The following is a 54,877-nucleotide window of genomic DNA, read 5'->3' as shown; positions in this document are numbered from 1 at the left end:
TGAGCCCCTGGGAGCATGGTCAGGAGCTTGAGAACAAGTCTTCAGTTACCCCTGATGCCTGACAGAAGTAGGGATCTCAAAGGGGCTGCACAGCAAAGAGTTCCAACATCCCTGCTGTGGCCGTGGGATGGAGGGTATCAGAGTGGGTGTGGTGAGGAGCGAGGGGAGCACCCCACCCTAACTCAGGGGTATTTGCCCTTCTCCAAAGCCAGGAGACTGGCCCCCGGCCCCAAATTGTGGCTGACAGTAGATATTGTAGTAATCTTGGCCCCCAATATTGGATATTGGATGTTCCCTGATTCGGTTCCTGGGAAAGCAGGACATCTGAGCAGTTTGGCTTCTTGGACTGAGCAGGCCAGGAGCCACTCTCCCCACCTGCATCGTTCCCACCACAGCACGGGAGAAAAGGGATGGGGGCCCTGGGAAGAAGCAAGTGCTGGGGAGGAGTAGAAGGGAGGCTCTCCCAGCACAAAGATGGTGATTGAAATCCTAGGAGAAAGGAGGGGCTCATCTGGGGACACAAGATATTCTTTCCTGCCTCTCTCCCCACCAACACCCCCCAGCAGCTGCAGCTCTGAACCACCAAGGCCTCCTCAGATGTCAGGATGGGAAAGGATGGGTGCTGGGAGGTGGTGAGGGAAGAGACACAGGCAGGCAGGGGACAGGAGCCCAGAACCTGTCTCTGAGCACGGTAGAAGCTTAGAGGCTACCCCCTGACCTCTTTCCTCCCCTTTCCACTTGTGAGCAGCAACAGGGACACTTTCTGCTTGGTCGCTCCCAGAGTTGCAGGGGCAGAGGGCCTCTCGGGTCCCTACCCTCTCGGGCAGTGTCACACTACTCCTTGGGCAGAACTGCCAGAGGGGGAGGTGGGCAGAGGTGCAGGGAGAGGGGGCGGATGGAGGGCGCACAGAAGACTAGGGAAGAAATCCTGAGACTATGAAGAAGGACCCTCAAGAAACAGACAGGGCCTCTTCCTCTCTGGGAGGCTGAGGAAGGAGAGAGTGCGCACAAAAGGTCGTGCAGCCTGGTCAGACAAGACGGGGAGCTGGAGGGGAGGGGTGCAGCCAGCCTCGCCCCGACGCAGGACAAAGGAAGGTGGGGTTGTGAGAGACTGGGGGGCGCACAGGAGTCACGGTGGCCCCTCTTGGAAGCAGCCTCACCTAAGGGAGAGCCCCCAGTGAAGGCAGGTCAAGGGCTGAAATCAAATCATGAACGCCAAGCACTCCGTGAGCGGGAGAGCCCTGCGCCAATGACCCTCGCCGTCCTATTGCAGCACCGCTTGAAAGTTGCTGCAGAAGCACATTGAGTGCCAAGAGTGGCCACGATGAGCTGCAGAGTGAAAAGCCCAGGCGACAAACTATACGAATGCCATGTCTTGCATTTCCATGTACAAACTCAGAAAAATATCTGGAAGTGTGCATGTACAGCTGGGAGATGGGGTTGTGCAGGGCACATCTTCTTTCTGCTTCTCTGTATCAAGCAGTTTCCTTTTAAGAGGAGCCTCCGGGCCCTGGGGGCTGAGGTCCAAGGCTCGGGATGGGTGAGGTCAGACCTGCAGACCCCCGTTCACCCTCTGTCTACTTGCTTGGGCGTCACAACGTCTGACCCATATATGGTCTCCGCGAACATTGTTTCCTCCATGGTCTGGGTGGGGCCAAGGTCGGTTCTCATGAATTTGTGATTGATAGCATGCTTCTGTAACCGCATGGTGTCTTCTACCTGGAAAGATATAAAATGGGTGGGAGACGGAGAAAAGCAGACACTTCTCAGAGAGGCTGGTCAAGTCTGGGCCAACGGCCCCTCCGCTCGCAGTGTCTTTGGGACTACGAAAACTGAGGGCACCTTCCCTCCTCAACCCGACTGGATCACCCTCCACCTGGTTTCCCATGCTCCTTCACCAGGCAGACCCCACCATACCTTCCCCTCCGTGGCTTCCCACACCCTGCCCAACCTCTCCTCCCAGGCTGAGTGTGGGCCACCACACCCCTTGGGCCCGCCCGAACCTTTTTCCCCACTGGGCTCCCACCCTCCTCTCTTTCCCAGCCTGGAAATACCCACGGGGGCGGGGGTGCTTGTGAATCCTTCCCCACTTACTCAGAAGAGCATCAAACACCAATAAGTCCTCACGCTGACAAAGAACTTCCGAATTCCGAGAGACAGAGAACTTGTGTGCTTTAAAAACCTGCTTCAGAGATGAAGTGTTCGGAGGACAGCACTGATGACATCAATGATCTGAGAGGCCAGGTGACCTGCCCGACACCACACAGCCGGTGCCCGGAGCTCCCGCCTCTTCTACCCCCATCTTGCCGGGGGCTGAGAGCAACTCTCGTCTCCGCCCTATGGTCCCCATCTTTGTCTCTACGTTGCATCTTCTCTAGCATGGAAGCCTTCCACTTCTCACTGCAACCCACCTTTCCAGCATCCTGACCCTGCGAGCCCAGTACAAAGCCCACCTTTCGATCGGTCTAGACTCTCCTCTTCCTGCCCACGTGCCACTGTCTCCTGGGACTCCACGTGTGACCCATGCCCTGCCCCCACCTGTGGGCTGAGGCTCTTCCCCTTCCTCATGCTCTTTCTGGTCTTGGCACCTGTGGACACCCAACCACGGCTGGTGTCAGGAGTGGCCTCAGGAGAACAGGAACCATGCTGTGTATTTCTACAAGCAGCGCTGAAGATAAGGGGTTGACCTCCCTGGTATGGGAGGCGGAAGGCAAAAGGAAACACACTGAGTAACCCTGATACAGCAGGAAGAAGCTCCCACCTCTAGGCTGTGAGAACCAGCGAGGTGGGTCCTTTCAGCGTCTAGAAACTCAGAGGTGGGGAGGAGCTGGTGCTGCCCAGCTGGAACTGGAGCAACCTGAAAAGGAAGCAAACAGGAAGAAGCCGTTCCCCACCCCCCACCCCCCACCCCCACCCACGCAGCAGACCTCCCCATCGGCAGAACCTGACACAGACCGGCTAGCTCAGGAGTCTGTGAAGTGCGGTTCGCAGTCGAAGCCCCGACTGCAGTGCACGGCGTAAACAAGGCAGGGTGGGGGCTGGGAGACCAGAGGTGAGTGACCAGCACCGTGGGGGTTATCGTCTACTGAGATTATAGTTCCTAAAATGCACTGAGCACCTACTGCACGTCTGCCCGTGGCCCCTGCTCTCACACAGGGAACAATGTGTCGCGCGTCCTACTAGGGCTGACATTTGGCAGATCAGGACACTGAGGCACAGGGAAGTGAAATAATTGGCCCAAAGTCCTACAACGAATAAATGGCAGAGCTGGGATTCAAAGTCCGAGCCATCCTGGCGTTTCCCCACCACGACCCGCTGCTGACGGACCGGGTGCCCCGCACGGTGCTGGGGGACCCCGGGGAGGGTGGCGAGGGAGCCCTTACGGGCAGGAAGGTGGCCGGGCACCAAACCACCTTGAGCACACAGTGACGCGCTGAATTCACACCCGTGGAGGGTCGGGCCTGCCCTGAGTGCCGCAGTCCCAGCGACGGGCAAAAGCCACGTCCTGCCCTTGCAGAGTGCAAGGTGCCAGGCAAGCACCCTGGGACAGCTGCCACAGGGCAAGCAAGGACCTAGTCCCACTCACCACTTCCCTGCTGGAAGCCCCCCACGGCTCCCCAGTGCCCGGGAGCCAAAGACAAAGCGCCCCAGTGGGCACCCCTTGGCTTTGTCTCCCAGGCTCCCTGCCCTTCCTGCTCATGCGTGCCCAGAGGACACGGCGGCTGTGAGCCCCGCATCCTCACCTACTTTGCTCCTCCACCCTCCTCTACCCATCCCTGCTCCTTTATCTGGAGGATCACCTGTTCCTCCTAAACCCACCTCTTCTCTGAAGGCTTTCTTGGCCTCGTGCAACCTGGCTCCAGGCAGAGTGGCCCACACCCCACCCACCCCGGCTTCTAGTTAATTCCTTTTTTTTTTTTTAAGATTTTATTTATTTTTCAACAGAGGGAGAGAGACAGCGAGAGAGGGAACACAAGCAGGGGGAGTGGGAGAGGGAGAAGCAGGCTTCCCGCAGAGCAGGGAGCCCGATGTGGGGCTCAATCCCAGGACCCTGGGATCATGACCTGAGCTGAAGGCAGACGCTTAATGACCGAGCCACCCAGGCGCCCTAATTTCTATCATTCCGAATTACCTGGGTTGTGTAGCCCTTAAAACTCTCACGTGCTCCAGCACAGAACAGATTTTCAATAGATTTTCAATCAGCCGCTGGATGACTTTGGGACAAAGCAGCTAAGGGCAGAGAGGCAGAGAGGGAACACGGCCTCTGGAGCTAGACCCGAACTGAATGTTAACTAAACGTACTAGTCTGCTCCAGCAAGTCACTGATAGCTTACTTCGAGCCTCAGATGAACTCCTTTGTCAAGTGGGAAGTCCACTGCCCAAGTCCACGGTGGAGCAGGAGGCCTGACGCTGGACATCCGCAGAGCCAGCCTCCTCCTCCTTGCGTGCGGGGCCAGCGGTTTTGATTTGCATTTCCCTGATGCTTAGTGAGGCAGAGCCCCTTCCGTGTGCCTGCTGGCCAACTGTTTGTCTTCTTTGGGAAAATGTCCATCCAGATCCTCTGCCCATTTTTGAATCACATTGTTTGGCTTTTTGCTATGGAGTTTTATGAGTTCTTCATATATTTGGGATCTTAATCCCTTACTGGAGACACGATTTGCAAATATTTTCTCCCATTCAGTAGGTTACCTTTTCATTTTGTTGGTGGTTTCCTGTTCTACAGAAGCTTGTTAGTGTGATGGGGTCCCACTTGTTCGCTTTCGCTGTTGTTGCCTTTGTTTTGGGTGTGAAACCCATAGAGTCATCACCAAGACTGATGTCCTATGCTTTTAATCTCAGGTCTTTAATCCATTTTTTTTAAAGATTTTATTTATTTGAGAGAGAGAGAGCACAAGCAGGGGGAGCTGCAGAGGGAGAGGGAGAAGCAGACTCCCCGCTAAGCAGGGAGGCTGACACGGGGTTCCATCTCAGGACCCCAAGATCATGACCTGAGCCAAAGTCAGACACTTAACCGACTAGCCACCCAGGCACTCCTTTTTAATCCATCCTGGGTTAATTTTTGTTTGTGGTATGAGATTGGGGTCCGGTCTCATTCTTTTGCATGTGGCTGTCCAGTTTTTCCAACATCGTCTATTGACGAGACCACCCTTCCCCCATGTGTATTCTTGGCTCCTTGGTCATAAATTGATTGACCGTAGTGCTTGGGTTATTTCCGGGCTCTCTCTTCTGTCCCATTGATGTGTGTCTGGTTCATACCAGTGCCGTTCTGCTTTGATTACTATAGTTTTGTGATATCGTTTAAATCAGGAAGCCCGATGCCTGCAGCTTTGTTCTTTCTCAAGATCGTTTTGGCTATTCTGAGTCTTTGGGATTACATACACATTTTAGAATTGTCTGTTCTATTTCTGTGAAAAGTGCCATTGGAATTTTGATAGGGACTGCATTGAATCTATAGATTGCTTTGGGTAGTACGGACATTCACCCATGATTTCTCATCACGGCCCAACCTGGATGCCCCCTAAACTGCACCCCCCTCTTAGCCTCCACCCCCTGTCACCCCCATCAGAAGACAGCTCTCTCCCCTGAGGTCCTGGAGGATGCACATGGCTCTGGGCATGACTGCTTTGAATTGCCAAGTCTCTTCCTTGGTCCTGCCTACCTTATGATGCAAGCTCCTTGAGGGGAGAGGACGGGCTTTGAAATTTGGTGTGTGGACTGTATCATGTCCCCTCAAAACTCATTCGTTAAAGACCTAACCCCCGGGACGCCTGGGTGGCTCAGTCGTTAAGCGTCTGCCTTCGGCTCAGGTCATGATCTCAGGGTCCTGGGATCGAGCCCCGCATCGGGCTCCCTGCTCCGCGGGAAGCCTGCTTCTCCCTCTCCCCCTCCCCCTGCTTGTGTTCCCCTCTTGCTGTGTTTCTTTCTGTCAAATAAATAAATAAAATCTTTAAAAAAAAAAAAAAAAAGACCTAACCCCCAATGTTACTGTATGGAGAGATAGGGTCTTTAAAGAAGTAATTAAGATGGGACACTTGGGTGGCTCAGTCGGTTGAGCATCTGCCTTCCATCAGGTCATGATCCCAGGGTCCTGGGATCGAATCTTGAATCAAGGTCCTTGCTCCATGGGGAGCCTGCTTCTCCCTCTGTCTGCCGCTCCCCCTGCTTGTGCTCTCTCTCTCTCTCTCTCACTCTGACAAGTAAAATCTTAAAAAAAAAAAAAGTAATTAAGGTTAAATGGGGTCATAAGGGTGGGGTCCTGATTGGCTAGGACGGGAGTCCTTGTAAGAAGAGGAAGGGACACCTGGGATATCCCCCAGCCCGCGCTGCACGAGCACAGAGGAAGGGCCGTGCGAGGACACAGCAAGAAGGCACCCATCTGCAAACCAAGACGAGAGTTCTCACCAGAAACCAACCCTGCTGACACCTTGACCTTGGAATTCCAGACTCCAGAACAGTGAGAAAACAAATTTCTGCTGTTGATGCCCCCCGCCCCAGTCTGTGATATTTCATTATGGCAGCTCAGAGTAATACATGTGGGGCCTCAGGGAAAGCATCCTGGGCTGGGGCGGGGGGGGGTCACACAAACCGTCTAGCACGCACCTGATCCCTGCCCAGCAGTGTGCAGGGCTGAGGGGCCCCCGACCCCGGCCTCCACAAGCCCAGCCAGAGGGGAGACCTGCAGTGTGGACCTCGCCCCAGCCGTGAGGGAACAGTGCCCCTCACAGAGCCGGGAGCCGGCAGCAAAGAAGGGACCGCACCTGAGCCCTCCTCTTCGTCGGACAGACCCTCTGCTGGCTCGGCACCCACCTAGTGCTGGAATGCCAAGAGGTGTTCTTGCCCCATTTTCCAGAGGGGCACCTGAAGCTTGGAGGGATGGAGCGATTGCCCAGGCTGAAGCCCGGCACGAGGCAGAGGGGATGGTCACAGCCTCAGAGAGACTAAGGCTCTCCCCACACCCCCCATCCAACAGAGGTCGAGGCCCACACACGAGGCTCCAGCTGCTGGGGCTGTGGGTCTGGGCCAGGCCTCCAGACCAAGAGCGTGGGGGTGATTCCATTTGAAAGGTGGAAACTGCTTCTGCTGTAGGGCTTCCGGAAGCCAGCTGGGCGAGCAGGACCGGCCACGGAGCACCAGCCACAGAGGCCCGGCGTCCGACGGGCCGTCACGGTACAGCGAGGTGTTTGGGGAGGATGTCGAGGGCACCTCTCGCTCTTGTCGCCAACCCCTGGGGGCGGGGGCCAGGTGAAGGCGACAGTGTTTCAGGAAGAGGGAGCGGGCAGCTGTGGGGAGGTAAGGCCCCGGCGTGTGGGTGGTGACAGTGGGGAAAGCGCTCCCCTGCCCGGGGCTGGTGGGCAGGTGGCTCTTCGGGCTGCAAGCCAGGTGTCCAGACTCCTTCCTGGGCCCAGGGCAGCAGATAACCCAGCTGTGGGGACCACTGCTGCAGCCCCTAAGCCAGCCCGGCCCCAGCCCCGCATTCCCCTGCAGCTGCCGGTTCCTTCTTACACACATTTGCCACGCTGCTGCCTCTTCTAGAAACACCTTTGTCCGCCTTCTTCCACGCTGCTCGCCCGCCACAACTCCGCACAGTCTCCTCCTCTGACGTCCCAACGCCCCATGCACACATGCACGCCAGGCCAGCCCGGCTCCCACAGCGCCAGCCGCACCACTGTGTCTCATAAGCAAGATCTGTTGGCAGGCACAGCTACCCCCCCGCCCCCCCCGCATCTTGAAGCAAGATCCTTTTGCTCTCTGGGTTCTTGGCACCAGGAACAGTGCCTGGCACTTAGTCCTGGATTGTTGGCTTAAATCACGGTGAAATTAGTAAAGGAAGATCTAGTTTCTAATCCCAACTTCTGAGACACTGAAACACGTGGCCACAGCACTTAACTTCTCTGAGCTTCAGTGTACCCTTCTGGGAAATGGGGGTAATGTTCCCTGTCCTTCATTGGCGAGCATCAAATGAGCAATGGGACTGGTCTCTGGTGTGGCAGGAGGTATAAGCACACTGTTACTTTAAGAAGTCAGCATCGGGCGCCGGGGTGGCTCAGATGGTTGGGCGTCTGCCTTCGGCTCAGGTCACGGTCCCAGGGTCCTGGGATCGAGTCTCGCATCGGGCTCCCTGCTCCGCAGGAGCCTGCTTCTCCCTCTGCCTCTCTCTCTCTCTCTGTCTCTCATGAATAAATAAATAAAATCTTAAAAAAAAAAAAAAGAAGTCAGCATCGATGTTCCAATAACTGCTAATAATGTTGCTTCTGATCACCACCTGCTTCCCCCAGGACGGTCCCTCCCTCCCCCAGGATTGCTGGGTTTTGCCCTAACCCAGCTTCATTATCTGCTGGAAGGTGAAGGATGAGGTCTGCCCCACATCCTTCCTGTTGCAGCCCTGCCCCCTTCACTCCTCATGTGTCCTAAGAGCATAATCCTGCGTAGGAATCTCCCAGGAGCCCGAAGCCCAGGCACCATACTAGGGCTTATCCTTTTGAGTTTGACATCCCCATTGCTACTGCTCTGAACTGAAGCTGAGGGAGAGACAGGGAGGGAGGCAGAGAGAGAAAAGGGAGTCCCGGTCTGGAGCGAGGGAGTGGAGGGAGAAACAGGAGGGATCGAGGTCAGAGGGCAGTTAGGACTTCCCAAAACCCAGACACAGAATGATACAAATACCCACCACCGCACCACCACCACCTTCAGCTGCCTGGCTTCCGGGGGAGGGATAAGTGTCTTACGGCTTTCCATGACGTGGGTCCTCGGCCAGGGCTAGGGCTGTGGGGAAGGCGACATTTCCTGCCCTTGGGGGCCGGGGGGAGAGAGATGAGTTGCTGAGTGTGCACATCTTTTCAGAGCACGTACCCACACCCCTACACACCCCCTGCTCTGGGGCTCTGTTCTCAGGCCGGCCCATGGAGCTCCCCCTGGCCCAGATACGCCCCCAAGGTAAGTGTGAGGTTGGAGACTGTGGGTGGAGGGACATCCAGACCCCCATTACCCCTGCTGTCCCACTTCAGGGGTGAAGGGCCCCACCCCGAGCCAGGGCTGGCAGAGCTGACTGGCGGGGTGCCCAGAGCTCCTTCTCCTTCTCTGGGGCGCCAGTCCACTCAGCCCCGGGGACATATGTGGGACACAGGCGGCTGGGTCTGCAGAGTGCTCCTTAGAGAGGAAGGAGCAGGAGAACAAGGCCTGGGAGGCAGAGGATCTTGGCCATAAAGAGAGATCACGCCACCACCACCCCACTCCACACCCCTCGCTGTGGGACTCTCTGCTCCCCCACACCCTGTCTCCCTGGCCAGCCAGGGCCTCCTCAACTCCTTACTCCTCCCCCGTGAGAGACGCCCTGGGGTCCCACCTGCATTTCTCCTCTTGTGACTATCCCTGTCCTCCAGGTCCCTGGTCAGAGCCATGCGGGGCCCCTGGGAGCCTGGAGGAGGGGCAGTCCCTCCCCGAGAAACCCCAGCTGTCCTCTTTGTGCTAATAGGAAGCGGCCGAGCCCCTGCCCCTACCTTCAGCACCTTCCAGCCCGTGGAACTACCCTGCAGGACCTGCCAGGACGTGGGCCTGCTTCAGGGGCCCAGACTCCAGGCCCTGAAGGCTGAGGAGGCCCAGCCCAGCCCCAGGGTCGAAGTTGTCCATGCTGCGGCAGGTGGGAACTCGGCTGGCACAGCGTCCTCCTCGGCTCCCATCCCCCCACCGGTGAGGACGTGCAGATGGACCAAGGCCAACGGGGAGAAAGCAGGAATAATCTGGGGCTGCCAACAGGGCTAGGGCATGGATGGAGAGAGGGAAAGGAGATGGGGAGTATCTCCTTCCTTCACTATAGTGTCCCCTCACTGTCCCTGGGACGCTGGGGCTGAGTCCACAGGTGACCAGGGTACAGGGTACCGAGTCCCAGAAGCAGGCATCTGCATCTCTGTCCGTGGCCTCCACCTGCCCAGTGCATCCAGGCCTCAGTCCCTCTCACCCAGCAGTCCATTAGGAAGTCCTCCCTAGGATCCAGCCCAGCCCCTCCTACGGGAGGGTGAGTCCTCCCTCGTTCTGTCCTCTGGGGTGACAGGCAGCATCATGTCCCTCGTCCTGCAGGCCAGGGAATGATTTCCTCTCTTTCTGGAAGGCCTCACACTCATTGAAGCTCAGGTTAGGAGCTTACTGCTCCTGGGTTAAAAAGGCCCTCAGGCCCAGAGAGACGTGGACAGAAATCCCCTAGAAACCAAAGCAGGTGGAGCTGAAGAAGGGGATTTAAGCTGGACCCTGAGAGGCACTTTCTGGGCAGTTATGGCCTAAAATGGGCAACTGGGATGGGGAGCAGGGGTGAGGCTGAGGAGGCGGCAGTGGGATGGCATCAGGAGGAAGCCCATGAATCATGGTTATTTCCCCCTCCTTGAACTTTTCCCCTGTTCCAGGCATCTCCTCAACTCCCAGGGGCTGCCTCCGGCCCAGAGGATGCTGGGAAGGCCGAGGAGGGGCTTGAGGAAGGAGGCCAGTCCCTGCAGGCCGAGACCCGGGCTTGGTTCCAGAAGACCCAGGCCCACTGGCTTCTGCAGCATGGGGCAGCCCCTGCCTGGTTCCATGGCTTCATCACCCGGAGGTGAGTCACAGCGGCAGAAAGGGGGGCCCAGAGACGGGCTGGGCAAGTCCTGGGTCCTGGGCCCAGCAGCAGTGCGTGCAGGCTGCAAGTCCAGCCCTGAGTCGTGGAGGCTCCCAGGCCAATCTCTGAGGCATCTGTCCTGGGGGAGGTCCGTGCAGAGGCTGCAGCCCGCTCGCTCTGGGGCCTCCGCTTCCATTCCTGTCTCTTGGCCTCCAGTCCTCATGGTTTCTCCGGTCTACCACCTTCCTTGTCTCCCTGCTAGGCCGTCCCTCCCGCCACATCTCTCAGCTTTGCTTTCCTCTTCCCCAGCCTGTAGTCAGTTACCACCCCAGGGTACCCCCACCAGGCTGCCCTCCAGGATGAGGCCACAGGAGGATGCAGGGCTGGGAGCTCTCCTGGGTGGGACCCCTGGCCCCGTGCTCTCCAGTCCCTGCGCAGACTGGACCCACATTCTCTCTGCCATCCCCACCCTCCTCCGACACCTGAACCTGCTTGGTTGGGGGCTGGGGTCCGCCGGAGAGCCGGGGACAGGCCCGAGACTGGAAGAGTCTTCTCCATCGCCCACAGGGAGGCCGAGAGGCTGCTGGAGCCCAAGCCTGAGGGATGCTACTTGGTGCGGTTCAGCGAGAGCGCTGTGACCTTCGTGCTGACCTACAGGTGAGGGGCGGGAGCCCGGAGGCGGAGCTTCGGCCCCGGGGCGAAGTGGGCTGGGTGCTCCTGACGCGGGAGGGGCAGGGGCCGGCTGCGAGGGAGGGCCTGGCACGGCGTGCGGCTCTGATGCGACGGGCGTCCTCCAGGAGCCGGACTCGCTGCCGCCACTTCCTGCTGGCCCAGCTCCGGGACGGGCGCCACGTGGTGCTGGGCGAGCACAGCGCCCACGCGCGGCTGCAGGACCTGCTGCGACACTACACGGCGTGCCCGCTCGGCCCCTACGGGGAGACGCTCACCGAGCCCCTCGTCCGCCAGGTACGCCCGGACCCCGGTACGCTGGGACCCCGGCCGCAGGAGCCGCCTTCTCATCCCGGCCTGCGACCCAGCCATAGGTCCCTCGTCAAGCCTTGTTGCATTTTTACAACCACAGGCACAAATGGAGACTGGCCTGGCCTGTGTTCCGGGTGGAATTAAGGTCAATGCTAGACACAGCCTGTGACCAGAGCTACTACCCCCACCACCACCCCCGTTGGTCCCCTTGCCATCTCCATCCCCTGTTCCTCACCCAGGGAACCCCACCAGGTCCACATTTCTGTGCCCCTCCCCCACACATCCTCCACCAGCACCAGCTTGCTTTGTCCTCCTGGATCCCCTGGCCACCCCACCCACCATCCCACTGCACCAAATCCCTGAGGCCTCGTTCCTTCCCAGCAGACGCCTGAGCCTGCAGGACTTTCCCTGAGCACTGAAATGTCAGACTCTGGAAACAAGGACCCACACCCTCACTATAGCCGGACCGTCAAGAAGTCGCAGAACGTGACCCCCACGCCGAAGGAGGGGCCCGGGGAACAGAAGGAGGTATTGGGCTGCAGGGGCTGAGCGAGGGGAAGGGGGCGCGGCAAAGGGAGGGTCCAGCGCTGGGGCAGGGCCTGCGGGAGGGGAGGGGCCGCGGGACGCGGGCGGGGCCCCGGGGCTGCAGCCTCCGCCCAGCCTGGGTCGCTCTGACGCCCCCTTCTCCCCGGCCTGGCCTTCTCACCCTGTCTCCCCAGCCGCCCAGGCCCAAGCCTCCCGTGCCCGCCAAGCCTCAGCTGCCCCCCGAAGTCTACGCGAGCCCGGCCCCGAGGCCGCGCCCGGCCCCGCCCCCCAAGCCCTCCAACCCCATCTACCAGGAGCCTGACGAACCCATCGCCTTCTATGCCATGGGGCGGGGCAGCCCCGGGGAAGCCCCCAGCAACGTCTACGCCGAGGTGGAGGTAACGCCGGGCGCTGGGGGCCAGCCCTGCGGCCTCGGGCACCTGGCCCTGCGCAGGTGCAGGTCCAGGCCCGTCGCGGGAGGCCAGGTAAAGCGGCGCAGGGAGCAGGCGGGCCGCTGGGAGGAGGTCCTGAAAGCCAGATTGGGGTGCTCAGCGAAGGTGTTCAGAGTGGATGCCAGGGTCAGGGTGAGGGTCAGAGGTCTGAGGCCGCATGGGAAAGACGGAGGCTCGGTCCGCCAGTAGCCCTTTCCCGGGCCCAGAAGTGGCTCCCTGTCATCTCCCTGCAGTCTCGGGACCGGCCTCCCCTTGGTCAACCCCCTCCACTTCTCAGAGGAAATAGTGGCCCAGGCCTGGGCCTCGCCCCCCCTCCCCAGGGGAGCCTGCATTTTTGTCCCTGTCCCTCTCACCCAGTCCCGGCCACCTGTATCCCGTCCTGTGCCACCATCTTGGCTCCAACCATCATCCTGTCTTCCTGATTGGAACTTGGGCCTCTCCCGCTCTGGCTCCCTCCCCTCCGCCTTCAAGGCCCACCATCCTGAGGAAGAAGAGCCCTTGGAGTCCCTCGTGTCATCTCAGATGAGCTCAGGGGAGGGGGCACCTGCACACCTGCTCCTCCTCACACTGCCCCCTCCCACTTCCACCCCCCCCCCCCCCCCCTGTCCTCTGATCCTGTGAGTCAGTGTCCCAGTCCAGGGCTGCGCTGGACCTCCCGGGCACTCCCACCCTCTCCCTGGGCCTCTGCCCCCCTCCGCAGGCCCTTCCCCACCGTCCCTGCGATGCCCCAGGCCTGCCTCAGCCCCTGAGCCTGTACCCCCACCCCCACCCCCTGCTGCAGCGCTAGAGATGAGCCAGCAGCCCACCCCTGTCCGTGCCCACTGTCCTCCAGGCTCCCGCTCAGCCCCCAGCGCCCCACGGCCTCCTGAACTCCACACAGCAACCCGCTCTCACCCTTCTCCCCAGACTGCCCCTCCTCTATCTCCCAGCCGGACTGATGACTCTCCAGCCACCTGACTGTCCAAGCTAGAAGCCCCAGGGCTCCCTCGACATCCCCTCCCCATCCCGACTCCTCATAGGCCCCGATTCCTGCTGGGTCCCTTTCCCTGGTGTCAGCCTCATCATCCCTCATCAGGATTTCCCAAGAGCTTCTTAACTGGTCTAACCACCAGTCTTTCCACTTCTGATCCACTCTGCCTCAAGGAAGCTAGATGGTCTTTCTAAAACAGCTACCTGGCCCACGCGGCCGTCCACAGTGGAGGCAGAGGACCACCTCCACAGCTGCTCCATCCTCCCAGAGCTGTTCACGTCTCTCTGAGCACACCCTCCCACTGCCCGGTGACCTTCTAGTCATCCTTCAAGACCAGCTTGCCCTTCTCCCTGCAGACTTCCCAACACGACCACAGAGGCCATCCACTGCGCTTTATACACACCTGCTGCGCCACTGATCACCTGGGACCTGTCTCCCCTCTTCCCCAGCAGAGTGCAAGCTGCCTGAGAGCAGGGGCTGGGACGTATTCACCTGTCTCCAGAGCACCCTGGCACAAAGCAGGTGCTCAGGAAATGGTTGCTGAATGAATGAGAGCGGTTTAGACCTCCTCTGTGCAGGCCAACCTCCGTTAAGACCAGAGGACAGCCCCTGAGGCTGCAGGTAGGCCTGAGAGGCAGAGGGCAGAGGATGTGACCTCGGATCATCCTTCTCTGCAGAATTCAGGTGGCCGGCAACCGCACTCTGAGAACTCTGTGCCTGGACAAGGCCCTCCCATGCCCCACCAGCCCCTGCCCAGCTGGGGGCACACCCTCCCTCACAAGCTTTCTAGACAGAGGACAGAAGACAAAGGACAGGCGTGGCTTCCCCTGGGGCCTCCTCAGGAACCCGGTGAGTCTGAGCTGGGGGAGGATAGCCCAGGATACCGGGTCCGCAGACCTTTGCACACCAGGCACCCTTCTCAGGAAATGTGTGTGGAACAAACCGTAGGCAATCAGAGCTAGCACGGACCTCGGCCGTCACCTGTTGCGAAGATAGCGCAAAGGTGTCATCTTGCATGCCAACTGCCATCCATTGGTCGTGGCTGCCTGGAGCACTGCCCTGGGAAGGATGCTCGGTCATCTCCGCACTCAGCAGAAAAGAGCACCATGATTGATTAGTGATGTCTGCTGTGGGCAGGGAGGCAAAAGGAGCAGTGTCTCCCATGCCCTTACTGATCCAGGCCAAGTCCCTGGCGGTGCAGATAAGGAGACAAAGCCAGAGAGGGGTAGTGACTCGGCCAAAGCCAAGGACTAGAACCCAGGCTTCGTCGTTCCCGTGTGGCACTCTCTTACCCCGCATCCTCCTCTCCACAGGAAATGTCAGAGATTTCCTCAGATAGGCAATCTGGCTACTTTCCAGAGTTCCACCGCACGGAGGTCTGGGTGCCGTTTCCCTCCTCCAGATCCCAGCTTAGCCCTGTTTCCTGGACAGATCTGGCCCCTCTCCCCGAAAGAAGCCTGGAGTTCGAGGAGCAAAGGTGGACTCGGCTCCCTTTTAGGGACACACGCACTGGTTCCGTCCCGGGAGTCCCCGAGAATCCGGGGGCTCAGTGATCCAAGGGCCTCTGAGGAAGTGTGCTAGGACAGCCCTGCTGCCTCCTACTGCCCTGGCTTCTCCTCCCAGAGTCTGATTTCCTTGGCCCTCTTGAGCCTTTGGGTCTGGGCCCTGGTCCAATGCTGCTGTTGTCTGAGGAAGGGTTTGGCGAGAACAGATGTTAGAACTTGTTTGTTGATTCTTGTCTGGCTAATAAATCATCGCCAACCACCTCTCCCCACAGGGATCCAAGTATTCCAGCCTCCTTCTGTCTGTCTCACACACTCTCTCTCTTTCTCCTATCGTGGAAGGTAAGGGGTTGAAATGCCACTGCAGTGAGGGGAGCAGGTCTGGGGGTTCCGAGATACCTGGGCAAGGGTCACAAACCTGGGGGCTGGGGGGCTGCAAGGCAAGGAACCGCAAAGTCTCTCTTGGCTGGGCTGGGCAGGTAGCCAGGGGCAGAGGGGTGGCTGCATCACCTGGGGGACGCCAGGAAAGAAAGAGGGGCAGGGAGGAGAGTGGTTGAGGGGTAGGCCCTGCACCCCCTTCCCCAACTCCCCTACCAGTACAGGATTGGGGGGCCTCCCGCAGTGGCTGAGAATCTGTCTTCCCAGCCTCTCGGGCTTTGGCCTTGCCCAGTTAAGGACCCCATTCCTCCCCTGTCCCTCTTGTGAGGCTTCTTCCCCTCCCTACCCAGACCCACTTCAGGACCTGCCACCTGCCCTGGGCAAAGCTCTGGGCTTCGACCCCCTGGAGGAATCTGCCTTGGGGCTTGTTTTTCTCTCAGACTGGGGCTCTCTGAGCCTGGGCCACGGTGTGCCCCCCAGGAGCTGCTCGAGGCTCTGGGTGCCCCTGTGGTCCCATCGGCGCAGCCAGTCCTTATACTCTGTCCCACGAGAGCCCAGTCAAGACAGTCCGGTCGGGGCCCCCCCCTCCTGCCAAGGGGGCCCAGAACCTGCTGAGGCACAGAAATCCCGCAGACCTCCCCTGAAGAGGCGCTCCCCAGGCTGAGGTGGTGCGGGCGGCGGCCACGCCACCCCCAGCCTGGCAGCGGCACCAGCCCCCGTGCCTAGTGCCTCCCCCCCACACACACACCCCGCCTTCCCAGCCCATGCTCATCGGCTGAAGGAGAGCTTCGGCTGCTGAGTCAACAGTCAGGGTTCCACTCCCTTCTGTCTGCAGGTCTCCTGAGCAAGAGGAGAGATGGGGAGCGAGTCGGACGGGAGGGGAGGGCAGGGGAGCAGAAGGCTGTCTCAGAGCAGACTGGGGGGGGCGCTCCTGCGGGGATGGAGGGGGCAGAACAAGAGGCTTACTGTCAGAGCTGGAAGTCAGGGTCTGAAAACGGCATTTCCTTACACCTGGGGATACAACGGGCCGATGCAGGGAGGGGGCAGAAATGCCTAGTGACCCCCGTTGGTGTTTCTGAAGGAGCAAAGGGGGGGGGCAGCAAAGCTCTCCCTCCCTCGGCAGCGCCTCATGGCTAGGGGTTGGCTCGCCCAAGGGGTGCTGGGAGAACCGGGCGGTGGCATCAGCCAGAAGCCTGGGTGCTGTCGTGGCGTGGTGCTGGCTAGTGGCATGGCGGCCCTTCCCCTGCCCACTGGCCCCCACGGAGCGCCTCCTTGCTTGCACACGGGGCGGCTGGACAGTCAGTGAGGGACTCAGGGAAGCAGGACTGCTGGGGCTCCAGGGCACGGCGGACCCTTTGTGGCTGCTTTTCTTTTGGGTTCCACCAAATAGGAAACTGAGGTCTGCAGAGGGGAGGTGACTGGGAGCTGGAAGCAGTCAGGCCCACATCGGGTCAGCCCAATCCGGTGCTCCCCAGGTACCAGGGGCCCCTCCCAGGCCAAAGGATAAGACTCCCGGTCCTCTCAGGGCCTCCAGCTGCAGGCCCAGCCCCCAAGACCCGGGTGGGGGAAGTTTCCCCTGCTCACCTCACCCACCAGGACCCCTGCATCATCCCACCCACTCCATTCCCGAGCTGCGGCGGGGCGCTGTGGGGGGCGCTGCGGGGGGCTGCTGAGCCGGGTTGCTGGGGGGGGCGCTGAGCCAGGGTGCTGCGGGGGTCCACTGAGCCAGGACACTGCGAGGGTGCGCTGAGCCGGGGTGCTGCGGTGGGGCGCAGCGGGGGTCCGCTGAGCAGGGGTGCTGCGGCGGGACGCAGCGAAGGTCCGCTGAGCAGGGGCGCTGCGGGGGTCCACTGAGCCGGGGTGCTGCGGCAGGGCGCAGCGAGGGTTCGCTGAGCAGAGGTGCTGCGGCGGGGCGCTGCGGGGGTCCGCTGAGCAGGGGTGCTGCGGCGGGCCGCTGCGGGGGTCCACTGAGCCGGGGTGCTGCGGCAGGGCGTAGCGAGGGTCCACTGAGCAGGGGTGCTGCGGCGGGGCGCTGCGGGGGTCCGCTGAGCAGGGGGACTGCGGCGGGGTGCAGCGAGGGTCCGCTGAGCAGGGGTGCTGCGGCGGGGCGCTGCGGGGATCCACTGAGCCGGGGTGCTGCGGCAGGGCGCAGCGAGGGTCCGCTGAGCAGGGGTGCTGCGACGGGGCGCAGCGAGGGTCTGCTGAGCAGGGGTGCTGCGGGGGTCCGCTGAGCCGGGGTGCTGCGGCGGGGCACATTGAGGGTCCGCTGAGCAGGGGTGCTGCGGGGGTCCGCTGAGCAGGAGTGCTGCGGCGGAGGCGCTGAGGGGATGGAGAAGCCCGGCGGGGATGGAGAAGCTGAGGAACTCCTACAGGAGAAGGACTGGGGCAGTTTGTGCGGCAGGCGGTTCCTCCCCAGCCAGGGACCGCGGTGCTACAGGGGAAGGGCATTTCCCAGCTGGCTCCTTCTGCCACGGTCCCTCCAGCCCTCCCCCTGCCCTCCACACAGGACTTTCTCGGGCTCGGGGCACTCAGAGCTGAGAGAGGACAGTTTCTCAGCCCAGTCTGGACCTACAGAAGGCTCGCGGGGGGCACAGCTCTTCCCTCCAGCACCGTGGCCGACCTGTCGGCTCTCTGCACTTTTCCCGAGCTGTCCCCTTCATCCTGTGTGCTCCCTCAGCTCACATAGTACACGCTCAGGGAGGCGCCCTGGAAGTCTGGCTCCGGGGCAGGGGGTGACCCCTTCTGTCCTGGAGCACCACGCACAGCGGGAGGATTGGGGGCCAAGAGCTGAGGCCCCGCCCTCAGCTACCTCCCTGTCATAGGACATCTGTCCCCACCTGAAACAAAGCTGGGCAGAGGAAGAGGAGGCCAACAAGGCTAGGAGCAGGCTGCACTGTGCACTCCGGCGCCTTCGGGCACAGGCCAGTGCCTCCCGGGGCCCCGGGGGGGGGTGGCGGCCTGGATCCATTCTGACCAAAGCCCTTGCCCTTCCTCCCTCTTCCCCTCGGCTGGTGCTGCCATTCCAGCTTTAGCCAAGTATCATTCCTATTCCTCGTTCTTCCCTCCATCCTGGTCTGTCTTCCCTTTGCTGTTTATCAGAACTCTACTACCTCCAGGAAGCCTTCCCAAATGAGGACTGTCCATTTCTAATCTGCATTTCTCTTGGTGACCAGGAAACTACATCCACCAAGTAAAATGTCACCTTTGGGCGCCTGGGTGGCTCAGTTGGTTGAGTGACTGCCTTCAGCTCAGGTCATGACCCTGGAGTCCCAGGATCGAGCCCCGCATCGGGGTCCCTGCTCAGCGGGGAGTCTGCTTCTCCCTCTCCCACTCCCCCCTCTTGTGCTCGCTCTCTCTCAAATAAATAAAATCTTTAAAAAAAAAAATGTCACCTTTGGTAGGACTAAGAAGTGGCTTTAAAAAAAGTGGTGTAAGCTATGGGGCGCCTGGGTGGCTCAGTTGGTTGAGCGACTGCCTTCGGCTCAGGTCATGATCCTGGAGTCCCGGGATCGAGTCCCGCATCGGGCTCCCTGCTCGGCAGGGAGTCTGCTTCTCCCTCTGACCCTCCCCCCTCTCATGTGTTCTCTCTCTCTCTCTCTTATTCTCTCTGTCTCAAATAAATAAATAAAATCTTTAAAAAAAAAAAAAAGTGGTGTAAGCTATTGCAGAGCACAGAAGTGGGAGGCCAGAGGCTTACAGATAACTGGCTCAAGTCCATCCACTTCCAGAAGACGCTGGGACCCTCCGTGCCCAGAGCGCCTCCAGCTCCATCATGATGCAAGCCCCCTGAGTGAGGACGCGGGACTCAAGTCCCAGGGGTGTGGCAAGCCGGGAGGGCAGGGCTGCATCTGCAGCATCTTGGGTGCAGCAAAGATCCTCGGGATCTGGGGGCGCCTGGGTGGCTCAGTCGTTAAGCATCTGCCTTCGGCTCAGGTCATGATCCCAGGGTCCTGGGATCGAGCCCCACGTCAGGCTCCCTGCTCTGCGGGAAGCCTGCTTCTCCCTCTCCCACTCCCCCTGCGTGTGTTCCTGCTCTATGTCTCTCTCTGTCAAATAAATAAATAAAATCTTTAAAAAAAAAAAAAAGATCCTCGGATCTCAGACTTTGGGCCCTGTGGAGCCTACCTCACCACCTACAACACCCCAGGAGGGTGACCTCGGCCACCGCCCCCAGTGCCTCTGAGGACCACAGAAGTGGTAGTGGGTTGTTGCTCCTTCCCGAAGACTGGCTGGATGCATGGACGTGGACCACTACAGCCCCAGTGTCCCTGTGGGATGCAGGAGTCCTGTCTGGCTCCAACCCGAAGTAGGTCAGATTTCAGATAAGTGGGTGGTTTTCCTGTAACTGACGAAAGCCTCCCCTGTGCTTAATGAGAAACAGACTCCTCAACTTACCCAGCACACACGACCGGGGGCACGGGGAGACCCTCCCTCCTGCTGCCTCCCTCCCTCCCCAGGTCCCCACACCACACGCTTCCAACTGCCCCCGTGGCCAGAACCTTCTGTCCATCACCAGGGCTGTCAGTCCTTCCTCCCGGCGCTTTCCCGTTGAGAAGCCTGCAGCAGCTGGAGGCGAGCCGCTGCGCCCAGTCAGCTCCCCCGGGCCGGGCACCAGACGTTTCTCCACAGGACTCCGCCAGAACCTGGTCACAGGAGCGGGAAGCGCTGCAGCTCAGCCCCTACCGGAGCCCCAGTGCCCTCGGCAACACGCTTCACAGTGGTGTGCACGAGGACCCGCATGGTTCTGGCACCAGGGTGTGCACTTCCCACCCCTCGGGAACCCCGTGCTGCTGGCGGGCATCCCAGTGTAGAAGCGTGAACTGAGGCCCGTGACCCTGTCGCCCCCCTCCCGCTCTAGCATAAAGCTCAGGGTGCAGAAGTCTCCGAGGAGATCTGTCTAGCCCCCCAGCCCTCCACAAAGCTTCCAAACCAGTCAAGGCCAATGGCAATCAGTGTGAACGCGCATCCTCTTCAGGGACAGACACTCGCCACTTCTGCTGGACTGAATTTGCTAACGACTCTCTGGTGTCACGGGAAGAACCTCCTTGACTTCCTCTCATCTTCAAAGATAACTGAGACCAGCAATACTTTCCGATTTGGGACCACAGGCCTCTGCCCCACGCAAAGCTGTACACATAATTCCTAGGGTCTTCGATGGCCGTGAACCCAGCTTAGAAGGTGGGCACAGAGGAAAAGGCAAAGCCATCGCTGAGGCAGCTCATGACGGTTCGGAGGGTGCTCTACACAAGGGTAATGTCAGATCCAGGAATGGGAGAACAAGTGAGAAAGATCCAGAATGGAAAAAACGAGACCACACTAAAAAGTAGGAAAGGGGTTAGGGCAAGCAACGTCTGTCAGACTGAATGTTTTATTTCAACAGACATCCCTGGTTTAAAAAAAAAAAAAAAAAAAAAGTGGAGAGAGGGGCTCCCCATTTCATCACACCCACCAGGGAGCCCCACTCCCATCCAGGAACTCAGAGCCCCATCTGAAGCATCGCTTGAGTCTTTCTTTGCTAGCTCCAAGACAGAGGAGCTGAATTTTCTAACTTTTGTTAAGAAAAATCTATCAAATGTGTTCATTCTCGCAGAGGCGAGGGCCAGGTCCTCCGGGATAGAGACCCTGGGCCTGGAGCAGCGGGGTCCCCGAGGTGAGGCCAGGCGCCAGGCGGCAGGAGCCCCAGAAACGGTCAGGTCCAGAGCCCTAGAATCCATACTTGGCTTGGGTCTGCCGACGGCTGAGTTTGTTCTCCGACCAGGTGTTCTTCAGCTCCAGCTCCCGCTCCTTAGCCTGTGGCAAGGGACACGGGTGTGGTGAGCTGAATGGGGTGCTGAGGAGCCTCTCGCTCGCCTCTGCAAGCTTCCCAATCTAACATCTTTCTCCCCTGGAACAGGTATGGCAAAATAGCAAATCCTCTGAAAGACTTCACTTTCTCTTATTTAAGAAGAAGGGGAAGACCCTGGGAAAGCAGAGAAGAAACATCTCTTCGGGAAAGCTGACGGCATCTCCCTGGGGGCCAACAGGGTTGAAGCAGAATAAAAAACTCAAGAATCCTGGTCCTGGGGCACCTGGCCAGCTCAGTTGAAGGAGCATGCCACTCTTGATCCCAGGGTCACGAGTTCAAACCCCACGTGGGGTGTAGAGATTACTGAAAAATAAAATAGGGGCGCCTGGGTGGCTCAGTCGGTGAAGCGTCTGCCTTCAGCTCAGGTCATGATCCCGGGGTCCTGGGATCGAGTCCTGCATTGGGCTCCCTGCTCAGTGGGGAATCTACTTCTCCCTCTACCTTTCTCCCATGCTTGTATGCTCTCTCTCTCAAATAAATAAATAAAATCTTTAAAAAGAAACATATAAAAATAAAATAATTAAAAAAAAAAAAGAATCCTGGTCCCTTACCTGCTGGAATTAAAACTGAATCACTCAAGTGGAAAATGGACAAAGGAGAGCTAGAGTATGCATCTGAAAGGAAGACAAATCAGATGCCTTGGATGCCTGACCAGCCAACGGGAGGAGACATGGAGGAGAGGACAGCAGAGGACTGTGGATGATGGGGGAGGACTGGGGAGGACGGCCTCAAGACGTGGACAGGGCCACACAGGACACCACCCCCACAATAGCTACATCAGGGTATGCAGTTTTGCTGTTGTGCTGAATACGGTGGATGTGGTACCCGAGAAATTCACACCTCTCTCCAGCGCAAACAGAAGCTGTGGCAAACAGACTGGAAGGTACCAGAACTGAGACTTTCCTCTGCTGACCTCAATGTGGCACCTGGGGAGTGAACGAGCACCACCCTAAAGAAGGGCTCGTTGACCCCACCCCACAAGAGTTAATGGATGCCTGCTCATCTCCCCTGGATGAGGGGCAGGGATTAAGAGTTTGGGTTTGAAAGATGTTCCTACCCTCAAATCCTTTCCCTACAAAAAACAAAATAGGGTAGGACACAAGGGGGTCCCTGAAAAAAAAAGATGAAACCATGAAAGGAACAATGAAAGCAGATTTCCCACTGAAATCCACGGGCAGCAGGTGCGCCCCCAGGGAAAGGGCCAGGACAACATGCAGTACAGCAGGTCTCAAAAACATGTCTGTTTAATGATTAAATGAGTATTTCAAAGTTGCTGGGTCCTATCAGATAAGTAACATTCTAATTCCAAAAGACATTTTTGGATTATCTGTGATTTTTAATTATCGTGTTGATATTTCCTGCCACAGAAGTGGAGAATACAAAGCCAACCTCCTGGGGCGCCTGGGTGGCTCGTCGGTTAAGTGTCCCACTCTTGATTTCAGCTCAGATCATGATCTCAGGGTCATGGGATGGAGCCCCGTATCAGGCTCCGCGCTGAGCACGGAGTCAGCTTGGGATTCTCTCTCCCTCTGCCTCTCCCCCTCCGCTTCTCCCCTTGCTGGTGTGCTCGCTCACGCGCTCTCTCTCAAATAAATAAATAAAATCTTAAAAAAACAAAACCAGGGCGCCTGGGTGGCTCAGTCGTTAAGCGTCTGCCTTCGGCTCAGGTCATGATCCCAGGGTCCTGGGATTGAGCCCCGTGTCAGGCTCTCTGATCGGCGGGAAGCCTGCTTCTCCCTCTCCCACTCCCCCTGCTTGTGTTCCTGCTCTCGCTATCTCTCTGTTAAATAAGTAAATGAAATCTTTAAAAAAAAAAAAAAAAACAAAACCAACTTCCTTATCAGGTGGATATTTTGAATAAAAAGTGAACCAATCCTTTTCTTTAAAATAGTTTCTTAAATCCCTAAGTAAGCTTGATGTTTATTTATTTTTGATAAACTAGCTCTTTAAAAGAACCATATGAGAAACCACTTCACTGCTCTCTGCGTTTACGTTTCAATGTCTAAATTATTTGCACTTGAGTCTTCGGGGAAGTGAGGCAGGAGCGCCGTGGGTGATTCTGATTCTGAAGGACACATCTCCCCCTAGTGGCCATGTGGAGAATCCGCCGTGGCCTAGGCGGTGTGAGACACTCCCGCCTGGGCGGGGCCTGGCCAGCACTCTCCCAGGCTTTCAGGGCCCTGCGGGCCTCAGGCCCAGGCCCCCAGCCCTCTCACCTGATGGATCAGGTACGTGATCTGGTGCTTCCGCCGCTGCTGGCCTGTTGGCTGCTCACCTTTCTTCTGCGAGGGAAGAAAACACAATCATTAAGCCACAGGAAGAAAAGTAGAAGTATCTCAAGTGCCCAGACGGTGCAAGGCTGGGGACTGAAAAACCAACCCACAGCCCAAATCCTGGGGGAGAAAAGTCAGCTTGGAGCTATTTTTAGGTTTATATACTTACAAAACAGTTTTTATTAAAGCCATTATGCAAAAAACCCAGGCTCAGAAGACCTGCCTGAAAAAGGCTGCTAATATCCCTACTGGACTGGAACTACTTTGAGGTCAGGACTGTCTTTCATTTCTTTGGTAACCCCACCCCACCCCCGCAACAAGCACAGGGCTCTGCCCACAGTTGGACACTTGATGCCAGCTAGTGCCTGCAGGGGTCTAAAACCGCGTCCGTTCCAGGGGACAGGCGACCTCCGTCCCTCCAGACCCTCACAGCCCTGCCCGTCCCCCCGGGCCCCTCATCTGTTCCCTTCTCCCGTCGGTGCGTACAGACACCCTGCAATTCAAATTTCCACTGTCATCCCACCTGTCTCCAATCTTTCAGCCTTGGCCCGTAACTGCACTGAAGCCCTAACCGAGCTCTGATGCAAACGCTTTACTGCCAAAGTCGATATTGGTCCTGTGGTCTTCCTGCCCTACGCCAGAGCTGTCTCAGACCAGAAGCTTCCTAATCAGCCCCACCCAGCTCCCAGCACTCCTCTCTGGAGTGTCCTCAGCATGCCTGTCATCCCTCGTCAACACTCAAGCGTCCTGATGTCTCTCTCGCAGCTCCGCTGTAAACGCCTCAAGGACAGGACCCGTATCTTTTTCTTCTTTTTAAAAAATCTAGCTTTAAGGGTGCCTGGGTGGCTCAGTCGTTAAGCGTCTGCCTTAGGCTCAGGTCATGATCCCAGGGTCCTGGGATCGAGCCCCACATCGGGCTCCCTGCTCAGCAGGAAGCCTGCTTCTCCCTCTCCCACTTCCCCTGCTTGTGTTCCTGCTCTCACTATCTCTGTGAAATAAATAAAATCTTTAAAAATGAATAAATAAATAAAATAAAAGATCTAGCTTTAATACAAGGAAATGGTGCAAAGAGAACCCGGACCCAGGAAAACAGCAAACTCGCAACTCCTTGCTGCTGTGCGACATCACTTAACGTGACCGTCCAAGACAGCAAACATCAACCACCCCCGGCCCGCGGGGAGCGCCATTACTATGCGATGATGCTTCTCGACCCATAGTCAGGAGAGCGTGCTCTCCTAAGTGGTTTTTCCAGGAAACAGTGATGGATCTATGCTGATCTAACCACAATCCTTTGCTCTGTCCTGTATGACCGCCAGCATTCAGTGAAAACAAACGGCTGGGGCTCAGATGGCCATCTGTGGCCACAGAACAAAGCAGAGAAAGTCGGGGGGGGGAAAAGGGAATAAGATGCCCGACCTTGGCCTTGCTGGTGCTGGGCTCAAATCCAGGGCTTCCCCACATTACCCCCCTGTGGCAGGCTCATAAATGTCCACATTTGCTGTACTCAGCTACTAGGTGGAGAGGGGTTCATCACACTGAAGAAAATGAACACGGAAAGGCAGGAGCTCGGTGTGGGAAGCGTGAGGAATAAAGCATCTGAAAAGCCCACAGCTGGCTACAATAAATAACAGAAAGAAAGCAGAGAGGAGGGGTTGTGCACGCAGATGCTAAGCCCCCAGGACTCTGCTGTTATGCCCACACCTCAAAGACGTGCTGAGCCAGGCCCCAGCTCGAACGGACGGAGGAGGGATCTGACCGTAGACAGAGGGCAGAGCAGCTGCGGGCTCCGTCCAGCGAGGGAAGCAGCCACAATATACCAAAGCTCTTCCCAAGTGCAGGATGGGAAACTGCTCCAACTGCTCAATTTCAGCAACCAGACTCCACCACCCAGATGGAAAGCAAAGTGCTGCGAAGTTCTGAAGGCAGAGGTTGCATCCGTGAGGCTTGGCGCACACGCCATAGCTCGGGCAGCAGGCACGTGTGAAAGGTGCTGGGGCAGTAACAATCGGGTGTGGAGTCAGGACAGGGGTAGGCCTAGATTTTGCTTTGGGGCCACACAACAGACCTTCCCACTTACTTTGCTGAATGACTTCATGGTTTTCTCTTCTGTCAATGACTTGGTCATCCACTGCTGGGCCCCACTGAGCTGGTCATCACCTTTGATCTCCACAAAGTTGACCTCCTCTCTCCCTCGGTTCCTCTTGCCCTGCAGCCGCTTAAACTGGGAAAGGGAAAATAAAGCAGAAGTAGGAGCTCTGGGTGGGAGATCAGGGGATGTCACTAACAATCCAGAATTTATGGAATGGTTTTGTGACTTCTCACCCCCACTGCCCCCCCCATTCCCCCGCCCCCCCCCCATGTAATACCCCTTTTCACCCCACCCCTACCAAGCTCCCCTGATGCCATATGAAAGGCTGCTTCTCAGAAGTTCTCCTGCCCTCAGGGAAAGGGAGGCCAAGGCAGCACTCCCAAACATGAGTGAGTGCAGGGGATCACTGCTAGGAATTTGTACTCAAATTATACACACATTGTATCTACCTAAAAGGACGGTATACAATTTTCAAATTAAGAATTCAGGCTGAAAAAAAAAAAATCTAGGATTTCTCCTCTAAAACTTGGTTTTCACACGTCTGCTCCTTCTCATGGGTTTGGTATCACAAAATCAGCAGACCCCACACCAGAGTGGACCCAGAGAGGGAACTGGGGAGAGGAGTCTCGTAAGAAAGGCCTGGCAAATTTTCTAAGAGACTGCTACTCTCTCCTGTCCCTCCTCACCAAAAATGCAGATCACATCAAAGTCACCCAAAGATGTGCCTGGAAGGTAGTGTGGGTGGGGACTCTAATGAAAACCACTCGAGGGACGCCTGGGTGGCTCAGTCGGTTGAGCGACTGCCTTCGGCTCAGGTCATGATCCTGGAGTCCCTGGATCGAGTCCCGCATCAGGCTCCCTGCTCGGCAAGGAGTCTGCTTCTCCCTCTGACCCTCCCCACTCTCATGTGCTCTCTCTCATTCTCTCTCAAATAAATAAATAAAATCTTTAAAAAAAAAAAAAAACCACTCAGGGCACCTGGGTGGCTCAGTTGGTTAAGCGACTGCCTTTGGCTCAGGTCATGATCCTGGAGTCCCCCGATCGAGTCCCGCATCGGGCTCCTTGCTCAGCAGGGAGTCTGCTTCTCCCTCTGACCCTCCTCCCTCTCATGCTCTCTGTCTCTCCTTCTCTCTCTCACAAATAAATAAAATCTTAAAAAAAAAGAAAGAAAGAAAAGCACTCAGGGGCGCCTGGGTGGCTCAGTTGGTTAAGTGTCCGACTCTCGATTTCGGCTCAGGTCGCGATCTCAGGGTCCTGGGATTCCAGCCCCAGGTCGGGCTCCCTGCTCAGTGGGGAGTCTGCTTCTCCCTCTCCCTCTGCCCCTCCCCACTGGTCGTTCTCTCTCTCTAATAAAAACATTTAGGGAAAAACAAAACAGAACACTCAGAGACTTGCGTGGAACCCAGGTCCTGGTGTGAGCATTATTAGCGAGGCTCTGAGGGGCACCCCACCCACAAAAAACGAACTTTCGGCACAGGATGAGCTCTCCGCTGCCTCCTAGGCAGGGGACAAAAAGGGCCTAACTACGGACCTGGCCGAGGATATACCCCCAGGGGAGCCGGTGAACACGACGTTAAGCACAGGAGGCAAACTGCAGAGGGACGGACACCCTTCTGTGAAGAGGTGAGCAGACAGTTATTTTTCACAAGAACCTGCGCGTGAAGAGGCAGCGCCCCGGATTCCTCCAGCCCCCCCTAACGGGCCACGACCTCGCTTTGCATCGTCGCACAGCCCGGGCACCCAGCGGACGCGCGGCCTCACCCCTCCTCGCGCGGAGCCCCGGGCGGCGTATTCGCGGCGGCGGCTCTTCCCGCCCCAAATCCCTCCCCGCGGACGCGCGCCAGGCGGGCGACGCACGCGCCCCCCCCCCCCCGCTCCCCTGCAAGCACGCGCGGCCGCGTGACCCCGCTCCAGTCAGGGGGACGGAGCGCGAGGGCTCGGACACCCCTGGGGGGTCCCCTGGGCGGCGCGGGAAGGCGTCCTCCCTCGGCGCCTCCGCACCGGCCGCCTGGGCGCCTCGGCGGCCCGGAAGGCCGGCCACAACCGGCTCGGCAAAGCGCTCGTCGGGGGGCCGGCGCGGGCCTGCCCGCCTCCCCGCTCTTCGAGGAGGAGAAACAGGCCTTCTCTGCTCGAAGCCCCACGCGCTGGAGCTGCTCAGTTATGTGAATCCTCGCTGACTGGCTAAAAACGGCTTCTTCGTTTCAGACTTGAAACCTGGAGTCCACGGGTCAGGGACGGTCCCCCGCTTGAACTTACCGCTTCGTCATCGATGAAGGAGGCGTCGGGGGCGATTTCCTGGGGGGGGCCCAGGGCCGGGTCCTGGGCAGGGTAGTAGCCACCACTGTAGTAATCCTGCAGCCAAGAGCGGGGCAGACACGGCCAGTGAGGCGCGGCGGCCGGCGGCCTCGCGCTGCGGGGAGGGCGCCCCGCCCAGGCCGCGGCCGCCATGCGGGACTCCGGGGCAGGGTGCGGCTTTTCTCATCCGCACCATCCGGACGGGGACGTATTTCAGGGAAGGGTGACAAGACATAAGCCGTTCTCTCCTGCGTCAATTCACACGCGGCCTCCTCAGCCGCTTCCGGAGGGGATGCCCAAGCCCTGAGCTACAGGGCCTCGGCCCCGCCCCTGCTCCCCTCGGCCCCGCCCCCGCCCCGCCCCCTCGGCCCCGCCCCTCCTCGGCCCCTCCCTCCCTGTGAGCAGGGAAGAGGTGTGAGAGCACACCATTCCCGCTCCCCGTCTTCTCCACGGCCTCTGGACACAAGGACACTGCCTGCAACAGGCGGGGAGGGCGCTGATCTCGCACAGAACATAAATTACCAAACACCTAAAACTAACGTTAACACTGTGTGTCACCTCCGCTTGCATGAGAACAGGAGATAAAATCACTGGCTAGAAGGGAACAAGCCAGGTGTGTGTTAGCACACACTTAGCTCAGGAATCTGAGGACCGGCCTGAGAGGTGAGCTGTCACAAGCACTGCGGGTCCCAGAGGAAGAGGGACCCCAGGAGGCCAGGGGGAGAGGCGGCCCTCCGGCTGAGAAACGGGTGTCCTCCCTGTGCATACCTTCTCCCAATTCTTCCACTTTTGCCCAAGCTCCAGAAAATGCCCCTCTAAGAACATTCACTTTTTGGTGAGCTAAATGGAAAATAAAGTTTAACATCAACCAATAAAATACATGAAAATCCAGAATGACTGGAGCACAATTTTCTATGAAAGTATTCACAGTAAGATACATGCAACTGCAGGGTCCCCAAGTGTATGTAACATGCTTTCATGTGCCCAGACTGCCTCAGTGGAGTTTATAAATGGATACAGAATGCCTGATATTCATTTAAATGGCTTTTTTTTTTTTTTTTTTTTTTTTTGGCTAAAGAGGTCAAAACACTCTTATCTTCCTCCTCCTTCCTTCTAACAATGTTGAAGGGAGATATATTGTCCCCAATCGGCCTACAGGATACACTGAGGCTCAACAGCAAATATTTAGGAAATACAAATATTTAGAAATTGTTGGGGAGCCTGGGTGGCTCAGTCGGTTGGGCATCTGCCTTCGGCTCGGGTCATGATCCCGGGGTCCTGGGATCGAGCCCCGCATCAGGCTCCCTGCTCCGTGGGAAGCCTGCTTCTCCCTCTCCCTCTGCCTGCAGCTCTGCCTGCTTGTGCTGTCAGAGGAATAAAATCTTAAAAAAAAAAAAAAAAAAACAGGGTCCCCCCAAAGCCCACCCACTATGGGTCCTTACCCATGCCCAGGCTGAAGATTAATGCTGGCGGTTCAGAGAATCGCAGTGGTCCAAGGAGACTTAAGTCTTGCAAGGAAAACTGCCACCAGCTGCCCCTGCTCAACCAGGAGCCCTGCCAAGAGTCCCCAAGCCCCTGGAGCCCTCTCCACCCAGGACACTCTGGCTGCCAGGAAAATCTCCTAAACCCACTCACAACCTGGCATGCTATATTCTCTCTCACGCCACCCACAGCAAAGCTAAGTAGCTTCTCCAAATGGCGCCTGGATAAAAAGTCACCGCAACCATTTACTGGGCATTTGCTGTCCCAGGCATCACGCTAAGTTGATGGGATGGCCCAGCGACACCAGGAGGCCACCAATATTACGCCCCTTGCACAGCTGAGGAAGCTGCTCGGACTCACACAGCATGCGATTCAAAGCCCAAACTAATCCTGGACCCCACTCTCTCTTACAACACAAATTACAGCCCCCTGGCTCCCCAGGGCAGGTGCCTCCACCCTTCCAACCTCCCAGGGCTCGGTCTCCCGCCTTCTCCCTGCTCCCTCTTCCCTGTTGTGTCAACTATCCAGATCCCCCTGGCCCTTGGCCCTTCCTCTCCCGTCCTGCTCTCGGTGCATCCCACCTCCAGCTCCCTCATCCCCATGAGGCCACCTTGGATCTCCCAGACTAGAGGGCCCCCCTCTTCTGCCTTCCTCCTCCCCCCTCACCAGCTCCTACAACGAGGGCTGGTTTTCAGAATAGAGCTGTCAGTTATATCAGACCTCAAGGCTCAGGCAATTTTAGACCCACATGGTTCAGAACAAAGGCAGCATGTTTCGAGGCCCGATATGCACAGGAAAATCAAGACCCCAGAAGATGTCAATTCAAAGTGACAGCAGAGAGGCTGTACCACCGGCTCACAGCTCTCCCCGGCCGCCACCCTCCACCGAGCCCTGGCCTGCCCCCCATGGCTCGTACCCACCTGATAATAAGCACCAGCGGCATTGGCATCGCCATATGTGGAAAACTGATTGTAGCTGTAGTCGTCCCCAGGCTTAGGCATCCAAGGGGCCCCACTGGAGCCCGCTGCCATCTTGAATTCAAGGGGAGCATTGGCTGCATCGTCCTGGAAGGCCGGCTCTGGTTCCGTGCCTGGAGGCAGCTCTTCAGGGACAGTGGGGACGGGGTAAGGGTATGGCTCAACTCCAGACGGCTCAGCCTTGTCAGGGAGGGAGAAAAAGTTCTCAGGGGCTACTTCCTCATCACTGTCGTCCTCCTCTTGCGTGATCTGCTTCGTCACCTGCAGGGCAGCGCTCTTGGCGGCAGCCTTGATGGCAGAGGGTGACGGGGTGGTGGTTGTGGTGCCCACGACAGAGGCCGGGGGACAGGGCTTGGGCTTAGAGGCCTGTCTGGAGGGCTTGGTGCCAGAGGAGCCATCCGAGGGTCTCCGGGAGAAGGCGTGCGGAAGGAGCAACCGGTTAGTCTCTTTCACCGTCAGGTTTTTAGGTTGGGGAAGCAGGGCAGACAGACCAGTCCCCTCGCCGGATCCCTGGTGAGCGCAGGTTTGGGGAAGGAGGGAAAAAATGGGACAAGTGAGATCTTGTGATCTGTATTATCGACATCAAGAACAAGAGTTACAGACAGGCGCTCCGCCTACAACCTTACCAGCCCTTGCTTCCTTCCTACCTCTGCCCACTTGACTCATCCAACTGGGCTTGACTCCTCCCACCCCAGGCCCTTCCGCTGGCTGCTTCTCCCAAGGTAAGATGCCATCCCTGTCCTCCTTGGCTCCATACCAAGCCAGCTCCCCTGCCCTCTGTCACAGAGCCTTCCCTGATTCTCTGTTTTTGGCAAATATGATCTTTTTTAATTTTTATTTAAATTCAAATTAATTAACATATATGGTATTATTAGTTTGGGAGGTAGAATTTAGTGATTCATCAATTGCATACAACACCCAGTGCTCATTACTTCAAGTGCCCTCCTTAATGCCCACCACCCAGTTACCCCATCCCTCCATCCCCTCCCTTCCAGCAACCCTCCATTTGTTTCCTAGAGTTCAGCGTCTCAGATATGATGCTCTTAATCCCACATCATCTTTCTTCCCAAACAGCCCAGGGCTCTCTCCAGCTGACCGCTCTACCTCTCTCCATGTTTTGAAGGTTCCTCTTAACATAGGAACCCTCTGCTTCCTTTGAATTGCTACTCAAAGTCAAAAACAAGGCTCTGTCCAAAAGACATCCATTTCTGTTGCCCAAAGTCCTCTCTCCTGCCCAAGGAAAACCCTATAGATGTGGTATATTCAGCTTATGCCCCAGGCAAGCATTTAACTTCTCCATTTGTAAGCTAACTGGCTCAGCCCAGAGTTCCTACTACACATAAAATCTCTCCCATTCTGCGTTCTGTGTGCCACAGGGCCAGCTTGGCCTAACTGTAGGGTTGAGGGAGGCGTCTGTTTGAAAAAGGAGAATGGAGGGGCGCCTGGGTGGCTCTGTCAGTTAAGCTCAGGTCATGATCTCAGGGTCCTGGAATCGAGTCCTGCATCGGGCTCCCTGCTCAGCAGGGAGTCTGTTTCTCCCTCTCCTTCTGCCCCTTTCCTCTGCTCGTGCTCTCTCGCTCTGTCTCTCTCAAATAAGTAAATAAAATCTTAAAAAAGAAAGAAAGAAAAAGGAGAATGGAATAAGGTCACTACGCCCCTGTCCTGGAGGACTAGTATACTTCAGCCCCTTGGCCAAGCAACGCCTGGAGCAAGTGAAGTAGAGCCCATAAGTCAGGCAGGCAGGAGTGTTCATCTGGCGAGTGGGCCCCTCTCCCTGCTGTGTGTCCCGGCAGGCTGCAGGGACTCAAGCGTGTAGGGACTGGGCCGAGGCGCCATGTGGAGCACCTGCTCAGGCTACCCTGAGGCGTCCGATTTCTCAGGTGATATCTGGGGTCACAGCCACAGCCCCCCGCAGCCCCCCACTCTGCCCCCAGCTGAGCTCTCTATCCACCCACCCCTTCCTGCCAGCTTGGAAGGCTGCTCTTGCCTCCCGAGGCCTTCTGAGCCAGTGCCCTCCCATGACTAGGGCTGCCATCCACCTCCTCCAGGAAGCCATTCTGGTAACGGAGAGCTGGCCTCCAGCGGCCTCAGCTGCCAGTGGGTGCGGTGGCTCCTCCCCCATCACCCCCCACAAGGGGCCACAAGGTTGCTCTCCCGGTGCCGGTTCTCACTCCCACGTGACTGGGTCGTCAGGCCTCCCAGCGATGGAAGTGACACCTCAGCAGACTTAGGGCAGGGGGCAGCTTCGGCATCATATACCTGAGTCACGAGAGAACAACCTCAGAGAGCCAGGACCACTTTTGCTTTTGCTTCTCCTGAGACATATGATCCATGAGATCAGAGAGCATATAAGTCCCCGAGTACGGAGCAGAACAGGAAGAAACTCCCAGGGGCCGGAATCGAGGCACTGGGACAAGGGAGAATCACCCGGCGCTGTCTGGTTGAGGACTTCTGGTCACAATTCTGGAACAGGAGCCAAGTACAGCAGGGCCAGGCCTGGACTCTACAGTCAGAAAGCGAGTCAGACCCCCAGCCCTGCCCCGCTCGCCACCTGATCCGGGGCGAGCGCCTTCAGTTCCCAGTTCCTCGGGCAGGAGGTGAGCGTGATGAAGACACTAGGCCTTCAGCACCACTTGGAGGATTAAATCAAGTAAATGCTTGTAAAGCGCTCAGAACAGTGCCTGGTACACAGTAAATGCTATTTAAGTGTTTATTTTCCAGGTTAAAAATGAGACGGGAAGGGGCGCCTGGGTGGCTCAATCATTAAGCATCTGCCTTCAGCTCAGGTCATGATCCCAGGGTCCTGGGATCGAGCCCCGCATCGGGCTCCCTGCTCAGCGGGAAGCCTGCTTCTCCCTCTCCCACTTCCCCTGCTTGTGTTCCCTCTCTCGCTCTGTCTCTCTCTGTCAAATAAATACATAAAATCTTAAAAAAAATTTTTTTTCAAAAAAAAAACATGAGGCGGGAAGAAGATGGAGCATTTTAAAATACAGACGTTCCCTCACATGGTTTTGATCCGTTCCCTCTACTCTACCTTCCTACATAATCCCTGGGGCAGAAATGTAACTCATCCATTGGTTTCCACGTCCCCCGGCCCGCCCCCGCCTGCCCCAGGAGCAGTGAGGGGAGGGCAGGGAGCACAAGGGCTGGTGTCACCCAGAAACACAAAACCACCCGGGAACAGTCGGTCCTCCAGCACTTGCATCTGCTCTAAGCGCGCTGTGGAAACTGCCAGGCGTCGTAACTCCCGCTTTCAGGAAGCTGCAGGGAAAGAGAAGAGGTGGCTTCTGCCACGTCACGAAGCTTACCTGAAGGACAGTTTTCTTCTTGGAAGGCTCATCTTCCTCGGAATCTGACTAAGAGAAAAAGAAACGGAATAAGGCCTTCCTGCATGAGGGCAGCAGAGGAAGCACTGGGTCGGATGAGGGGCATGGGAGGAGGGCCACCCAGGGCGCCAGCATCTTGCCCCCTGCCCCACCGAGTGCCCGAGGGCTGAGCTCCCCTCCGGCCTGAGACGTCAGAGGAAGGGGGAGGTGCCCACCTCCCCAGGCCACTCATTCTCCTGCCCCACACCTGTTGCATGGCTTTCTTGCATCAATTTCTATTCCGTCAAAGTAGAACTCTTTCCTCCCATTTAGACTTGGTGCAAAGAAAAGGTTATGCCCATTCTTCTCCTTATAAATCTGTCCATGAGAAGATGAATGGGATTTGGCCCACAATCGCCCCCCACCTCAGCCTCACTTCTGAAACCACTCATCCAGACTACATAACCACACGGCCCAGGAAGTCCGGCGGGAGTAAGTGGTGTGTTAACTACTCTTCTGTGCGGCATTAAAGGTCAAAGCCATTGGAGAAATCCATTCTCTCTCCAAGTATGATCTACTGTCTGCCAGACAGAGTTGTTCGTGTCCAGGAAGAAAGCGAGCCAGTGGGGAGCGCCTGGGACAAGACAGGAGGCCACTTATGTCACCCTCTGACTCACCGGGACCGTTCCTAATACAAGCTCTCACACTGAAAACAACCTGAACGTGCCGCTCTGCACCAGCTCCTGAGCATCCTCTCAGAAAGGTGCAAGGCATATGAACAGCAAGCTTTACCACTCTGATTTATTTTATTTTTGTTTTTTAATTTTTTTTTAAGATTTTATTTATTTGCGAGAGAGACAATGAGAGAGAGAGCACGAGAGGGGGGAGGGTCAGAGGGAGAAGCAGACCCCCCGCCAAGCAGGGAGGCCGACGTGGGACTCGATCCCGGGACTCCGGGATCATGACCTGAGCCGAAGGCAGTTGCTTAACCAACCGAGCCACCCAGGTGCCCTACCACTCTATTTTAAAAAGTTAATTCCCGGGGCTCCTGGGTGGCTCAGTCATTAAGCGTCTTCCTTCGGCTCAGGCCATGATCCCAGGGTCCTGGGATCGAGCCCCACATCGGGCTCCCTGCTCGGCGGGAAGCCTGCTTCTCCCTCTCCCGCTCCCCCTGCTTGTGTTCCCTCTCTCGCTGTGTCTCTCTCTGTCAAATAAATAAATAAAATCTTTAAAAATAAAATAAAAATAAAAAGTTAATCCCCAAGCCAAGAACCCTGAAAGCCTTCCGTTTATTCTCGGGGCCTTGGTTTGGGCATCTGCACATAATGGTCCTCTAAGACCCGTTCACCTCCAAGATTCTGCAAGAACTCAAACCCTCTGCCTAACTTTCTCAGCTGACCCTCCTACCCCACAAGTTCCTTCTTGGGCTCATCGGCTACGAGGACCTCACAGTAACCGAGAACCTACTCTACGCAGCACACCGTGCTCCGTGTGGAGACAGAGCTTCCCAGGCGAGACGAGGCGGATCCACTCTGCCCACAGGCACCAGGTAGGGCCCGGGGCGGGGAGCGCCTCCAGACCTTCACTCTGGCATGCTTCAAAGCTTTTGTGTGTGTGCTGGGACACGAAAGAAGGCCCTGCCCTCAAGAAACTTTCGGGCCCGTAAGAATAAAGACAAGCACCCCAGTGACTGCAACGAAGGCGGTAAAACATAAGGACATCAAAGGGCGTCTGGGTGGTGCAGTTGGTTAAGCTTCCGACTCCTGGTTTCAGCCAGGTCGTGATCTCGGGGTCAAGAGATCGAGTCCCCCCATCCTCCCCACCGTCGGGCTCTTGGAGCCGGCTTGAGGTTCTCCCTCTCCCTCTGCCTCTCTCTGCCTCGATCTCTCTCTGTCTCAATAAACAAACAAACATAAGGACATCAAGTGTGATTCAAACATCCCCTCAAAGATCTGCTGGTCTTACATTTCCTTCTTGCATGTGGGGGCCTCACCTTAGCACCCCATCCCTGGGCCTGTACCTCAGCCGCCGGGTACTCTCCTGCGTCTGCGCTCTGGACTCCTGACGCCAAAGGCCCGAGAATCTTCCTGGTGACTCACCGTGCTCTCTTTCACCGTGTCCCTGCATAACTCACTTGTTTGGGGTGTCATCATGCTAACCCTGATCCACTTGTGCTTGCTCTGTGAATGTGACATCTTTTTTTATTTTTTTAAAAAATTATATTAATTTAATTGAGAGAGAGCACACATGAGATGGGGGGAGGGAGGAGCGGAGGGCAAGAGAGAACCTCAAGCAGACTACATGCTCAGCTCGAAGCCTGACGCGGGGCTTGATCTTACGACCCTGAGATCATGACCTGAGCTGAAACCAAGAGCTGGACGCTCAACCGACTGAGCCACCTAGACGGCCCTGAATGTGACATTATTCCCATTCATATCCTCACCTTTTCCACCATATAGTTGAAGACCGCCTCACAGGAGTCTGTGCGCGCAACGATTTCCATCACTAACTGCTGCCGGATGCATACGTATGACGAAACCCGTAAGGGGAGTCTGTCCTGGTACTTAAATGTGGGGGATGAGGGAAGAGGCCGTAAAGGGAAGGACAGTCGTCTAGGTGGCCAGCAACTCACGATGCTTCACTTAGTCCTCCCGGCAACAGTTCCCGACAGATGTTCCCGCCTCAATTTTGCGGGCAAGGGAGGTGAGGCTTGCTGAGGTTGAACAGCAGCTAGGACACAGCAGAACCAGGCCCTGCACCCGCTCTGCTCCCACATCTCTGCACGGACAGCACGGCCGGCCATCCGTGCTTGCCCAGGCCCCAGAGCCACAGCGAGCACGCCCCGCGAGACTCCGTGTGATGCAGACGAGAGCACAGACACGAAATCAGAAATACAAGTTTGAGCCTCGGCTTTGCTACTTATCTGCCACCCCCAAGCCATTGGAAATAACACACACATCACAACCAAGACTGCACGAGCTACTGGCCACGAGGATGTACATAATTAAACTTCTAGGCAGAGTTCAGGGATTATCACTCTCTCTGGCCTGCAAGATGTCAAACTCAACCGAAGAAACAGCCCAAAGCCCCGGACTCCCAGTGCCTCGGAGACTCCTGACCACCCCCTGCCTTCTGACCGTGAAGCCCTGTCTCCTCCCGCAGACCACAAAGAACCACCTCACTGCGGGGCGCAGAGCGGTTGCGAGGCCCGGGGGCACAACTTAACTTCAACACCTTACATACAGGTTCAACTGCAACAATCTGAAAACAAATTCTAGCCAAGTTTAAGACGATGACATCCATAAAACCGTACAAGCATGTTCCTATTCTTCAGATCCTGTGACAAACAGAACGAGGCTACCATGAGCCTGACTGTTGGTCGCCGGAGGCCAGGGGCGCGCCGAGGAAATGCCATTTCTCTCTCAAACGGCACACACTGTTCCCACTGTACTGACAGCCTAAGTTTCCAGTTTGAAAGCACAAAACTACACACCTGTACAGACTTTAGGAACGGCTTGCTATTCCTGGATTCAGGAAGCTGCGACGGGCCCTCAAGATCACCCCCTCTCTCGGAACACCGGGTCCTAAGCCACCAAACTGCCTTAAAAGCCATCCCGTGACGCGCACGAGCTAGGGCAGACCCCCCAAAACACAGCACCCCAGTCAGAACCTCCCAAGTGCGCCGAGCCCTGACCCCTGTGAAGTCCTGACCATCCGTCTCTGAGGGAGGGACAGAGAGAAGTCTCTGCCCTGAAAGCTGACAAACAGGCCTCAGGGACATTCGGAACCACATCAGGGCCACAGGGCAAGTCCAGGGGGTCCAGGGGCGCGGAGGGAGGAAAACCGCCCCTGCCCCTCACACGAACTTGCGCCAACCCTGCCCTAGAAGCAGGCGGCCACACGGAGCTCCCAGACTCACTGTGGAGGCTCAGAGGCCACGTGAAGCCCCCGTGGCTGGGGAGGCGGGGGGGGGGGACTAAACACTAACAGGAAACAGGAGAGCTACAAAGAAAACCCATTTCAGCCAGCAGAGCGCCAGTGAGTGCGGGGGGGCGGGCGAGGCACAGGCTAAGAGATGCGCCATCGCCCCCCAGTCTCCCAGGGCCGGGGGCTCCCATCGGAGCCCTGCAGAGGAACCCTGGAGATCCTGCTGGAGGTGATGGGCTCAGCCCCGGCACACAGCATTTAATTTAGACCCAAGGAGAACCCCAAGGGGACAGGGACAGAAGCACACCGGGGTTTTCTCCTTTATCCCAGCAAAACATACAGAACATAAAATGTGCCATTTTAACCATTTTTCAGTGGGCAACTCAGTGGCATTAAGTGCACTCACCGCGCTGTACCACCATCACCACCGTCCATTTCTGGAACTTTCCGTCACCCCAGACAGAAAGTCTGTACCTCCTGAACCACAGGGACCCACGGCCCACCCCCCGCCCTCCAGCCTCCGGGGCAGCGCTCCTCTCCCCTCCGTGTGTGCGAACGCGCACGGCGAGTGCCTCCCAACACCCAGCGGGGGCCGCGCAGCCCGCGCCCCACTGGAGCCGGCCGGCCTCACTGAGTGCCCCTGCCATACACCAGCAGCGTTTCCTCCCTTCCTCAGGCTGGACAACATGCTGCTCGTCACCCACGGCTGCTGGGGAGGCGCGTGTGCAGGTGTGTCTGAGTCGGGCTCCCAGCTCCTTCCACCGAGGACTCAAACCGCTGGACGAGAGGGGCGCCCGGCTCAGCCGGTAGAGGACACGACTCTGGATCTCAGGGTTGTGAGTTCGAGCCCCACGTGGAGTGTAGAGCTTGCTTAAAAAAATTTTTTTAAAGAAACTGCTGGATTACAGAGTAACTCTAAGTAACTTTTTGAGGAACTGCCAAACTCTTCCACAGGAGGACTCCCCAGGAAGGCTCCGGAGTCAACTCCATCAGTCCCAGAGACGGGGTGATGTCCGAGACCCCAGAGCACCAGGGCCCGGCCAGAACGGGCCCTCCGGGGCTTTAGAGGCACGTACTGGTTGTGCCTTAAGAAGAAAGTAATCTATTTCTTCTTGGCCTCACAAGAGCCTGGGCCTCAATGGCCACCACTGTCCTCTCCGCTCCAGCTGCCAAGAGTGACAAGACGCACGCACCAGAGACTGCTGAGCAAGAACGGAAACAGACATTTTCCATTAAGCCGGGCCCGGTGGGATCTGCTCGTCTATCGGAGCCTCCCTGCCCGCGGCAGCCTCCCTCTTATCTCCTCAGGCTCTGGTTCTGACAGACGCCCTCTCCAAAAAGCAATCACTGCTGCCAGGGCCAGGAGCCAAGGAGGAAGTAAGGGCCCAGGCACAGAGCCCCCCGGGCTCCAAGCTCGAATCACTACTACACTCCTCGCTGCTATTATCCCAATTAGTCAGATTCATCAACTCGTTTCCCTCTTTGGTCTCCGGGATCTGGTGCGGACATGTGCCCTTCAGTTCGAGCGGGGCCTCCTCCCCCGAGCCTGCAGCAGCTCGGGGCTCCCTCTCCCACAGGCTCCACGACAGAACAACACAGCCCTGCGGTCAAACAGGACTCCTGCCACTGCCAAACCGGGATTTTAGACCCATCACCTCTGTTCTCTCAACTAGTTCATCTGTAAACCAGGGACGATGCTGAGCTGGCCGCTCGGCAGGTGCCCGACAAATGTCTGCGCTCCTTCCCTCCCGACAGAGGGCCGAGACTATGCTCTGTCTGCTGCAGTCAACTCTTGCTTGCCTGCTTGCTTGCTTAACAGAAATGACCAAAATGAGTGAAACCTCCCATCTCACAGCTGCCAATTTTCCACTATCTGGGTAAATGATCTGAAAAGTACAGTAATACTAATCCAGATAACCCTGAAATGTGTTTGCTCTGAAATGCACATCCTGAGACCGAAAACTCTTACAGCAGACTGACTTTTCTAATACTGACTTTCTGTATCCTGATTTTACAAGTCTGCATCCCCTAAGTCCACGAAATCAACGATCAACCAATGCCCGGAGGTAGCTTGGGTCGGAGCAAGGAGATAAGGAAAAAGGAGGAGGAGATCCCCCGTTTTGCGGGTCACTCCTGCTCCCTCACGTAACTGGAAAGCTGACCTGGACAAAGAACTGGACACTGCCTGCCCCCTGACTGTGGCTGGCTGAGGAGCTGACCCAGAGCAGACCGACCATGTGCTCCCTTGTGGAAAACCAGAACTGGGACTAAGAATGTAGTTCCATCTGGGCTGCTCGCTAAAAGGAACTACACAACAAGAAGGTGGGGGCTGTGGGTGGCCATCGTTCCCCCGTGGGGAAGGCTGAGGAGCAGAGAAAATCGCTCTGCAGACAAAGAAGGATGGATCGAACCTGCAAAGAGCTGCGTGGCTCCCTGACAGACCTCCAATTCCTGACTCCAGGCCCTTCGCAAGGCACCTCGGTATATTTATGATGCGTTATCATTCAAGCTACCTTGAGGTGCTTTCTGATACTTGCAACCAATTAAATCCACCTAACCCCCAATCTGCCCTGTCTCCTACATTCCCTCAGTAAATGGCACCACTACCCTCCCAGCTGCTTGAGCTAAAAGACAGGGGTCAACCTTGAATCCTGGCCTGCACCCAGGCCATCCCATCAATGGCCTAGACCGACTGGCCACTTTTGCCCCCCGAACAGACCTGCACCCCTGCGCCCAGGCCGGCACCCTCTCTCGCGCTGCGCCCGCCAGTCTTGCTCCCCGCAGGTCTTTGCCACTCTGCGACCAGAGAATCCTTGCTTGGCCTTTGAGGGCGCTTCACTACCCCAGGGTCACGTACTAAGGCCTTTCTGTGGCGCCCAAGGCCCACGCGCCCCCTTCCCCAGGCTCCAGCGCTTCACTCACGTCAGGTGCCCCCGAGGCACTGTCACTCTCTCACCGCCGCGCCCCCTGCAACAGTCTGCCCCGCAACCTGACGTGCTCCTCCGCACAGCACCCCCCTTTCTCTGGCTCCCTCCTACTCACTTTTCTCATCTCTGTTCCGACATCTCCTCCCTCTGGAAGCCTCCCCAACTTCTAGACTGGGTTAGTGCCCGCCATGCGCACCCTCCACAGCACCAGCTCTCACGCAGTTCTTCTGACTGACCTAAAATCTACCTCCTTGTCAGTCTCCTCCAGTAGACCGTGAGGTCCTTGTAGGCAGAGCCGATCACGTTCACCCCTGTACTCTCGGCTCCTGGCACAGACAAGCAGCTTCGTACTGAAGGAAGGAATGAAGGAATGAATGAACGAACAAGAGTTTAGAGTTACTTCTACTTCAACACCAAACCCTGAAGGGAAGGCACTTAAGGAAACCTCATTCATTTCCTCAGATGTGTACTCAGAGCCTACTAGATGCAGGACACAGAGCTTAGAAGCAGACATGCTCAGAACCCGCGGGGACAACGGCTGCCCTCACCTGGCCATCCCAACTCTCCGAGGCCACCTTCCCCACCTTCCTGCAGGACCACCACCAACCCAGGCAGGACGAAAACAGGAACTGGAGAAGCTAAGGGCTCGGACCTGGCTCTCTCCAACGATCGCGTCACTGTTCACCTCAGGAATTTCGTGAGCTCCACTGACAGAGGAGGGACAGACCGAGCAGTCCTGAGTGAGACCTGCCACCTGAGCCAGCCTGACCGGGAGGTTCCACGACCTCTACCAGCTACGTTTTCTAAGGCTGCCTTCGCAGACCTGGAAATGGGCTTCTCCGCTGTCACGGGGCAGGGGGCCACCTGACCCAAAGCGCCACGTCCCCCAGACATCACACTTACTCCGACACAAACACGGTGGAGAGAAACGTGAAGAGGACAAAAAAGAGAAGGCTGAGGAAATGAACCTATTTTTGTCTTATTCAGGGACTTTTCTTTGCTTAGATTAAATCAAGGCCCAAGTAAGTTTCAGCAAAGCGACAGAGGCTGCTCTGGATCCTGTACACAGAAACGGCGGACTCAAGTGAGAAAGAAGGGGGAAATAATGTGGAAGAAAGTTTGGAACAAAACAGTGAGGCAGATTCTGGAACCTCCTTTTTATGAACAGTCCACATTCATCCGAGCTCATTCACTTAGAAAACTTTCAGGCAGTGCTCAGCAGGTGCCAAGCAGTTCTAACCTGGAGGAATATAGTGGTGGACACAATAAGCAGCCAGCCCTGCTCTCGTGGGGCTTGCACACCAGTGGAAGGACAGAAGCAATAAAACCCAGTGCATGTTTAACGGTGGCGAGTTCGGGGAGAGAGAAGAGGAGGACGGGAGGCTGCAGTGCAAGTGGGCAGCCCGGGACGTCCTCACTGAGCACCTGTCTTCCAAAGGAGGTGAGGGAGGGAATGGCAGGCTGCCTGGGGAAGAAGCTGAGGGACCAGCGAGACCAAACACGGACACGGCCCCGAGCCAGAGCTGGAAGCCTGCAGAAAGGCAAGAGCAAAAATAAGCTTCTCTCCGAAGGTCACCAAAGGGGAGCGAAGGCCTGACCAAACAACTTTTCAGAAAAGAGAAAGGAAAGCACTCGGGATAACCTAAAACGCCACCTGCCCGCAGGCTTCGTGTCTCCTTTAGTCCCGAAGTGCTCACCCCAGAAAAGGCCTTCTGTTTCCTGCTCCAACAAAGAGATCGGCTGCCTCTTCTAGAAATAGGCCCCAAGCGTGCTAACTCACGTGGCATGGCAGTACCTAAACGGGGAAACCGAGGCACGGACCCGGAGATGGCCGACCCAGCTCTTCACCTCCACTGTGCCCTTTTGCAGGTAAGACCGCACACAGCGGACGTCTGCTTCTCCTCTGTGAGAACTGGAATGGAACCTCCCGGGGTTCTGCGATAGTGGAAGGGAAGGGCCGATGCCCGGCTACTGCTCTGCACTCAACACACACTCCGTTTCCTCCCTCCAACACAGGACCCGGGACGCCTATCCTTTTCCTTCGGGCCCTGACGGCGTGAGGCTGGATGCCAGGGGAAGAGTGCGCCCCAAACGTCCAGCAGGGGCCCAGGAGTCCTGCCTCCGGTCACTTCTTCGGGCGCCACATCTCACGCTGTTCTCGGGGTGGGAAAAGCGAAAAGCGGCCCGCGGCGCAGATGCGACAGGGGGAGCGCAACGCAGGGCGGCGGGCCGGCCTGTCCGCGCCAGGGGACCTTCTGCGGCCCTCCCGCACGCGGGTCCAGCTTCCGGAGGCGCGCACGGACACAGGCCAAAGTCGACGAGCTGGCTCCACGGGCCGCGCGGCAGCAGGAGACCCGCGGCGCGCAAGCACCGGCCGCAGGCACGGGCGGCAGGCCCGGAACCTCCCAGGCGCGGCCCCAGCCCGGCCCCAGCCCGGCCCCGAGGGGCCTGCGGCGCTGCGCCCCCGGATACTCACATCCCCCTGACGCAGCTCCGGCGCCGCGATCTTCACGGGCTCCGTCCTCTTCTTTGGCTTGGGAAGGCCCGGGGGGGGCCCGGCACCGCCCATGGAGGGGGGCAGGCCGAGGCCAGGGCCCCGGGGCGAAGGCAGCCCCAACCCCAGCCCCTCCCCAACTCCCGCCGCCTCGGCCGGGCTCACGCCCGGAGGGGGGGGGAAGCCTCCCAGGCCGAAGGGCAAGGGCGGCGGAGGCTGCAGCCGGGGGTCCCCGGCGGGCGGGGGCAGCAACAGCGGCGGGGGAAAGGCTGGGGCCAGCATCTGGGGGGGCGGAGGCAGCAAGGCCGGGCCCTTGGGTGCGGGGAGAGAAGCGAACAAGCCCCCTAAAGTGGGCCCGGGTGGAGGGGCCGCCGCCTCCTCCTCCTCCGGCTCCGGCTCGGCCTCATCCGGCTCACTCTCATCGCTGCTGGCGTAAGCAACCAGCGACATGGCGCCTCCCGCCTTTGGGGCGCCCTTGCCGGCAGACGAGGCCTACTTGAGACCGGGGATGCCCGGAGGCCTAGTGGGCCCCGCCACGGGGCGGGGCGGGGCACCGAAAAGCCCGCCTTCTCCGTACTCTGGGGCTAGCCCCGGCAGGAGCCCATGGCCACGGTAGATTTCCACCGCGTAAGGCTTCCCTCTTCACTTAAGCTCCCAGTCCCGGGCAACTACACACAGCTAATGGCCGCCGAGTCACTCCGCCTCCTCCGAGCCTCATCAAGATGGAAACTACAACTCCCAGAGGACACTTTGGCCACAACTCCATTCTCCGCCGCCGGGAGCTCGGCGCATGGCACGGCGGGAGTTAGAGTCCGAGGGAGGATTAAGGGTCGCGCAGAGAGCCAGGAGGGAAACCCGCCTCTGACGCGAGGACTCCTGGGATGAGTAGTTTCTCTGGGCTTCTGGCAATTCCCAGGGGACTACAAGCCCCATCGGTCACCGCAGTAGTCACGGAGACGGGTAGGAGAGCACTTCGGTACTTGAAGTTCCCTAGGGTAGCCGCTTGGGCGCTAAGGTTGATGGGAGATGTAGTGCTCTTAGAAACTGCAAGCGACGTCGGGAAGGAGAGGGAGTCTGCGAAGGTGGCTGATGGGGAAAATCGCTTAAAGGGAAAGTGATCTCTGAATGAACAGACGCAGCTCCCGAGACGCCTGGAACCGGGAATTGGAATAAAACACCCCCCCAATAAGAGCCGGTCCCCGAGAAACGTGTACGAAAGTGGGGGACGAGTGAGAAAGAAGCGAGACCTCAGACCTAATAATACACGTCTGCGAGCTGAAGTGAATGTGACCCCGGGGGGGGGTGGGGGTGACTCCCGAGCCCCTGACCAAGGTGCACGTCCAGGAGGACACCTAGCTCTTCCAGCCTGGCGCCTGGCCCCTCTGCAGCAGACAGTGAGAAGGAAGATGGGCAGGGCCCGGAAGGCAGAGCCGGGTGCTTGAGCTTAGTCCCTTCCCCGCAGCGCCCTTCGGGGATCTCAGGCATCACCTGAGCCCATCCCTGTCCGCCGAGCCTCCCACCTCCCACCTGGCCGTCTGCGTACTTCCTTTGCTTCCGTCTCTCTCTCTCTGCGCTTGGTGGCCCGGTGTTTGTGGTCGTGCGACCTTCCTGTCCATCCTTTTCCAGCTCGTGGACGTCGGCCCGCGATTGCGTACCTGTCCAACTGTGCTTTTGTTCCCTTTCTTCTTTATCCATCTTCGCCCCCTTCCTGTCTGCCTGTGACTGAATGTCCTCTATTGTCAACTCTGTGCATGTCCTTCACATGGCTAATCCACCTCGTGGGCGCCACCTCCGAGCTCCTGGAGAGCAAAAGATTCTCCGGAGCTCAGCCCCTGTAGACTGTTGAGGTTTGGGGAGGAGGCCAAAGAGAAAGATGGTAAGGCTGCTGAGGGGGGACGATGATGATGGCAAGAACCAAGAGAGACAGCGGATCTTCCATCAGACAAGGCTGCGTGGCCCCCTCCTCCCACCCTGTCCATTTGTCTAAAATCTCACTCTGCCTTCATAGACAAGCTCATATGCCACCTGCTCCATGAAGCCTCCTTAAGTCTGTTCGCTCCCTGCTCTGGATGGACAGAGCAGTTTTCCTGCGTACCAATTCTTAAACTTTAATGTGCCTAAGATCACTGGCCAAGCTTCTTAAAAATGATCTCTGAATCCCAGCCTGAGAGATCCCTATTCAGTAGGTGTGGGGAGGAGCCCAGAAGTCTGGATTTTTAAGAAACTTCTCATTTGGGGCGCCTGGGTGGCTCAGTTGGTTAAGCGACTGCTTTCGGCTCAGGTCATGATCCTGGAGTCCCAGGATCGAGTCCCGCATCGGGCTCCCTGCTCGGCAGGGAGTCTGCTTCTCCCTCTGACCCTCCCCCCTCTCATGCTCTCTGTCTCTCATTCTCTCTGTCTCAAATAAATAAAATCTTTAAAAAAAAAAAAAAAAGAAAGAAACTTCTCATTTGATTGCACAGCAGGTGCACCGAGGACCACAGTAAGAAGCTAGACCTCCCAGGCCTACCTCGCAGCTGCCGTGCTCTGCACGATGCTGACTTCGAACACCTGCTTTTCGAGTCTAGGTTCCCGAGCCGGCTTTCCGGTGACTTTGGACAGTCACTTCTCTGAGTCTCAAGTTTCTCCTTTGAAAAATGGGTAGAGGATTAAGGAGTCCTGTTTTACTTCTGTGAGAAACACCTGATATCAACACACAGTGAAATGATTTCGAACCTAAGAGAATGAGAAACCTTCAGAGGAAAATGACTATTGTTGCTTGTCAGCACATCTTGCTGTCCCGCAGAGAAGAGAAGCCCCAAATATTGTCTAAGCTGGGTCCTCTTACTGTAAAGATTAATGATTTGTCTCATTAGGTATATACCTGCCCTGAAAAGTTGTTTTCATGCAAGAAATTGATAATAGGGGCACCTGGGTGGCTCAGTCGTTAAGTGTCTGCCTTCAGCTCAGGTCATCATCCCGGGGTCCCGGGATCGAGCCCCAGGTCGGGCTCCCTGCTCGGCGGGGAGCCTGCTTCTCCCTCTCCCACTCCCCCTGCTTGTGTTCCCTCTCTAGCTGTGTCTCTCTCTGTCAAATAAATAAATAAAATCTTAAAAAAAAAAAAAAGGAAATTGATAATAAAACTTCATGGCAGGGATGGGAAGGGGATTTATTTCTCGCTGTGTCCTCTTATGCCTTCAGAAATGTGCGATCTGTACATACGTTATCTATCCTAAAGTAGTAATTACAGTAATAAAGTCTTCCGGTAATAGATAGTGACTTGAACAGACATATAATTTGGCTCCCCCCTGAAATCCCACTAAAACGTCAATAAAGCCTTGTTTATGGACAAGGCATTAAGGACCATTTGGAAAAGATTTCAGCCCACAAAGATGGGAGAGGGGCGGACCACTGTGGCAGCAACTTGGGCAGGAGGAAGGCAGTAGCTGATGGGGCGCGCCCTGGGGAGCTGAGAGCCACGCCAGCCTTGGGGAATGGTGAGAATCAATCTGATCTACTGTGGAAGCCTCTTGAGGCTCAGGAGTGGTGCCAGCAAGTACCTCTGGAAATGAAGGAGGAGGGAAGAGAACAAAAGGGAAGACTGGTTAAAAACTGTTTTAAGAAACAGATCCAGGGCTCCCTGCTCGGAAGGGGGCCTGCTGCTTCCTCTCCCTCTGCTGCTCCCCTGCTTGTGCTCTTTCGCTCTCTCTGTCAAATAAATAAATAAAATCTTTTAAAAATTAATTAATTAATTTTTTTTAAAAAAGAAAAGAAACAGATCCAGGGGGGCGCCTGGGTGGCCCATATGGTTGAGCGTCTGCCTTCTGCTCAGGTCATGATCCCAGGGTCCTGGGATCGAGCCCCACATTGGGCTCCTGGCTCGGCGGGGAAACTGCTTCTCCCTCTCCCTCTGCCTTTCCCCCTCCTCGTGCTCTCTCTCTCTCTCTCTGTATCTCTGTGTCTCAAATAAATAAATAAAATCTTAAAAAAAAAAAAAGAAGAAAGAAAGAAAGAAACAGATCCAAGGGCACCCGGCTGGCTCAGTCCATGGAGCATGGGACTCTTGATCTTGGGGTTGTAAGTTCAAGCCCTATGCCCGGTGTCAAACTTCCTTAAAATAAAATCTTAGAAAAAAGAAACAGATCCCTATATCCCCTCCCCCACTTCATGCTGGTGAGAGACTGCCTCTCCCCAACCCCAGAAAAAAATCAAAGTTTTTTTTTTTTCCCCTTTCCCTCAAGAGGGACTGAAACAGAGGGTTTCTGCTGTGGGGAAAACCAGGGACAGGGGTAGAGGCACTGCATAGAAAAGAGAAGAATTAAAGCACTATGCACATGGAATACTAAGACCCCAGCCCTATTTCTTCCAGAAGACTGGCCACCGGGCCTTTGCCCTCCAGGCTAGATATTGGGAAATCTGTTCAGCCCCAGAGGAAAGACCCCATGGAGTGTGGTATCAGGGACTCCCCCTTCCAACTCTCCAACCACACAAGCCCAACTGTGAGGCTCTCAGTTATGCTGCAAGCACAGGCCCAGAGGGAGAAGGCCTTTCAGTCCCTCACTCTTATTAAACAGGAGCAGCACCAAGGATTATATGCTGAGGAAAGCCTCCAACAGGAGGCGTGGAGACAAGCAAACAACCAGAAATAGAGAAAGTGCAGGGAGAAGAAAACTTTAAAAACCTATCAAAAATTTTCCCAGATAGGTGCGCCTGGGTGGCTCAGTCGTTAAGCATCTGCCTTCTGCTCAGGTCATGATCCCGGGGTCCTGGGATCGAGCCCCGCATCGGGCTCCCTGCTCAGCGGGAAGCCTGCTTCTCCCTCTCCCACTCCCCCTGCTTGTGTTCCCTTTCTCATTGTCTCTCTCTCTCTGTCAAATAAATAAATAAAATCTTCAAAAAATAATAATAATAATTTCCCCAGATAAACAAGAGAAAACACGGGATCCATGAACAAAACAGAATGCCATAAAAAGTAATATCCTGGGGTTCCTGGGTTGTTCAGTCAGTTAAGCGTCCGACTCTTGATTTTGGCTCAGGTCATCATCTCAGGGTGGTGAGATCGAGCCCCGCATGGGGCTCTGCCCTGGGTGTGGAGTCTGCTTAAGATTCTCTCTCCCCCTCTGCCCCCCCCTAAAAAAAGGTAATATGCAGAAAATAAAATAGAACTCCTGAGATATAAAAATGTAAAAGCATAAATGAAGTTCTCACTAGGAGAGTTGGATGACGCAAGAAGACCAGAGAACCATCCCAGAAAGTCCAACATCGGAGTAATAAGAGTTCCAGAAACAGAGAACAGAAAGGAAAACAAAAAAATAAAAAACAAAAAATAAAACAAACAGAGGGGAGGAAATAATTAAAGGAATTTTCTTTTTAAGTAAGTTCTGTGCCCAACGTGGGACTTGAACTCAAGACCCTGAGATCAAGAGTCACAGGCTCCACCAACTGAGCCAGCCAGGAGCCCCTGAGGGAATGTTTACAGAAAACTTCCCAGACCTGAAGGACAGGAGTTTTCAGACTGAAAGGCCTACCAGACGCTCAGCATAATGCATAAAAACAGACCCCACCATCACGAAATTTCAGAACACTGGAGACAAAGAGAAGATCCTATGAGCTTCCAAAGACAAGACACAGAGGGGTCAGGAAAGAATGCCTGCAAACTTCCTAACGTGACACACTGGAAGCTAATGATGGGGGAGCAAGGCCTTCAAGACTCTGAAGGAAAAACACTTCCAGCCTGGAATTCAACACCCAGATAATCAGTCAAGTGGGTGGGAAGAATGAAGACATTTTCAGACATGGGGATTCTCAAAAAATTTCTGTTATAAGCACCTTTTCTCAGGAAGCTACTAGAGAGGATGTGTTCCATCAAAAACCTGGGTTGGAGGGACATATTAAATCAGGAAAGAGAAACACCTAGAATTTAGAATACACACCCTGCAATACAGAGGGGGCAGGGCCCCCGGGGGTTGGGGAGGGAGATTCCAGTCTGGCAGGGGGGCTGCCCACCCCCCCCAACCCCCCCAACCCCCCAACCCCTGGCCAAGGCCAAGGGTCTGGTTCAGGACAGAAGGCTTTAGGAGCCATGTCAGCAAGATTTTGAAAGTGATGGTGTATCTGAGGTGTCCAAATATTTTGAGAAGAGATGGAAATAGTAGGGATTTGTGGCTGATTTGATGAATGAGAACCTAGAAAACCAATCAAACAAACAAACAAAAACAAAATAGTTAACAACTGAGGGAAAACGAAATGTTAAACATAAGAGAAAAAATAATCATGGCTCAGATGTAGGTGATATGTGAACGCTGAATATGAATACAACAAATTATCATGCGACTCTACCGAGATGATGGAAACTTGGGGGACAGGACAAGTCCCTGCGGCTGAGATGGACTGAGGAAAAAGCAAAATGTATTCCAGAAGGTCCTGTCAATGGATAATGCCCACAACTGAAGAAATCAAGATGCAGCCATAACAGCATGTTGCTTAGAAATATGGAATTAAATCACCAAAAATTAGTTAGAATACTCTGCATGTTGGATGTTGTTGTCTCTGGAGAGGGAATAGAGAAAAGTGGGGGCCGGGACCACTGTTTTGGATGAAAACTTCTAGAACTCTGTTTCTCTGAACACTGCATTCGTGGAGTGACTGTAACCCCTGGTTGGTTCTTCATTTGCTTTCATTGTTGGTCCACACAGGACCCTCTTTGATTTATCTATAGAAAAATGTGTACGTATGTAATCAACACCCGCGTACCCACCCACCAACCATTCCCACTGACCCATTCTGTCCTGGGCTCCCCGCCCCGTCACACTCCCCACCGCCCCCAACACTAGTATCCACTGTCCTGAAAACTTTTCTGTGTATAGACAGTTTTTTCACATCTACATGTACTCCTGAAAATATACTGGTCATTTTCGGCTGTTTCTCACTTTTATCAAAAGGGTATCAAACTATAACAACTTTTTTTTCACTTAATAGTATATTCCTTAGGTCTATCCACATTGAACGTTGTCTGTTATTTTTTTCTGTTTTGAAATTCCTTCGTGTGAATACACGATTTATCTATCCATTCTCCTGCTGATGAGCATTTGAATTTCTCCTCGGTCTCTGCTGCTGTGAACGAGCTGTGATGTTCTTTCTCCACGTCTCCGAGTGTGCACACGTGGGAGTGGGAATAATGGGTCACAGAATATGGGAAAGTCGGATCTTACAACTTGCTGCCAAACCGATTTCCAAAGCAGCACAGAAGTGACCACAGCCTCCTGACAGCTGGTGCTACTATTGGGCTTTGTAATTTTTGCCTATTGGACAAGCACGTGTGGTCTCTTGATTTGAGTTTTGCGGATCACTAATGAGGTTGAGTATCTTCTCACGTGTATGGGCCATATGTATTTCTTTTTTTTAAAGATTTTATTGATTTATTTGACAGAGAGAGACACAGCGAGAGAGGGAATACAAGCAGGGGGAATGGGAGAGGGAGAAGCAGGCTTCCTGCGGAGCAGAGAGCCCGATGCGGGGCTCGATCCCAGGACCCTGGGATCATGACCTGAGCCGAAGGCAGACGCTTAACGACTGAGCCACCCAGGCGCCCCGGGCCATATGTATTTCTTTTTTTCTTATGTGAAACTCCTGTTCATGTAATTTGCCCATTTTTCAATTGGGTTGTTTGTCCTTTACTATTTTGTAAGTGTTCTTTGTATAGATAGTCTTGACATTATTAGGTTGGTTTGCATGAATACTTTGAAACAATAAATGCCAAAAAATAAAGGAGGGAAGGTGAATTTGGAGTGAGAAAACAAGAAGGTTCCAAATTGGAACATGAAGTCAGGGCAGGACCAGGGTACGTCAGGTGACCCACGGCTGGAGCCCAGACTATTCATGGCCAGCTGCCTGTCTCATTCATCTCCAGACCTACTCCTTCCCCCCCAGCAAACTTGAGGGGGGGCCAGCTACAGCCCCTAACAATGCCTGAGGAAATGCGTGCGGGTGAAGGAATGAATGACTAGGTGAATGAATGAAGCCCCAAGCCATAGGCTATGTGGTGGCGGGAATGGCTTTGCAGCACCCCATTGCCATCTGTCCCTACAGAAGCCACCATCAGCCTCCTGTAGGGCCAATCCTGTTGCCCCACCTGGAGGGATGCTGTCTCTCCCGAGTGGGCGGAACAGGGAGCGAGCCCAGTAGGATTCAATCTTATGAGGCCAGGAAAGGACCCTGACCCCTCCTCGCCTCCCCAGGCTTCTGTCCCAGGGGTCGGTGAGAGAGGGCTGCAGAGTGTGGCCAAACGTGATTAGAGCCCCGACAATTCCGTCGCCCTGACCCTGGCCCCAGACCTCCTTCCTTTAAGCCCCAGGGACTCAGGGGCAAGCAGACAGACCTGGCGTTTGTGGCTGAACAGAACGGTGGGCTTTGCATCTGACCTTGGACACCCCCGTCTGTGAGCAGCCAGGTTACTGCCCGCACTCCGGCAAATGCCGTGGCTGTGAACGGCCTTGTACCTCTTTCATTCTGCACAGTGAAAAATGGGGAGAAGCCCTTCCCACAGAATGAGATGCAATGCGTACACGCGTGTTCACTACAGGTGTCATCGAGAGCGAGCACACCCACAGGCCCGCGGGCAGGGGCTGGCTAAGGACCTGTGGCCCAGACGCAGGGGGGCCAGCGAGCAGCGTGACGGCGGGCGCAGCAGAGCTACGGGGGGACGCCCAAGGGGGCCCAAAAAGGAAGTGCAGAACAGCATACGGGACGCTGTGATTTGTGTGCAGCCAACAGCTCTGCGTTTGCTTGAAAGCGATGTAGAGAGAATACCACCGGAAGAATACGTACAAGACTGGCCATATTTTTGGTCTCTAAGAACATTGGGGCATCTAGGAGAGACAGGTGCTGGGGAGACTGTTTTTCTGAAAACCACCTTCTTTATCTCCTAAATCTTGTATCATATGCATGTACTAATTACTTACCGGGAAAATTAAACGGAGTTTTTAAAATGGCGATGTGGGGGGCGCCTGGGTGGCTCAGTTGGTTAAGCGACTGCCTTCAGCTCAGGTCACGATCCTGGAGTCTCAGGATTGAGTCTCACGTCGGGCTCCATGCATGGAGTCCGCTTCTCCCTCTCCCCTCCCCCCTCTTGTGCTCTCTCTCTCTCTCTCAAATAAATAAATAAATAAATCTTTAAGAATAAATAAATAAATTAGGGCGCCTGGGTGGCTCAGTTGGTTAAGCGACTGCCTTCGGCTCAGGTCATGATCCTGGAGTCCCAGGATCGAGTCCCGCATCGGGCTCCCTGCGTGGCAGGGAGTCTGCTTCTCCCTCTGACCCTTCTCCTTCTCATGCTCTCTGTCTCTCATTCTCTCTCTCTCAAATAAGAAAAATAAAAAATTTAAAAAATAATAAAAATAAATTAATTAATTAAATTAAATGGCAATGTGGGCCTCCCAGGGATTTTTTTTTTTTAAAGATTTTATTTATTTATTTGAGAGAGAGAGAGCATGAGAGAGGGGAGGGTCGGGAGGGTCAGAGGGAGAAGCAGACTCCCTGCCGAGCAGGGAGCCCAATGCGGGACTCGATCCAGGGACTCGATCCCGGGACTCCAGGATCATGACCTGAGCTGAAGGCAGTCGCTTAACCAACTGAGCCACCCAGGCGCCCAACCTCCCAGGGATCTTGAGGTACCCTGCCCCGTCCGCTCTGGAAGGTACAAGGTCTCTCCCCTGAGAGCTACGGAGCTGTGGTCACCACCATGCTTGGGGAGAGTGGACAGAAGAGCCCCAGGGCCTCTGCAGCACCCCCACAGGGACACACCTGCAGCAGGGGCCAGGCTGTGCCCTCTCCCCTGACCTGGCAATCCCAGCCCCCCCCTTCCATGCTGCTGCCCAGCAAAGCTTCCAGAAGTTCACCTCTGTTCACATTTTTCTCCTGCCCAAACCCTTTAATGGCTCCCACTGTCAACCAGTTAAATATAAATTCTGGGCACTCAGGCCCGTTCATTAGCTTTTTTTTTTTTTTTTAAAGATTTTATTTATTTATTTGACAGAGAGACACAGCGAGAGAGGGAACATAAGCAGGGGGAATGGGAGAGGGAGAAGCAGGCTTCTTGCCGAGCAGGGAGCCGGACGTGGGGCTCGATCCCAGGACCCCGGGATCATGACCTGAGCCGAAGGCAGGCGCTTAACGACTGAGCCACCCAGGCGCCCCAGCTTTTTTTTTTTTTTTTAAGTAAGCACAACACCCAACATGGGGCTTGAACTCCCGACCCTACGGATCCACAGTCACATGCTCTGCCGACTGAGCCAGCCAGGCGCCCCCGCATTAGTATCTTTTTAATTCTTCAACTGACTCTAATGTAGAGCTCAAGTGGAAAGTCATTGCCTTGGAGCTATGCTGCCCAAGAAACCTTCTGTGATAACAGAAATGTTCTGTGTCTGCCCCGGCTGATAATGCTGGTCACCAGCCATGTGAGGCTACTGAGCACTTGAGTGAGGCTTCAGTGCCTGAGAAAATGAATATTTAATTGTGCTTAATATTAATCAACTTGAGTTTCAATAGTCACATATATGGGCAGTATAGTCTTAGAATATGAATCCAATGATTGTCACTTTTTGTAGAACAGAGCCCTCTTTTTATTTATTTATTTTTTAAAGATTTTATTTATTTATTTGACAGAGAGAGAGAGAGTGAGAGAGGGAACACAAGCAGGGGGGGTGGGAGAGGGAGAAGCAGGCTCCCTGCCGAGCAGAGAGCCTGATGTGGGGCTCGATCCCAGGACCCTGGGATCATGACCTAAGCCAAAGGCAGACACTTAGCGACTGAGCCACCCAGGCGCCCCTCAAAACACTTTAGATACATTTATTTATTTATTTATTTAAAGATTTATTTATTTATTGAGAGAGCAAGAGAGAGAGAAGAGAGCAGGCCAGGGGCAGAGGGAGAGGGAGAAGCAGACTCCCGCTGAGCGGGGAGTCGGACACAGGACTCTATCCCATGACCCCGTGATCACAACCTGAACCAAAGGCAGATGCCCAACCAACTGAGCCCCCCAGGCGCCCCTGGATACATTTATTCATTCCCCTCTCTTCACAAACCCCTCTTTACAGACCTGAGACTGGGGGGTTAGGTAGCTCTGCTAGGGTGGCTGAGAGGGGCTTGGACAGGGCCACTGGCCACTTGGATGACTGGTAAAATGCATAAATGCCCATCCTCTCTTTTACATTGGGTGACACGCTTGGGAGGGGGCAATGCAGAGCCGTTTTGCAAACCGCTGGTCTGAACTACCCATCCTCCCTACCTCCGTTTTCCAGAGAGTAACTGGGGGAGAGGAGGCTTCACGCAGTCGAACACAGGAACTGAACCCCTAACTTGGGAGTCCAAGGGAGGCAACTGAACTTTCTTCTGAACCTACTGAGCATCTGAGGTTTTCACAGGGCCGGGCTCCTCTTCCCTTCACAACACCCCAGGAGGTAATATCTCTATCACAGTCTTACAGTAGAAGACAATTTTGTTTAGAAATTCTAAGTTGTTTGCCAAAAGTGAGATTCAAACCAGTTCCTTGACATGCAAACCCAGGTGGTTTCCACCAGACCACACTGCCCCTTCCCCTAGCAGCCTGAGCACCAGCCCTCCTGCTGCGGTGTTAATTCCTCCTTCCCCATAGGGACAATAAAGACCCCACCATCCCCCTGACCTTGCTCCTCCGGAGACAGGCTTCACAACCCTAGAGCCAGGTCTGCAGCCAGAGTCTTCTCTGCTGTGGGGCCCCAAGTCCCCTGACTTCTGTCCTGACCTCCCTCCCACACAGAAGTTGAACCAAACACCAGCAACCACGGACTGATTTCACAGAGACATCTGTGAATTGTTTCCAAGCTGGGCTGGGAATCTGGGGGCCTGTGACTTGTGCATTTTCC

The 54,877-nt window shown here is 56.0% G+C and overlaps 2 protein-coding genes across 5 annotated transcripts; one reads left to right on the top strand and one right to left on the bottom strand.

Moving 5' to 3' along the window:
* Positions 1–8,590: 8,590 nt before the first annotated feature.
* Positions 8,591–15,512, top strand: SH2D2A (SH2 domain containing 2A). Of its 4 annotated transcripts, none has more exons than XM_035009849.1 (9): positions 8,591–8,931; positions 9,470–9,684; positions 10,392–10,576; positions 11,144–11,233; positions 11,374–11,542; positions 11,942–12,085; positions 12,277–12,567; positions 14,182–14,353; positions 15,282–15,512. In XM_035009849.1, the coding sequence occupies exons 1-9, from the start codon at positions 8,898–8,900 to the stop codon at positions 15,350–15,352; spliced, it is 1,371 nt and encodes a 456-aa protein (XP_034865740.1). In that variant the 5' UTR covers positions 8,591–8,897; the 3' UTR covers positions 15,353–15,512. The 4 variants fall into 4 exon arrangements, with proteins under 4 accessions (XP_034865740.1, XP_034865742.1, XP_034865743.1 ...); XM_035009851.1 differs by having other exon boundaries at positions 14,818–15,512; XM_035009852.1 differs by having other exon boundaries at positions 12,277–12,480; positions 14,182–15,512.
* A 4,902-nt stretch (positions 15,513–20,414) lies between these two features.
* Positions 20,415–43,749, bottom strand: PRCC (proline rich mitotic checkpoint control factor). The gene is made up of 7 exons (XM_035009847.1): positions 42,981–43,749; positions 33,654–33,701; positions 30,289–30,855; positions 27,848–27,943; positions 25,580–25,723; positions 23,446–23,511; positions 20,415–21,174 (listed from the first exon to the last, which is right to left on the bottom strand). Exons 1-7 carry the CDS (start codon positions 43,446–43,448, stop codon positions 21,088–21,090), a joined length of 1,476 nt encoding a protein of 491 aa, XP_034865738.1. The 5' UTR covers positions 43,449–43,749; the 3' UTR covers positions 20,415–21,087.
* Between the last annotated feature and the right edge of the window lie 11,128 nt (positions 43,750–54,877).

This window comes from Mirounga leonina, unplaced genomic scaffold (genome assembly GCF_011800145.1).
Source record: "Mirounga leonina isolate KUSES-001 unplaced genomic scaffold, KU_Mleo_1.0 Mir_154, whole genome shotgun sequence".
In the NCBI taxonomy this organism is placed as follows: domain Eukaryota; kingdom Metazoa; phylum Chordata; class Mammalia; order Carnivora; family Phocidae; genus Mirounga; species Mirounga leonina.
Note: the sequence above shows the minus strand (reverse complement) of the source record. Positions and strands in the feature narration are given on the sequence as shown.

Coding starts and splice junctions, on each gene's coding strand:
- SH2D2A (XM_035009848.1), top strand. CDS start 8,898: ATGGAGCTCCCCCTGGCCCAGATACGCCCCCAAG. Junction 8,932..9,469: donor GGCCCAGATACGCCCCCAAG/GTAAGTGTGAGG, acceptor TTGTGCTAATAG/GAAGCGGCCGAGCCCCTGCC. Junction 10,577..11,143: donor CATGGCTTCATCACCCGGAG/GTGAGTCACAGC, acceptor CATCGCCCACAG/GGAGGCCGAGAGGCTGCTGG.
- PRCC (XM_035009847.1), bottom strand. CDS start 43,448: ATGTCGCTGGTTGCTTACGCCAGCAGCGATGAGAGTGAGCCGGATGAG. Junction 27,944..30,288: donor CCGCTGGTGCTTATTATCAG/GTGGGTACGAGC, acceptor TCTTGGCTGCAG/GATTACTACAGTGGTGGCTA. Junction 25,724..27,847: donor CCTTCATCGATGACGAAGCG/GTAAGTTCAAGC, acceptor TCCCTTTCCCAG/TTTAAGCGGCTGCAGGGCAA.